General features: G+C 48.1%; 4 protein-coding genes across 9 annotated transcripts; all 4 read right to left on the reverse strand.

The window, feature by feature from the left end:
* Positions 1-872: 872 nt before the first annotated feature.
* tekt2 (tektin 2 (testicular)) lies at positions 873-7,756 on the reverse strand. 3 transcript variants are annotated; one of them, XM_066717143.1, is made up of 10 exons: positions 7,492-7,756; positions 6,045-6,265; positions 5,530-5,655; positions 5,073-5,278; positions 4,699-4,842; positions 4,427-4,541; positions 3,780-3,887; positions 2,525-2,668; positions 2,190-2,269; positions 873-1,782 (listed from the first exon to the last, which is right to left on the reverse strand). In XM_066717143.1, the coding sequence occupies exons 2-10, from the start codon at positions 6,198-6,200 to the stop codon at positions 1,590-1,592; spliced, it is 1,272 nt and encodes a 423-aa protein (XP_066573240.1). In that variant the 5' UTR covers positions 6,201-6,265; positions 7,492-7,756; the 3' UTR covers positions 873-1,589. The 3 variants fall into 3 exon arrangements, with proteins under 3 accessions (XP_066573240.1, XP_066573239.1, XP_066573238.1); XM_066717142.1 differs by having other exon boundaries at positions 6,045-6,318; XM_066717141.1 differs by having other exon boundaries at positions 6,045-6,248; positions 7,492-7,755.
* A 230-nt stretch (positions 7,757-7,986) lies between these two features.
* On the reverse strand, positions 7,987-30,369 carry LOC136763270 (protein argonaute-3). Of its 2 annotated transcripts, none has more exons than XM_066717145.1 (19): positions 29,712-30,369; positions 23,822-23,993; positions 23,582-23,702; positions 23,227-23,435; positions 22,871-23,007; positions 21,814-21,948; positions 21,516-21,603; positions 20,901-21,048; positions 19,153-19,272; positions 18,649-18,771; positions 17,988-18,121; positions 16,815-16,999; positions 16,469-16,628; positions 16,042-16,132; positions 15,769-15,963; positions 15,484-15,618; positions 15,091-15,192; positions 14,230-14,429; positions 7,987-14,053 (listed from the first exon to the last, which is right to left on the reverse strand). In XM_066717145.1, exons 1-19 carry the CDS (start codon positions 29,728-29,730, stop codon positions 13,945-13,947), a joined length of 2,583 nt encoding a protein of 860 aa, XP_066573242.1. In that variant the 5' UTR covers positions 29,731-30,369; the 3' UTR covers positions 7,987-13,944. The 2 variants fall into 2 exon arrangements, with proteins under 2 accessions (XP_066573242.1, XP_066573241.1); XM_066717144.1 differs by having other exon boundaries at positions 18,628-18,771.
* Positions 30,370-31,594: 1,225 nt separating this feature from the next.
* On the reverse strand, positions 31,595-44,530 carry LOC136763271 (protein argonaute-1). 2 transcript variants are annotated; one of them, XM_066717146.1, is made up of 19 exons: positions 44,078-44,530; positions 42,231-42,420; positions 41,971-42,091; positions 41,570-41,751; positions 41,267-41,403; positions 40,758-40,892; positions 40,552-40,639; positions 40,154-40,301; positions 39,935-40,054; positions 39,648-39,770; positions 38,753-38,886; positions 38,421-38,605; positions 38,049-38,208; positions 37,216-37,306; positions 33,896-34,090; positions 33,611-33,745; positions 33,284-33,385; positions 32,814-33,013; positions 31,595-32,607 (listed from the first exon to the last, which is right to left on the reverse strand). In XM_066717146.1, exons 1-19 carry the CDS (start codon positions 44,100-44,102, stop codon positions 32,499-32,501), a joined length of 2,580 nt encoding a protein of 859 aa, XP_066573243.1. In that variant the 5' UTR covers positions 44,103-44,530; the 3' UTR covers positions 31,595-32,498. The 2 variants fall into 2 exon arrangements, with proteins under 2 accessions (XP_066573243.1, XP_066573244.1); XM_066717147.1 differs by lacking the exons at positions 41,971-42,091; positions 44,078-44,530 and having other exon boundaries at positions 42,231-42,317.
* Positions 44,531-44,855: 325 nt separating this feature from the next.
* Positions 44,856-59,078, reverse strand: LOC136763273 (protein argonaute-4). Of its 2 annotated transcripts, none has more exons than XM_066717150.1 (18): positions 58,870-59,078; positions 55,867-56,035; positions 55,598-55,718; positions 55,227-55,408; positions 54,773-54,909; positions 54,386-54,520; positions 54,003-54,090; positions 53,576-53,723; positions 53,266-53,385; positions 53,016-53,144; positions 51,572-51,705; positions 51,034-51,218; positions 50,714-50,873; positions 50,208-50,523; positions 49,951-50,085; positions 49,728-49,829; positions 49,015-49,214; positions 44,856-48,755 (listed from the first exon to the last, which is right to left on the reverse strand). In XM_066717150.1, the coding sequence occupies exons 1-18, from the start codon at positions 58,886-58,888 to the stop codon at positions 48,647-48,649; spliced, it is 2,589 nt and encodes an 862-aa protein (XP_066573247.1). In that variant the 5' UTR covers positions 58,889-59,078; the 3' UTR covers positions 44,856-48,646. The 2 variants fall into 2 exon arrangements, with proteins under 2 accessions (XP_066573247.1, XP_066573246.1); XM_066717149.1 differs by having other exon boundaries at positions 52,983-53,144.
* Positions 59,079-61,013: the final 1,935 nt, after the last annotated feature.

Genomic DNA, 61,013 nt, shown 5'->3' on the forward strand with positions numbered 1-61,013 from the left:
GAATATAAGCTAAGTAAACATCGTGAATTTATACTGTAGATTAGTTACATCATAATGAAAATCCTGAATGTAATTTGACAGCACTATAGTTATGGTACAATGTGAGGTCATTACACTGCACTATAGTTACTCTACAGTGTGAAGTCATTAGAGTGCACTTCAGTTACTGTACAGTGTGAGATAATTAGACTGCACTATAGTTACTGTACAGTGTGAGATCATTAGACTGCACTATAGTTACGGTACGGTGTGAGATCATTAGACTGCATTTTAGTTACTGTACAGTGTGAGATCATTAGACTGCAGAATAGTTACTGTACAGTGTGAGGTCAATAGGCTGCACTATAGTTACAGTAAGTATGAGGTCATTTGACAGCACTATAGATTTGGTACAGTGTGAGGTTATTTTATTCCTGATTATTTTATTTTATTATTATTTTATTATTTTATTTTTTTTATTTTATATTTATTATCAACAAATTTTCTTGTTCTGATGTAGTTTTTATAGTAGTACGGTAATTCATCAGTACTGGAGAACTGAATGCAATATCCTACTGTCCATTGTAATGGACAGCAATATTTGATAAAATCCTGTAAAAAAACTTGCAATCAAACATCTGATATTAATGTTTAATAAGTTCCATCTTTAAATATTGTATTAAAACTATTAACTCTTGCAACCAATATCTATAAATGTGAATACATGTTTTTCAAATTACAACAAGATGAGCTATACTACCATTTCATTGGTTGTCAATAAAATGAACTTGAGGATATAAGGGGTGTTAACTTCTACAAAAGCATTGTAATGATAACAAGGTCTTAAGGGGTTAGACACACTGGTTGCTGTAAAGAAAAAAAAACTCAAAAAGTTGTTCTGAGAGTTTTATTGTTTTCAGATAGTCAGAGATCAGGGCTACAATGTGTGCAGTGTGTACACTGAGTGCAGTGGGAGATGTATGAATTAGTCTAACAAGGGCAGTAGTGTGGAGTAGCAGTATTTAGTAGTCTGGACTCTGGAGCACAGGGTTGTGGGTTCAATCCCAGGTGGGGGCACTGCTGTTATACCCCTGAGCAAGGTAGTTTACCTAGATTGCTCCAGTAAATGCCCAGCTGTATAAATGAGTAAATGTAAAAAATAATGTGATATCTAGTAACAATTGTAAGTCACCCTGGATAAGGGTGTCTGCTAAGAAATTGAGTAATAATAATAATAATACCAACACACTTATCTTATATTTTTGCTAACATAAAATAACATGACATTTAGTGTTCATTTTAACAATATTTTATTCATAATACGGGAAGTAGGGAAGTGTTCTCTTTAAAACAAATGAATGCAGTCAGAGTGCATGCTGGAACTTGAGCCGGTCGAGCGTTTACACTGCCATTTCTGAGCAGGATCAAATGCTACAGAAGCATTTGACCTGGATTTTAAATGGCAGTGTAAACGCGCCTTGCATGAGAGTGTACATATTGTGAACAGACAAGTCTGCATGTTTTTACAGTGTGAGTGTCCACAGTGTGTGCAGTTTGTTTCAGTGTGTGTGTATGTATGTGTTGTTGGGAAGGAGGGGAGTTTGAGGTATTCAGAGTAGCTCCAGACAGCTGGCCCTGGTGGAGCTGATGTGGGGGGCAGCACTCTCTTGCAGCCTCTTGGGAGGGGTGGCTAGCCTACCACGCACCTCTAGGCTGCGTCTCTCCAGGGACAGAGCGTCAGTCTTGCGGGACAGATCCTCAACAATGTGGGACAGTTGCTGCTGCAGGGCCTGGAGCGCACGCCTAAGAGACAGCCCCGCAAGGCACAGGAGACACCAGGGCGAGGGGCAGGGTTTTATTATTGATTTACTTATTTGTGTTGTTTTCTTTCTTTAATTTAAACAGAGTTTTTGAATATTAGTTGGAAGCCTGCAGCTCCACACTTATTAGCAGGGGAGGTAGATATTACAATTATTTTTCACTGTTAAACTACCCAAGAGATCAGTTACTCAGAGTACAAGACAAAAGGCCCAGCTTATACAAAGTGTACCAACCAGTCAGCTGTCTGTGGCAGGACCAGGAGGCTTTCCACTGAAGAGGGAGCTGAGGTGCTGTGCCAGAGACACAGAGAGGGGGGAGAAAGGCTATGGGTCCAGGGAGAGGAGAGGAGAGAGGCTAGGGATCTAGGGAGCGAAGAGAGAGGCACTCACTGAGACTGGGCCAGTTTCTGCTTCAGTACAGCTATTGTGGCTTCTAGCTGCTTGACCTCATCTACCAGTCCATACTGCACCTGTACAACACAAAGAGAGACACACACACACACACACACACACACAGACACACACAGAGTCAGTGGGTAAAGCAGTTCTGGAATAGGCAGCTGGACACAGCAGTCTGACTAGGAAATTGAGCATCAGTCTGTTTCCTCTTCAGCACCTCAAAATGTGACCCCACTGCTAAACCCCCCTCAGGTGGAGCAGGCGGCCTGAGGGCTACTGCAGGCAGTGAGTCTGTGCTAACCGGTGCAGGGACAGTGACAGTGTACCTGGTCTCGGCAGAGCTCCACACTAGGTCGAGTGGTTCTGATCTCCAGCCGGGTATGGGCCAGTTTCAGGGGCCCAGTTTTGGCACGCAGGTCGTCTTCCAGCCTGCGGATATCCTGCTCCAGCTCCTCCACCTCCTCCTGGGTCTTAATAATAATAACAGTAATAACAATAATAATAGTAACAAGAGTAATAGTAATAATACCAATAATAATTATGAATCACATATATGAAATCAGCCAATCACAGAGCAGCATTTCCAACAATCCCTATAACTCTTTTGTATAAATGTCATCCCCTTCATAGAATTATCAGGATTTTAAAATGATTATGTTTCCATCAACTATTCAAACACTTAACACAAGTGGTGCCAGTTTCACAGAATGCACATTTGTTTTTAATAGTTTCATTACGTTTCACCAGCATGAAAACACAACACAGATCAGATACTGAAGATCAGTTACAGTGGAGAGGAATAGAGAAATCTATATAGATATTTGTGTGTCTAATCCTGATGTGATTTATAGTAATACATCAAATGTATGAAGGGTGTCTCTTATTGTATATGAGATTTCATTTCGCTCAGCTTTGCGGTCCTCTTGCCCAAACTGCAAGAGTCTAATAACTAACATACAATAACAATAATAATAACCGTAACAATAATAACAATAACAATCAATGTATGTATATGTTTCTTCATAGTGCCTGAAAAAAAGTCTCAGTGTTACACACAGGGAGAGGAACAAACACTATATAGTACTTGACTAATAAATACACATCACTAATGATAGGGCCATGCGCTTTCTGCAACTTGTTTTTTTCAGTTGAAATTCAACATGTATATTTTAAATGTCTCTACAGCCTCCCTTATTATAGTCATCCAATTCACAATGAAGATATCAACAAACTGCGCTTTGACTAATTAGAAAAAAAAAATGATGAAAAGTATGAATGGTAATTGAATAAATTGATGTGTTAAAAATAAACCTTTCTGAAAAAACATGAATGAACAATAAATGTGAGAGCAATTTCTACAGCAGGAAAATGGTATCTAAGATATCTAAGAGTGAACCTTTTGTTACTGTCAAGTTGCACATTTTTGTTGTTGTCCAAGGACTATCGAATACATCGGAACTGAAAGTAATCTCTGTCAATTCACACTGAAAAGTCCTGAGAAGTGTTACAAGACAGACAGACCGAGGGAGAACAGGTGATGGTGATGGGCTGAGAGGCCATGTCTGGGAACAGTACACTCACCGTCTTATGCTGCCACAGGAGCTCGCCTCGGGCTCTCTCCAGCTCGTGACTTTGTTTCCGGAGGGCAAAGTCTGTAGTTACACGCTGGGCCTCTAACTCGTTCAGAACCTGTGGAGAGGAGGCACAGGAAAGGAGAGTGATCAAAACTCTCTTAGAATGGCTCAGGCTAAGTCACTAGGCCTCACTCAAACTGTCTCTGACTGTCTCATACTGGTTGAGTGACTGAGTCTGAGTCAGTCTGAGTCTGAGCCACTTTGAATGAGCAGGGGCAAGTAGTACTGAATGGATCCGATCAGGGCTCCAAGCTGGATGTTGAGCCAAGTTGCACAGTACTAAAAACAAATCGGCACTCGGCTGATCTCAAATTCTGTCTCCAATTCAGTCTTACTGATTTTGCCCCATCCCAGAGCCAGATCAGTAATCAATCGTGATTTCAAAAAGACAGAGGAAGTGAACCTGCTTCACATGATATCAACTAGAAAAATGTAAAACAGATAGACATTTCTTCAGACTGTTCCCCTCTGGGCAGTAGTGTTCATCAGGCATTATTGGTGGGTAGGTTGAGATTCAGACGCAGATTGATTCTCAGGCTGCAGATCACTATTGTGCCCCCTCTAACTCCCAAACCTCAACCCCAGACCTCTGACCTGGGCGATGCTAATGCGCATTGTCTCACGGAGCCGTGCAGCCGCTCGCACCTCCTCCTGCGCACGACTGCGACTGTACTGGCTGAACTGCTCCCACTGCTGGGGGGATGTGGAACTGCAAAAAGTAAACACAAACATCAGGAGTGGAGAGGGGGGAATGGTGTACAGAGGTGTGTGTTGTGTAGTGCACTGTGGTGTGGTGAGAGGTGGAGAGTGCAGTTGGGATTGGAGAGTGGTCTGGACTGTGCAGTGTGGGTAATGTTGTGACTTACCCACTGGGGACACGGAGGGGGTTTGGCTTCAGGGAGATGTGGGGGGATGTCTCAGTGAGTGACAGGCAGCTCTGCTCCACCTCAAGGGCCTCTGCCTTGTTCTGCAGGTCAAAGGTCAGCTGCTGCCACGCTTCCTGCAGTAAACTGCACAGAGGAACCTTTACAATGCTGCATATACAGCACCCATCACACAATACATACAGGGGAACCACACATGATACACAAACTGCATCCAACACACAATACACCCACTACACAATATACACACTGTACCCACCACACAATACACATTGTATACAATACAAACACTGCACCCAATACACAGTGAACACAATTAACACAATACACACAATATCTCTCTTTCTCTCTCTCACCACAGCTGCGCAAAGGCCTGGCTGACTTTTTGCTGCAGTGCTTGCTGTGTCCCCTCAGTCACCTCCACCTCCTTCTTCAGCTCCGCCTCCACAGGGTCCCTCAGCAGCTCATTCCCACGCCGACCGTCTCTCAGGGTCAGACACTCGACTGCGACTTCCAGAGGGACTGTCATGGCAGCCAGCGCCCTCTCTGCATCCTCCTTCACCTGCAGAGCACAACGCAGACCGCCTCCTCAGCACACTGAGACTGCACACTAGACTAACACTGTACTACACCACACACAGCAGTGATAAAGTGACACTGCACTTCACTACACACTACATTCACACTGTGATACATTACTACACCATACACTACACTACCAGAGATCACTTAACTGAATATGTTCTTTATTTACTGTTGCAATGAAAATACTGCTGCCTGCATGAGCGTCCTGTGAGTGCCTGTGGGACTCACCTCAGAGAGGGCCTCTATCTCTGTGTCCACTTCCTTTCGACTGGCCTCCAGAGCATCCTTCCAGCGCGCCACATCCTGCGCCCGTTCATACAGCCGAGAGCAAGTATCCTGCTGATCCCAGAGCGTCTGACAGAGAGGGATAGTGGCACACAGAGAACAGAGAGAAAAAAGTAACACCCACCAACACCAAGAGCTAGGCCAACACCCTCCTATAACACTCACACAACACCATAAACATAGTGGGTTCGTCTGCAGCAGAATGATCTGATCTCACATCACAATGCCGCCTGGCAGAACCTGGTGCTCAGCCCAGACCAAGCCCCACTCAGCCAGCTGGTCCTGAAGCCACTGTCCTCAGCCCCCTGTCAATGCCCAGTTCATACAGCCCTGTCACATCCAGCATAGCCTCACACAAATTCAGCACTGCTGTCTGGAGCACAGGGAAAATCGCACTGCAACACGCTGTTGGACACCACACAACATTGCTGGTGCAATACCCGCTCACTGCAGTGTACCTGATTGGTGGTCTCAGTGCGTAGTGCCCGTCCCTCTTGCCGTATTTGATGCGATATACTTCGCTGGTTCTCAGCGGTGCTGGAGAGTAGTTGGCTGTTGGTCTGCCAGTCAGGCACGCTGAAGCGCTGTCCGGGCTTTACACTCAGAGTGGCCATGTGGGTTGCAGCAGGACAGTGTTATGGACCCAGAGTGCCGTATTTCTGCTACAAACAGCACACACCTGTAACTCAGCAACCGCTCTCTCATCAGTCTGTGAACAATCACTCCCCCAATCTGTTAAGTCAGTCAATAGCCAATTGGTCAATAACAAGCACTCAAACGGCCGTCTCCCTCTTCAGTTCACAGAGCTGCTATTCAATTTGTGCCTCCTTACAAGGAGAGTGTGGGGAAGCGTTGCAGTTTGTGTGACCAGGTCATTAGGTTCGGACATATTCTATTGCAATGAAGAAACAGAACAATTTTTCAGGACTCTTTTAAAACCCTGAAAGGTCTCACCCTCAGCACAGAGACAGTTACATATACACAAAGAGCTGTCAGCCCAGGTCAGAAACTGGACAAATACATTGCACACACTGAGCCTCTGTGTTTACAGAGCAGTTCACACCACACATGTATACACACACACTCAGATATAATAATACATTTACATTTTTAAGGCGAGACAAGTGGGGAGAATTAATATTTAACTATTATTATTATTCCGTTCGTTCAATCACGTACTCCTCCCACAGCTTTTGCTTTAGATACGAAACTCCGTACAGATACCAATTTTATAAAAAAAAAATGTTCGTGGTTTTAACCTGATATCGTCCAAATGATTGATTTATAAATTATTACAAATTTCAAATAATGCCAGTCTCAAAGTTGAGGCGAGCAGTTTTATCTCCTACGACAGAAAAATGTAGTGTAATCGCTTTGGTGGCATATGGGATTTCCTCCGAATTGGAGAGCAGACACCGGGAGAGTCTCAAGCGTTCACACACATCCCGGAGAAATTAAGGCCATATGGGTTTGTGTATAGTAATATGGTTGGGGTTGTATTTGTGACATTATGCTGTTGTACAGTACATCACAACACAGTACAGTATCTTATAATGGACAAACTAACCTAAAAGCACCGATAACCCTCATATTACAATACACAACTATAAACAAGGTACATTTTCAGATACTTTAAAATCTATTTACTACTACCAATTCGTTTTTGTTTTGTTTTTATTAAGAAATGGTAAATCAAGTAATGACGCAGTTCATCGGAGGTTTGTCAGGTGAATTAAGTCTGATGATATAAATTATGCGGCGCATTTTTAAGGGACTTCAAAAATGCTAAACCGCTGATGGTCTATCGGCTCAGGAGTGCGTGCATTCAGCTTGGTCGTCAGTATTTCATTTCTAAATTCTTGCAATTAAATAAATACGATTGCATGAAGCCCGCATGGTTCTTACCGAAGGCTCGGGAATTCGAGGTCGCCGCTGGAGTTCGATGCGCTCGCAGTGTCTGCAAGTCTCCAGCCAAACTGTCCGTCTCCAAGCGACGACTTCAACAGCAGCCAATCAGCAGAAAAGATACATTGATCTGCCATGGCAACCGTACACACAACAATGAAACGTGATTCCCTTATTGGAGTCCTGAAATATACGTCCATAAATCAGACATTTAACCTTCTCTAAAATAGTTCAGTTAAATACAGCCAATACTGAATACATTGTACTATACCGTCATTATTTTTATAGTTATAAAAGTAATTTTAGCAGACAAAATAGAACACATTTTGGGTGTTCCCAGTTAGGGACAAGCAGTCTGAATCAAACCTGTCCCTAATTCATAGTGATGAATAACCCCTTTCTGCACAAGACCCAATCAACACGTCCACTGTGTTTGAGTGTCAGTGTGTGTGATTGTGTTTGTGTGAGTGCAGATAAACAACAAAAAAACAGATATTAAAGCAAAGCTTTTTATTGCAATTATTAGTGAAAGTTACACTTCAAACTGAAGCAAAGCAACACTAAAGGCAATGAAACTAAAAGAATATAATAAAATAAAGACGTTAAAAAAGACCTGTTGGTACAACAGAGAGTCCTTGCGATGTACAGAGAGAGAAGGAACAGTCTCCCAGCAGGGCCGCCGCACAGTGCCCCCTGCTCTGCCTCCCCCCTCGGAGACAGCACCTATAAACCACCAAGCCCAGAGGAGACAATACCATGCTTTGGTTTATTATTATTATTATTATTATTATTATTAATAATTGGTTCTCCTTTATATTTTTAAATATTTTCACCAGTTGAGTGAAAGTCAGAGGCTTGATGACACAGGAGCCCATGTAGGCCACTCTGGCATGCTGAGCTCAAATGGTGCCCTGGGGCTGGGGCCGCAATGAGGGCAGGAGAGGTGGCTCTGGGACTCCAGGCTCCCTTCAGCAAGTCAGTCGCACTTCCTCGGTCAGTTATAAACCAAGGGCTGTGGGTAATAAACCAACATCAAAATATGGAACCAGATAAACAATGTCTGAGACAGAGACTCACAGGCCGTGAGAATGAGGCTTCACTACAGGTTGGCTCAGGGATACACAGGGACCAGGTCATCAAGTCGAACTGGAGTACCAGAGCAGACAGCCGTGTACCCTGGGCTGCTCTCACCCTGTTACTGCCTGGGTTGGGCTGGCTGGGTGCCAATGGGCAGTCAGAGACTCCAGCTGGGGGTGGGGTGGGTGAGCTGGAGGAACAGTAATCCAATTGCTCAGTCTGTGTGAGACTCTGAGCTGTGTGAGAAGCAGAGCCTCCTCTCTATAGATCAGCATTTCCAAGCCCAGTCTGCTCCAGCTGATCCCAGGGAGGGAACTGTTGGACAGTGAGGGGACAGCTCTATGCCTTTTATGTCAGTCAGTATGAAGGGAGCCTAGGACTAATAGATTAGGAATATCAAACTAAATAATTATAATATTAATAATAAAATATGTAGTCACATTTGGTGGGCCTGTTGATTTGGTTCAAACTGAGCTTGCAGCCCAAAGTCAGGCTCCCCCTCTGCGGTCAATGACAGGAGGACAGGTACCCATGAAATCCAGGAAGAGGAATATTAGGACAGTGCTCAAGACAACACTATCCTCATAATACAGGCACAGGTCTCAAAAGTATATAAATCCTAGCCACGAATTCTTAAGGAGTAAGAAAGCCAACCTCGGAGCCCTGGGACTGTGCTGGGCTTGGCAGTTAAAGGGTTAATTGTATACACAGACGGAGTCTAACGAGCTGGGTTAGTGGTTAGAGGAAGGGACAACCCCGCCGCGGGTCAGTGAACTCTCGGCCACCATTGCTCTGGTTATAACTCACAGACACTACAGGCTGAGGCTCACAATGGAGTGAGAGTGTGGGGGCACTGGGCTGCAGGAGTGTGAGGTGAGGGGAGGGGAGGGGGTGAGAACCTGGCTGCAGGAGTGTGAGGGGAGGGGAGGGGAGGGGAGGGGGTGAGAACCTGGCAGCAGGAGAGAGGGAGCTGGTGGGGTTGTGATAACCCCGCCAGCTCTGCTCTGTGAATTCCACACACAGACAGTCGGGGAGGGCACCGAGACCACAAACTATCCCTCTCCCCCACACACAGCCCCGCCGCTCCCTTCAGTGCCCCCACACACCTGTCTGCAGAGACTGGCGACCAACACAAACACAGCCCGAGCGTTCCACTGAGCCCTCCCCACTCCGCCAAACCCTGGTGGCGAATCTGCAGCACACAGACAGACATTTGCAATAAATACACAGAGCAGATCAAAACACGTGAAACAAAACAAAAATAAAATATGACGACAAAATAAAGGCTCATCTTAGGACAAAATCCAAAGTCAGAAAAGTGTTAAGACAAGAGATCTTCTCATTATAATTCTAAAGTAGTTAAGTATATTTAATCAGGCATTATCAAGCGCATTATACTGTATCCAAAGCAATATTTACTGTTCATTATTCAGTACAATATGCAGCATACCAAGGTAACTGAGGTGCAGTGTTTCCAAATCTAGAGTATCCTTCAGGGACCTGGGGGCACTCCCCTGACACAGCATGTCTGGCACTGCTGCACAGGACCTTGTGTAGGCCAATGGAGTCTTTACCACCTACCACTTCCCTGCCTAAGCCTAAGTCTGCTCCACCCCGCTCACAGCCACACTGCTCTGCGCTGCATGACCTCTCTCCCTCTCTCCCTCTCAGTGCAGCAGTGCTGTGGTTCAGTGCTCAGGGCAGCTGTGTCAGGCGAGTTTCCGTCCAATCCCCCACCACTGTCCTCCAGAGTCTCTTGGTCCTAACTGCCGTGACAGAACTAACCCATACTGTCATTTCTTGGCATTTATTATTAGCACTATGTTAATATACATATATATAGATATAGATGTATATACATATAAATATATCTATATCTATATGTATAGGACATGTTTCTATGTGTGTGTGTTTGTATTCGCATGTATGCGTCTAAGTACAGGTAGGTATTTCGCCTTTCAACATTTGGAAAAATTTGATTTATATTCAAGGTCTACAGCACCATCTTCAGGAAAGGCACTTTCTGTGGACGACTCTGCCCAGGCAAGCCCTCAGACACATTGTGCACATTGAGCGCTGAGTCCTGAGCCCCCCTGGACAGAGCCCTGGTCCTCCAGTCACTTCCTGGGCAGTTTCTGGGGCCCAGCTGATGGTGAAACTGTAGCACTGTGTCCTCCAAGTGGGCTCAGGGCTGGAGTTTCATCACCCACCCTCCCCCACTCCTGCAAAAGCAGCCACACGCAACCCCCATGTTACATTGTCCGCTGCACATGTACATGGCTCGTGCAAACACTTTGCCAATGCCCACCACCACCACCTCTCCCCGAAACCCATGATCGACCGACCGGATATAGAAAGTAGAGAGCACAGCCCCACACAGCCCGGCCGGCTGAGCACCTCCCTCACCACACACAGGTCTGAGTAGCGCTGTCGAGGAGGGGCGGGGGTGGTGCAGACCCCCACCACCAGTCTCATTGAGGCTGTCAGAAACCCAGCCAGAGAGCTTCCCCTCCCACAGCCCACTTCTCTAAGGAGCAGCAGGGTGACCAGCCCAACCTTGTTGTGCACAGCCTAGAGACGAGCTCAGCACCGGCCGCACACACAGGCCCAGAATCGGGCCCCGAGATGGGCTCAGTGCCAGCCTCACACAAAGGCCCAGAACCAGGCCCAGACAAGCTCTGCAGGACAGAGCCAGAGAGTGACATGGGGCTCAGTATGCCCACACCCAGCACCACAGGAACACACCGGGCCACACAGCTCCCTCTGCCACCAGCAACACACATATCTCTACTCCCACCAAAACATTAAAACAGTCTATTGCATTATTTAAATTTTATATTATTTTAGATCTGTTAGCAAAAATAAGTGGTGTGCATTACATTATGTAAAATATACAAATATACTCCACTCTGGTTAAAAAGGCTTTCTACAGTCCACTACAATGAGAGGTCTGCTCAGCTGTTCCAGTTCAACGGCCCCGCCCCTGGGGCAGTCTGGGAAAGCAGTCCCGCCCCTTGTTGCCAAAACAACCTATCCTGTCACGAACTTCGCAGCCAGTTCTGGTCAGCGCTGTGCAGTAGGGAGTGGAGTGATTCCCTGTACCTTAAGAAAGATTCTCACTGGCATCTTATCTCTAATATAACGTTAAACCCCCCCACCCCCCAACCCCATGAGGTCTGCCTTCTGTTTAACAGAAGAGGTGCACCACCCTTGTGCAGAGGCTCCTCCCATCTCTCTCTCTCTCTCTACCTCCTTCTCTGCCTCCCTCTGCCAGGGACAGGGCGCCCACACCTCGTAGCACCAGGCCTGTGTTTAGTCTGACACTCACTTCTTTTAGTGCAGCACATTGTTTCACTCTTGTGTTCTGTATACATGAACACGTGTATATATGTATGTATATGTCGATATATGTATATGTGTATACGTAATAGCAGCTAAATCAGTTTCTCGTGGCTGTGCAGAATGCCTCTGTTATCCAACAGGAGAAGCGCTGTCTCACAGACACAGACACAGCACCATACACAGCACCATACACACAACCATGCACTCACACATTCACACACACACACTGCTGGTGTCAGAGAAGCAGAGAGTCAGAGTGTCAGAGAATGTGAAGAGTGAGAGGCAGGGTGGCAGGGCTGGACAGGCACAATGCCCTTCTGCAAACATAAAAAAATAACTCTGCAGTATGATGTTCAGTCAGTGCAAATTGAACACAATTAAAAAATAAATCAAATAAAATCAAAAAGAGCTCTGCCTTCCTGTCGCTGGCTCGGCCCAGCTAATAATCTGCACGATCTGTTCTGAAGGTCTTTTTCACATTCATGACAAAAAAAAGATAGAAAGAGAATACATACAGAGAGGTCCCCCAGCCCTACTGTTGCCTCTGCTCGGGTTCAAATACCTCAGATTCTCATAAGGGGAGGAAGAGACGTCCCTTCACCCTTGACACCCCTGCTCTCTGCCCCACCAGGCACTCATCAATCTCTCAGCATAGGCACAACAGCAAGGCCCCCACAGCGCTGCTGATACACCCGGTCCTGCACTGTGCTTCCCTTCCTAACCCTGTCTGCACATACACTCCCCCCAAGGAGAAACATCCACAGCCAATCAGGGCTCACATGCTGACAGAGACACCCAATGAGAGCACAGCCTGCAGGGCGTGGCTCCTGCTTAATGTCTTATTGCACTAAAGGATAGCAACACCATGACCTGTCAGTTTTCAGCAGGCAGCGCCGCCACCGCAACCACACTCTCACACAGCAACAGGAACTACAACTAACAGAGACGCAGCACTTCTGTCTCCACTAATATTAAATTAATTAGGCTTAATTACTCTAATAAATAGGAAAAAAAACTAGGGAAACAAAACTATTAAAATAAAATAAAAACAAGAAAGGCTAAAATGTCAAACATTTAAAAACAAAACAATCACATTGCAGAGTTCTGAAGGAAAGCTTGCAGGCCACAGGCAGCCCAAGCCCAGCGGCACCAGCCCCTCCTGCCTGGGAGGCACCTGGGAGGCCTGCTTAAGATTCTCCAGTCTTGCATTCCCAATGCAGAAAGGCTTCGGTGGCTATTGAAGAGCACTTTCACCTTGTTGCCTGTGGGTGGCACTGTGCTCACAATAATGATAATTCTTGTGGAATTGAAGAGTGCAGAATGCAGCTTCACTGACACTCTCAGGGTAATAAGTCACCATTGGCTACAAAACCGGACGGAAAAGAACAATGAAACTGGTGTTTGGGGCTGGGGGGGCAGACTGAGCAGAGTCCACACACACATTGATATACACTCACACACGATCACACACACATACACACATATGTATGTGCGCACACACATACACAATCACACACCCTTTAAAACACACACTGTCAAGCACTCTCACAGTGAGGCTGTGGGGATCCAGTTGCTGGTGGCCAAACAATGCCAGCCAGAGCTCCCTGTCTGATGAGGAATTTACAGAGCTGCAGCCACACTGACACGGCACAGAGAACTCCACTCAGCCCTCCCCCGGCCCTGCCAACGCATCCACAACACAAGCGTGTTTCATTCTTCTTTCATTTTCCGCTTTGTTTTTTTTCATCTTTGAAAAGATAAATTAAAAGTGCTGCCGTAACACGGGAGGTAAAGGCCTCGTAGGGACAGAGACAGACAGAGAGACAGACAGGGGGCAGGGGAGGGCTGTATGCGGCTGGCTGGTTTCGTATTGCATAAGAGTGCCATGTTCCTTGTCAAAAGCAGCAGCGCATCCTGTGGCCAGCCCAGGGGCCCTTCCATCTGCACAGTGTCGGTACGGATTCGTGGGAAGGTGCACCCCTTAAACTGATCCCCTGGGAAACGCAGGCTGTGTGTGGCTGAGGAAGGGGTCTTTCAGGCGAAGTACATGGTGCGCAGGGTGTCATGGTGAATCTGCACGGCCTTGGCCAGGGCCTGGGGGTCCCGACCATTACTCTGCCCAGAGACGTGGCTGCCCTCAGCACTGCAGAGAGAGAGGGAGAGGGAGAGAGGGGTGAGCACAGATCAGACTCCTCTTCTCTGAGTGCTACAACCTGTGTATCACCTGACTGAGGTGTTATTACATCACTCTATATAATCACACTGACACTGAAGCCCTGTACACCGACTCCTAAATATCCAAGGAGTTACCCCCCTCACCTGTCGTGCTCCTTGTCCACCAGGTGGTACCGGGCGCGGAACGCTACGAGGTGGGCGTAGTAGGCGGGAGCGGGGATGGAGACGGAGCGTGTGCAGCGCACATACGTGTGGCACAGCTGGTAGGTCAGCAGCTGGAATTCGTCGGCAGTGAAGCAGTTGTCGTCCCACAGCACATGGTAGTGAGAGGGACGGCTGGTGCCCTGCGAGAGGAGGGAGAGAGAGCAGTCACCATGCTTGTACATTTGAATTTCAGTGGTGCCCAGTGCTGTGCTGTACTGCACTGTGCTCTAGGTGAGGGGCTCACTCTCTGAAGGGGAAATTAAGCCTGCTGTGCATTGAGCAGAGCTGGCTCCCACAATAAATATATTTGAATACAAGGAATTAAAAATACTACATGATCATTTTGCTTTGGTTTGCCTCTGCTACATGACAGCAGCAGGGCTCGCACAGCAGGAACTGGCCTGTAAACACCTCAGGGACTCAATGGAGCAAAATGCCACAGGCAACATCTGTGTGTAACATTCACCCCATGCCACTGAAAACAGTTTTTGAACAAATGTTCCTAATGTTCTAGAGACACTGTGTAATTTACTAGGGCTGACGCAGAAGAAACCACAAACTGTGGAACCAAAAACTGTATTGTATAGCTAAATTACACAAACCAATACAAATCCACACAAACAAACACACACATGCACAACAGCACAGTGACAGTGCTCAAGAGCACCTCCAGTGGCACACAGTGCCTGTGGACTAGAACACTGAGTCAGTGGAGAAACAAGTCAGAACAAAAGCATGATGGGAGCACAGCAGGCATGCAGATTGTCTACAGCCTGTATATGAGGCAGAATAAGGGGGTACCTGTATCCCAGCGTGGCTGCAGAGGTAAAAGTCAAACTCGTAGGGGTGAGTGATGTCTGTGTCCACAGTCGTTCCTGCAGGAATGTTTCCACTGCGCCCCACCTGCCCAAAACAAGGACAGAAACCAGGACAGTCAGGACTGTGCACCCACATGGAGGCACAACACAGCCTAGCACCGCTGCCCCGCCAACAGGCAGGGCTCCTATCACAGCTCAGTCACTGCAGCAGGCCTCACAGTGACAACACTACCACTAATATGAACAATAATAATTATTATTAAAGATTATAATACATTATAATAAATATAATGAGCAATACATGATCAGATAAAGCTCAATCGTCACTGGACACAGGCTACTGTCCAGGGCGCAGTACGGAAGGGAGGGCACTCACCCTCTCATTGCGGTCGGCACAGAACAGCCGGGTGTGGTGGCGCTTCTGCACCACAATGTAGGTGATGCCAGGCTGGTACTCCTTCTCCAGACTGATACAGGCTTCTCTGATAGCTAGAAGTTCATAGTACAGCACCTAACAAGACAGGGAGAGATGAGTGAGTGAGAGAGAGAGAGAGAGAGAGGCAGACAGAGGGAGAGGAGAGTGGTGGGGTAGAGAGTGGTAAGAGAGACGAAGGGCAAGACAGACAGAGCAGCTAGTGGACAGCAGGAGAGACAGACTGACCTGTCTGAACTGGCCCTCTGACACCCCGTCCCTGTAGAAGATGATGCGGGTGGGTTTGTAGCGGGTCGACTTGTAGAACTGGATCAGCAGCTCGCGCACCATGGAGGCCAGGTCCTGTATGACCTCCTGCCGGGGACGCTGTACGCGCACTGTGGCACAGTACCGGCTTGGGTGGGCGTCCATACTGCCTACCACCTGCACACAGAGCACAGCAGCCATGAGCACCAGACAGTACCACACTGAACACACTGCACAGTAGCACAATGGACTCACCGCAGCAATGGACGGCTTCTTCCCGTCGCCCGCGGGGGGGTGAGTCACATCCGCACCCAGGAAGATAACTGGCTGCTGGAATACCGAGGGACTGGGGGGGACAGGGACAGGACACTAAGTTAAAGCAACACCCCACAGTCTCCTCAAAACACACTGGGACTTGCTGGGACACTGACACACAAATAACCTACACAGCTTGACACACTGCCACAACTACACCCTTGAATACACTGCTCCACCACACCCTCTCACACACTGCCCCAACCACACCCTCTGATACAATAGCCCAACCACACCCTCTGACACACTGCCCCAACCACATCATCTCTCATTGTCAGACTCCCTCACCACCCAACTGCCTGAGAGGCTGAGTCTTGGAGTCCGGAGGTGCTGGAAGCCCCAGCCCAAAGCCTGGCCCGGCCCTCACCGTTGGTGTGGTACCAGGATGTTGTTGATGCCGCCCAGCTTGACGTTGATTTTGAGGCAGAGGTTGGACAACGTCTGGGGGGACGTCTTCACCACATTCTTCACCTGGACACACTGAGTGGCCATTCCCAGCAGAGTGTCTCCCACACGCTTCACCTCCGCTGGAGACAGAGAGGGGGGAGAGATGAGTAGATGAGTATGAGACAGTGACGAGTGACGGGCACAATTAGACTGAGTGAGACATCTCTGAGACAATGAAACAGCCGGGCAAAGACTGAGGGACAAAGGGACAGAGGGAAACAGAAAGGCAGGGGGAGAGAGACACAGAGGGAGGCAGGCTGCTGTACCGTAGACGGGGGTCTTGCCCGGCAGGATGACGATGATGAGCTGCAGCCCTGAATAGGTGTTCTTCAAGTGGCGGAACATGGGCTCCACACTGTCGGCGCCCTGCGCGTATTTACAGAAGCATGGCTGCCCCTGGATGGGCATCCCCGCGTCCTTCGAGATCTTGCGCAGCTGGTCCGTGAAACTCCTGCAGAGAGAGAGAGATTGTCACATTGTACTCTCCTGCAGAGGCTCTACATCCCAAGATGTTGAGCTGATTATATCCAGCAAAATAAATAAAAGCTTGAGTATTACAAGAGGTTTATACATCAAATCTTCACACAAGACAATACATGCAGTGAATTGCAAGGACTTTCGGACATTTTTTTTGTGTTATAATATGTAATTAAAAAATATTTTATTGGGATTTTCTGTCACTTATCTACACAATGTATTAAACAGTGTTGATGTTGGATTTCCAAACAATCACACCATTTAGACCAAGGAACTTTCAAAACAAGTCAGAGACAGTTATGGAAAAGCACCAGTCAGTCATTATATTTTGCACTTTCAAGGCGTTGTGTATGTGGTGTTAATCAAAGGGAAAGAAATACAATTAAATCAAATTTCTTTCTAGATTATAACATAACATGTTAAAAAGTCCTTGGGGGCTGCAATGCATACAATGCACTGTGTGTGTGAGTTTGTGCTGTGAGTGTGTGTGTGTGTGTCTGTAGGAGTATATTTCTTGAAAGCTATTGAACTGCCTGTGTCCAGGTAGGAAACTTCTAGCCTGCAAGTCCTCATCCAGGGAAGCAGAAGCATACAACGACTCCAACTGGCAGAAACACGTCAGCACACACACCCTTGTGACTGTAAACTGCCAACAATGAGAGCTTGTTTTGTTTTAAATTACATCTTACTGTGGCTTCTGCTTCTGCTTTGCTGGAGAACACAAAGACTTGTGTATGTACAGTATATATAATGACAGACAAGACAGACAGATAAAAGCACGTGTAGGACAATTCAAGCTCTCTCACTGCCTTGATTTAACAGAGAGAAATAAAGAGACACTAATCACAGCAGGTGTAACTGCGCAAATTGTATTTTAAAATATCTAATAAAAAGTATGCTGGCAGCTGTTGCAACCTACAGTAGGGGGTTGTGGGGGACTGAGGGCCCCAGACAGCTCTTACTTGAGGATCTCCTCTCTGCACTGTCTCTGCGTGGCGAAGCAGGCGATGGCCCACATCTTGATCTCCACTCCGGTGTGGAACTGTTTCCCGCGCATGTCCCACACGCCATGACTCGGGGTCGCCACCGTGCGGTTCTGCAACACAGCGCAGCCATGATGTGCTGCAGCACTGCCAGGCACACACATACACACACTGGTACACACACACACACACACAGCTATACAGACATACACACGCAAATCATGCACTCACAAACTCACAAAACACACGCAAATCATGCACTCGCACACAACTCACACAACACACGCAAATCATGCACTCGCACACAAACTCACACAACAGACGCAAATCATGCAGTCATACATAATACACAAAATCACAGATATTTTCAGCCACATGTATGCTCTTAAGCCCTGCCCTGTACTTCACAATCCTGTATAGGCAAAAAATACACATTACACCCTGGAGACAGTGTTAAACCACCACTGACAACGGACAACAAGCAATGATAATGATATGAAATGCATTACATTATACCACATTGAAGTTAAAGGATAAAATAATCAAACAGCCGAATTAAAACAAAACAAACAAACAAAGAACAAAACAAACTAAATCATCAAGATGTAAAGGAAGGTACCATAAAGTGTTCTGTGCTCACCCTGCCCCCGTACTGCAGCATGGGCGCAGGCAACACGCGCCCTGTCACATGGGCCATCTCGTCCCGAACCTTGAACTGGAATTCCTGCACAAAGGGGTCCGCATCGTAGTTCGCACTGCGCACCTACAGGGACAGCAGCTGTCAGCATGAGAGTTCAGCCACCCCACCCCCTTCCCCAGGTTTGAGGCTCTGTATCAGACACCCCTGTCTGATCTGCATTGCTCCCCTCCCCCCTTCAACACTGACACAAACACTGCCCTCCTCAGCACAGTGAGTCTGGTTACACACACATGAGCACATACACACATCCACATTACCACATATTAACTCAGATACACATGTACACACACAGTGATGCAGACACACAGTACTGCAGATACACAAACACACACTGTAAGCTGCATTGCACAGCGCTGATAGACTTCAGGCTAAGTGAAACGGTCTCCTTATTCAGCCCCTGATTGAGGCGTTATGACGCAAAGGCCCCCAGGGGGTGGCACTCACCAGCCGGCTGATCTCCTCTTGCCTGTCAGGGGCAGAGCGTGCTGTGGCTTTGATCATGGTGGAGGTCTGATTATCTGTCAGCTTCTTGATGCAGCGCTGCCCCGCCACAATGTTGCACACCTGAGAGAGGGGGAGAGGGAGAAGAGGGAGAGTGGGAGAGGAAGAAAGAGTCACTCTCTGTTCCCAAAGCAGGGAGAGCTGGGTCAGCCTACTCTGGGAGCCCAGAGACACACTGGACACACATACTGTGCATACACTTACTATACATACTGTGTACACACACAGAAACACTGTCTACAGTGCATCCTTAACACTACAAGCGCCAAAGCCGGTCATTGTAACCGATAGCTTTTTAACAGCTGAAATATGACAATCAAAGGCAAAGCATTGTATAAAACTCAGATGTAGTATTTAAATTGAAATATGATCATAAAACATTAAAATTATTGCTATATATAACAACGCACATTTTTCTAAACGCACACACAAAACATGAATGACTATATAGCCTACAATAAGCAAAAAGCTCAAAAACGGTACACAATAAGAGAATGAAACAAGTGTAAACGTAAATAGTGGAATAATGCTCAAAAGCAATATTTTATAGTTCAAAAATAACTATGGCATTTATCAAAACATAACTGTACACTAGAGTAAACATTTTCAACATCGTGTAAACTTTGTTTTCAACATACACTGCTTGTATGCACTGTAGCTTTGTATTTCAATAAACGATTTACTATATATTTAGCCTGCATACCTGACAGCTTGGGACAGTCCACACAGGACACGTTTCTCCACTTTCCCTGCATGAGCTCGTACCTCACACTGCATTTTGACAGCCTCTCCAGGTGAACACTTTTACTCCACGAAAATATAGCATTGCAATAAATGCTCCTCCGCTGATAATGTCCATGAATCATGATTTTGTGTGCGATGTGCCTGTGCACTCTGTACTACGTGCAGTAGCAATCGCGTATTGATCAGTAGAGTAAAAGTGCCATTTGGACCTGGCGTTTCACTCGCAGTGTTTTCACACCAATGGCACAAAGCCACGAATGATCTGTCATTCCCAGTATCCCTGATGCCCCTGAATCAGTCATGTTCATATATACACCGCATTTCCAAAACGAGCTCTCTTCATCTCCGTTTCAAATCCATGTTTATTTGCGGGTAATCACTGTATCCACTCAACATACAGTTGTAAGAAAACACCTGCAATTCTGTATAATGCGCGTGTTTCTCAAACACATGAAAGACTGTACACAGGTAGAAATCGCCACTTGAGCACCAGACTGACTGTATTGTAAAGGGAAGGCAGGATTATGCATTATATCTGAGTTATTATGTATTTAAATGACCGGTCAAAATAACCCGATTTTGGCTATTCTAGGTAAATGTGTTTATAACTTATTTTCGCATTTATCCAGCTAAAATGCTGCAGGCATGTTTAATACATATATTTAGGAAAAGTCACAAACGGGTATGTGCAGTGTATTTAGGAACACAGAGTAATTGAAATTTGAATAACCAAATCGGTCAAATTGACTGGCTCAGCGCTTCTAGTGTTAATAAAAACTGTAATTCACCCTAAGCATGGGTGTCAGCTAATAAATTAATAATAATATTAATAATAATACTAATCATAATAATAAAAGATACTTCACTCGGAGGTTAATACAGAATATAAACTAATAGAAATGACAGCAATGATATATAATGATACTTAACCCTCAGGATCAGCTTACCTCCAGGGGCAGGTAGGTGTGCTTCTGCTCCTGCCCCACCTGGAGGCAGGGCAGGTGAGGGTACTTGAGCTGCAGGTTGTACTTCTCTCTGAAGTACTGTGCCACTGTGCGCTCCACTGTCTGCCCACTCTCCAACTGCAGGGGGAACCTGCAGTGACACACAGGCAGTGAGCCACGCCTCAGGACCTACACACAGCCTGAAATGAGTGTGTGATGTCGTGCAGTGTAGTGCAAGTGTAGGCCAGGAGCACTCTGTTGTGCCAGATTTATTTGTACAAGGTTATTTATCCGCACTAAGAAGTGTTAGGGAGACGGTGAAATTTAACCCCTTGCCCAGTTTGATGTCCTGATGTCCTGATGTCACAGGAAGTGCCCTGATACAGGGCTGCAGGCAAGCAGCATGTCACTCCCATTAAAGACATTCATCCAGGTACCATTACCTTCCAACTGGGAGTGAATATTTGTAGCACATTTAATTCAGATTTCAAATCTCTTATCATTGAGCAATTGTTACCATAATTCTGATTTAACTGCAAGCTATATGTTTTAAGGACAGTGTGTGTGATGCATTTTCCAGCTAACAGGGCAGTGCTGGGCGGGGGGCACCTCACTCACGTCTGGTGGCTGGCGGGGCGGCGCGTCACATTGCACACGCGGTACTTCCTACGCATGGTCCCGCAGTGCGTCACCTCCACCTTCAGACCTAAGAGACATGTAGGGCATGAGGACAGATGGAGACAGAGGACAGAAGACAAGTTGAGACTGGGAAAAGACAGAGAGGACAGACAGACACAGAGGATATATAGAGATAGAGTACAGAAGGGACAGATGGCGACAGAGAGACATAGGACAGACGGAGACAGAGGACAGACAGAGAGAGGACGAAGGAGAAGCGGAGGTGGCACAGACTGACCTTTAATCTCTTTGGTGAATTTGACCCGGTGAGAGTCGGTCAGAGGGCGGGGCTGCTCATCGATGTTGTGAATGTCCAGCACCTCACACATGAACTGGATCACAGGCTGGGCCTTGTAGAATGCAGTGGCCGACACTGAGGTGGAGGGAACACAGGAACCCTGTTACTGAGGGACCTACAGTTCTATACTTTTCATACCTTCATATGATACATATGACAATGTGAGTGTATGTGAATGTGAGTATGAGTGTGTATGTGTGAGTGGGTATGAGCGAGTGCAAAGGAGACGGAGAAGATAGAAGCTGGTTTAGAACAATTCCAAACACTTTTGTTCAAACAGGGAGGAACACGTGCCTCACGGCCAGCATGCCTCACAGCACTGATTGTTTTAAAATAAACAAATCGGAATGGAAGCGGAAGTCAACCTGGAAGGGCTGTGGGCTGGAGGCTGCTGTCCCCCCCTAAACTAGGAGATGCCTGCGTTCACACGGCCAGAATGGGGGTGCAGTGCAGACGGTGCTGAGACATCAATCACTGGCCTGCCACATTCGCCACAGTTCAGCACAGCTCATGTGGAAAGCAGCTCTGTGCCCCATTGTGTGGGAGTGTGGGGAGCGGCGCAGAGGGGCCGTCCTGTCACACAGCTGCCTTTCACTGAGGGGAACAAAGCCAGCCCAGCTCCCACAACAGGTCCCCCTGGCACTCTCACCCAGCCCCTCAGACACAGAACGAAACACACACTGACACACACAGGCACACACACACCAACACCCTGAGAAACACAGGCATGCATAACCCCAGACACACAACAAAGCTCACACAGGCACACACATCAACATACTGAAGCACTAAGTCAAAGAGATATTCACAAACACACACACACATTGAGGTACACATACACAGTCAGCCCCTCTCTCTCTATCGCTTTTAGGGCTGCTCTCTGTCCCCTTGGCTCAGGTAGTTCCTACTGTGTAGCTAGCCCACTCCCAGTGACGAGGGGAAGGGGGGATAGTCATTGCACAGCACCTCTAGTGTAGGCAGACCCACAGCGCCTCACCGTCAATATTCAGCATCATTTTCCACATGGCTGGTCGCACGGACTGGTGGAACCCAAACCACACCTCCCGCCCGCCCCCCAGAGGGTGGTCGTAGCCCTCCGGAGCAGAGAAGAAAGAGCGACCAACCGGAGTGTACCTGAGGCAGAGAGAGAAAGAGAGAGAGAGAGGAAAGCAGTAAGCAGTCAGCTGCAGTACTCAGCACTGTGGGGCAATCAATGTATTACAGACAGATGAGATAATCCAGCACTGCTTTCAGGAACACACACAGATGCAAATAGAGAGACCCATAGACAAAAGTCAGAGGTCAGAGGTCAGGCTGCAGCCTTACACACCCACTAATGGGGACACCACTCACTTCATGGAGGGCAGGTGTCTGAGTACCACATCCACCGCATGCACCGGGTTGGTGCTGATGGGCTTGTCCAGCTCCAGCGGGTCGGGCATGCTGCGGCCTGTCAGAACCTCATGCAGCAGATGCCAGCTGACAAGGGACACGAACTTGATGGTCACTTTGAATGGCCGGTCCTTCCCCCCCTCCCCTGGCAGCGTGACGTCCAGGTCCACCTGAGGAGATGGATGAACAGAGAGAGAGTGAGACAGGAAGAGAGTGAGAGACAGTGAGAAGGGGAGTGAGAGAGAGTAAGAGAGAATTGCATTGAGACAGAGAAGGAACAGTGTGATACAGTGTGTTGTGTGTGTGTCAGCCTCACCCCAGCTGGTGCCACAGGCAGCGGATGGGCTGTGTAGAGGCTCCTCTTGCCATCATACACGGGCCTCCGGTCCCCAAAAATCGTCACCTTGAAGTGCTGCACCATGGAGTCTACCACCTCCCTGCAAACAGAGACACAGGGTTACTCTCATACAGATACCCACACAGATACAGAGAGACAGGAAGGTAGAAAGAGAGAGGAAAGGATTAAGAGGTTGAGATTGGGGGTGGGGGTCGGTACCTGTTGACACGCCGTGGACATTTTTCAGGCTTGATGTCCACCTCGTACAGATAGACATCCATCTTGGGGATCTCCACCTGGAAGCAGTTGGCCAGCAGCTTGATGGGCTTCCCCATGGTGCCATAGCCCGGGCGCCGGGGCACTGCGAACAGGGACTGTGCCCCAACGGCTCCTGCAGCACAGAGAGGGGAGAGAGGAGGAAGCACAGGGTGAGGGGGGCTCTGGAAGCATACACAGACAGGGTATTCATGGAGAAGAGAACGCTACAGCCCTGGGCCCACTCATACTCTCCCTCTCTCTGTGTGGAATTCATTCTGAGACCAGGGCCTTTGTGCAGCAGCAGGCAGGTGTACTGTCCCTCCTGACCACACCTGGGCTGGAATTCCTCTGGGAGGCAAATGAACCAACAAGCAGAGAAGGAAATTGTGGGCAGTTTTCTCTTGCATTATGATATAAGTGCTATCCAGTTACACAGCATATGGGAGAAAACGTTTCACCCTGTCCTGTTTACTGTGCTCTCAGGACACAGAAGAAAAGAACAAAAAAAAACTGTTTTGGTTCGAGCACCAGGTAACTTGCACATACCACATAAGATATTTCAATTCACAAAAACCAGGACATAACAATAAATCATTGCACCCCGTACCAAGATAGTACTGGGTCATATATATATGCGAATTCAACCACAGGTAGACACAATTGTGCAGTGTATGTCGTTTGTAACGAAAGTCACAATCACTCAGAAGAACAAAGCAGAATAGGATGTGCTCTCCATTGCCACCAGATTCTTACATAGACTCTAAAACGTCACACAAATAAATATAAAAAGAGCTCCAGACCTCCAAACCAAAGAAATTAAATTTAACAACCATACTTAAACCATGTTTTTACCATGGTAAACCACACTGATCATTACTGTTGTAGGGGACAAAAGTGGCACAATTAGTATATACACTTATTATGTAACCACTACACCGCTGGTCTGTGTGCCTGTTGGTTAGTGTGTATGTTTGTCAGTGTCTCTGTAACAGTGTCAGTGCCTCTGTGTCAGTCTGTAAGTGTGTCCGTCAGTGTTTCTGTGTCTGTCGGTCAGTGTGTCTGTCTGTGTGTCAGTGTCTCTGTCAGCGTGTCTGTCTGTGAGTGTGCATCTCTCAGCATGTGTGTCTGTCAGCATCTGTCTGTGTCTCTGAGAATGTGTGTGCATTTCAGTGTCTTTGTGTCTGTCTGTGTGTCTCTGTGTGTGCCTGTCAGAGTGTGTGTGTCAGGGTCTCCGTGTGCCTGTCAGAGCGTGTGTCTGTCAGTGTCTCTGTGTGTGCCTGTCAGTGTCTCTGTGTCAGTCAGTGTGTTATTATTATTTCTTGGCAGACGCACTTATACAGGGCAACTTACAACATAAGTGCAAAAATACAGTTAAGTACAAGTGTGTGTTAGTGTGGATTTGTCAGTGTCTGTCAGTGTGTGTGCCTGTCAGTATTTGTGTGTCTGTCTGTGTGTCCGTCAGTGTCACTCAGTCATTGTCTTTGTCAGCGTGTCTGTCTGTGAGGTTGCATCTCTCAGCGTGTCTGTCAGCATCTGTCTGTCTCCGAGAATGTGTATGCCTGTCAGTGTCTGTCTGTCCGTGTCTCTGTGTGTGCCTGTCTCAGTGTTTGTGTGTGTGCCTGTCAGAGTGTGTCTGCGTGCCTGTCTGTCAGTGTCTCTGTCAGTGCCTCTGTAAGTCGGTCAGTGTGTGCGTGTGTTTGTCAGTGTGTGCAACTGTCAGTCAGTGTGTGTTTATCAGTGTCTCTGTGTCTGTCTGTCAGTCAGTGTTTGTGACACAATCAGCTCTCCACCTTGCCAGAATACAGTGAGCATAGCAGTGAGATCAGGGCTAAGTCCATTAAAGTCACGTTCCTGTCATATTTTGCTGTGTAATTGTTGCACCTCTAACTCAGAAAATGTGGTTTGCATTGCATAAAAAGGAAGCTGAGGGCATCAACTTTTCAAAACAGGTATTTTTTTTTTTTATTTATTCTGAAATGAACAAATAAGCAACAATTAATACAGATGCTATTTTCAGTGTTGTCAGGCTCATTCAGCAGCCACAGACTCAACATGAACCAGATCTTCACACTCACAGGTGCCTCCTAGCTACTGGAGGCTGCACTGCATTTTCACACTACATAGCCCATTGCAAAAGGCCTGCACTGTAGCAAGAGGTAGAGTGGAGCATAAGCTTTCCTTTGTATGGAAGAATTACTTCATATACAGATGTAATGCATGGCTTTTACGTAATTATAGTTTTATATAAAGGCATTTGCAATAATTTCCAATGTATTGTTGCAGTTTATTATCAGTAGATACTGCTTGTTACAGAAACGAGGACAGGAATAGACTCCTCTCCAGAATTCCTGTAGAGGCAGACTATACCAACCCAGCACAGCACAGTACCAATGTACCTGATTGCTTTCATTTTGGATGAGCAGAGTGAAAATAATATGCCCTGTTCACTCTCACAGGAGGGGTAGAGCTGCTGTTTTTAACAAAAGAACATTAATAAAACTAAACAAAAAAGGAACAATAATAATAAACGTATTACTACTAATGGATAAATTCCCACTGTTCTTACTATGTACTGGTACCTCAGCCAAGGGATTATATTATATTATTATTAGTAATTGTTTTATTATGCAAGATGTTCCATTGAGTGAGGTTTCACTAGATAGTTGAAATTCATCCATTAATTAAAAAAATTCTACATGACAACGGTACACTGCATGTTCCCAAACACAGACTAATAACATCATCATACAATTGCACTTTGACATATTGACATCTGACCACTGTGCAAATGCACAGTGCAGGTGCACCGGCACACACAGACACAGTGTGGCTGGGCCCTGACACACACACAGCTCCTCACCCCACTTTCAGCAAAGGAGGATTTTCCTCTCTCCTCATCCCAGTCAGGGAATTTCTCATAACCTCCAACTCAACAGCAGCACTGCCGCTCCACACACACTGACGACAGCATTGTACCACACGACAGAGAGGGAGGAGAGACAAATGGAGCCAGAAAGATGGAGAAAGAGGAAGACACAGAATGGGAGAGCCAGAAAAACATACTGGGGTCTGACACAGAGACAGACAGCTCCCTCCTCCTTGCCGCTGCTCTCCTCGCTGCTATCAGTGACAGTTAGCGGCCCACTCTGTCTCCGTGCCAACAGCACCCACAGGCCGAGACTTTGCCTTGGCAACAGAAGACACAAAGGGGGGGGCGGGGGGCAGGTGCGCAGCTGATGAGTAGCCTCACAAAACAACACCCTCACAGTGCAACACCTGAAGCAAATAGGACCACAACAGACATCGACTAACACACTGAAACAGCACCATACATCCCCTCACAACAGCTCCCCAACCCTACAGCTCAACAACAACACAACAGGGGTGTGGAACTAAGAACTAAGAGCCCGACCTGGTGTAGGGCATGCATGTGGGTTGGGTTGTTTTGTGGTGAAAGTGTGGTATATACGTTTATTGTGATACATAGGTTTCAAATTATGCTTGTATGTATTTATGTAAAATTAAGTAATTTGCTGCGCTATATTAAGCGCTGTGATGTTTTTTAGATCGCTCTAGGCCTGAAACGTAGAGCACGCCCTGTGAGCCTAGTACTGTGAGGGTTAAGTACAGAAGGAGAGGTCACACATAGTGGGGTGACATAGGCCTACTATTATAGATGGGGGATAGCACACAGGTACTATACAAGGAAACTCCTGTGACTTTGCTCCCTTCCAGAGTCATGTGAGCCCATGACCTCTGACACTTGACCTTTGCTAGGACCACCTGTCTTTGGCCATGTGTGCAGAGGAGCTCAGAAAGGAAGCAGGGAGGTTGAAAGTCAGAGCATGCCCTCCAGGACACCAAAGTCTGTCCCAGTACAACACAGTCACCACGGACCAGAGCAGCAGTGTAATTCCCCTCACACATGAGCAGATACTGAGACCCACAGAGACGGCCTGCCCACCCCCAAAACAAGGAGCTCGGCTGTACTGGGGGAAGCAGGGGGAAGCAGGGGGAAGCAGGGGGAGGATGGGGAGCGACTGGGGGAACTGATCCCCTCATGAATAAAGAGTGGGCTGGTGGAGCAGACCAACAATAGGCCTGACCCCAGAGCAGTAACACTGCGCTCTCCATAGAAACAGCACACAATCCGCAGCCTGCGCACAGGGGCCCGCCAGGCAGCTATTGTATCAACCTCTGAATAAGCTGGGAAGAGACGACCCATTCACACACACCCCCCACACAGGCTGCTCCCCGCTCTCACAGCACTCTCCCACAGCGGCCCAGAGCAGCAGGCAGAGAGGGAGAGAGAATAAGAGGGGGGACAGAGAGGGAATTCTGGAAATAGAATAACTTTCAAACTGAAAAGATAAAGGGAGACAGACAAGGGGAGATAGAGAGAGAGAGAGTAGAGAGATATACTGGGAGTAAAAGACACATTGGGATAACAGTACAGATGGCCACAATCCTCCCTGACAGCTCAGATTTAACACGCAGACAGACACTGTGCGGTGATATAGCATGCTGTGCTGTGCTACAGTGTTGCAAGTAAAAAAGTCAACCACTGATCTCACTGACCAATCATATTGCTGATTTTTTTTTAATAATCCCACACAGACAAAAAGACATTCCACTGAATCAACCTGCCCCACACAACACCCCCCTCTGCCTGTGAGTCACTTCTCCTGAAACAGCCTGAGGAATCCCCCCCTCTCAAGGATCTCTACCAGTGCCCACAGATGTGTGGCAGTGTGGCGGGGTGGCGGGGTGGCGGGGTGGCGGGGGGGGGAGCACATGGAGTGGGTAAACTGCCCCTGCCCTGACTCAGCCCACTGTGACTCAGCGTGGCCCTCTGACCCCCCCGCTCTGGCCAGGGCATTAATTACCCCCACACCCCACACTACCCCGTTCCTCCCGTCCACGAGTTACTGTGAAGAGGAGCACAGCACTGCAAAAGCACACAGCATCAATGTTACTGTGCAGTGGGGGGGTTAGCGCAACCCTCCCTAAACACTACTGCGCATACACACACTCACCCTATTACACACTTCACTCAGACACTGTCAGGTACATTCCACACTGACACACACAAAGTCACAGACACTGCACTCTCACTTTGACAGGAGCCAAACAGCTCAAACTCGTCAATTATAGCAGCACTTATGAGGGTCTGATAATTCCAACAGATTAAAGTAAACCTATACAAACAGACAAGCTCAGTCCACAGCCCTGTCAGACTCTGTGTCTCCAGTCTGCGACACGGCAGGGGTCCAGCACTGTCCATCCCCAGAGCGCACTCAGCAGAGGCGTCTCCCTGCATCTGAGCCAGGCGTTACCGAGCACACCCACCGACTCTCGTAACAGCGCTAACGACACAGGTTGGGCACATAACCCCGAGGACAGGAAACGGCTTTCCGGGCGGTCAACTGGATTATTCCGTGGCAACTGAGGAGGTGGTGTGGGACTCCGACGCACCTGGAAACTCGCCACCTGTACGTGACAGCCCAGGGCCGTGACGTCGCCCATGGAGGCAGGTGTGTGGGGGGTAGAATAATAACTTCCCAGTGTGCACATGGCGTTTAAGCAGCCGGCACCAACCGTCACCTCGACTGAACACCCAGATCCGCTGGCGTCATTTCCCTGCCTGTCTGTCTCATCTTTCGATCTATCGCCGATCCACCTCTCTCCTACAAACCACAGGCGTGGGAAAGACGTCCCTTTTCAGAGCAACAACTGTGACCCACTGATACAGTAGATCGTACATTTCTAACAGTAATACGCACGGCTCAAACTGTTATTATTTTCATCTGTGAACCAAAACACAAGTCGTGGCAGTCTTTATTCCCCTTACCTGTAGTTCCGATTTCCATTCATGAGGTCTCTATCCGGTTCCTCGCCGGCACCTAAATGTCAAATCCCGGGAATGACTTCCCAAAGCTCGGTTCCGCCCGAGATGCTCAGTCCCGCAGACTGGGTGTCTGCGCCGCGATTCCAGCAGGGGACGTGCTCCACTCGGACACACTCCACCCGCTCCCTGCCTCCCTCACTGGTACACGGGCCCCTGCTCCCTGCTCGGGGGGGTCGTCGCCGTGGCCCCTCTCCGGCAGCTCTCCGGACCGGCTCTGCTCTCCCTCCGCCTCCGCCTCCAGGCGCCGGGCCCTCCCAGACGCTGCCCCGCTGTCTCCCCGAGTCTCTGCCGGGACTGTGAGTGTCTCCGGCAGATATCCCTCCCTCTCACGTCCCGATACGCGGCTCGATTGTCTCCCTGTAGTCGTTCAGCCCGTCTCCCGAAAGCAGAGGTGCTGTCCCCTCGTTGAGGCCAGCGTCTCCGACTCGATAAAGGGCCTCGCTACTCCTGCTACGGTCTCCTTGGCACTGCGGCCGGCCTCTCAGTGTTCCTGCGCCGGCTGATGGATGTTTCTCCCCCCGAAGTATTCTTGATTCTCTGCCCGGTCTTAGAGATCCTCGCTCGGGGGAAATCCTGACAGGAAATACCCCCTCTCGACCCAACTGCAGGAAACACCGTCACTTCCGAGCAGTTCGCATTATTCATGAAACGGCCTCCGCTGGTGATAATTCATTAGCTGTTACTGAATTATTCATGAGCCGTTGTCAATAATTCATGAGGAAAACATTAATAATAAATACCAGTGTTCCCCTCTCTCCGCCCAACTGTTCAGGATGCAGCCGCTAGGGTGAGCTTGTCTGAGGGTTTCAAGTTTATTTCTGAGAAGATGGCAGCCAATGTAATAACTCACCTGTGCTTCCAAAACTGATACTTGTATCTATTTGATAAATAAATAAATATACATTTTTAAAAATACAAGTTTGTATGCAAAAATGAACTCATACAAGTACAATGACTGTTTAAAGGGCATTCATAATACAGTAAATTATAATATATATTATAGAAAATTATTAATTATTAAAAAAAATGTTATTCAGGTGAGAGTATAGGAAAGATCAACCTGGGCTATACTTACACTCTCATATACTTTCTCACACACATTGTAATATGGCTGAACATGCACACACACACTGTCATACACTAACACACTGTGACTGAGAAGACGTTCTAGAATCAGACTGTGTGTGTGGAGGGGGGAGATTAATATATGTAAAGAATATACAAATTATATATATATATATATATATATATATACTGAACAAAAATATAAATATATCAGATGATCCTGCAGGTGAAGAAGCTGGATGTGGAGGTCTTGGGCTGGTGTGGTTACATGTGGTCTGTGGTTGTGAGGTCATTTGGATTCTATTCTCTAAAACGACCTTGGAGGGGGCTTATGGTAGAGAAATGAACATTCAATTCTCTGGCAAGAGCTCTGGTGAACATTTCTGTAGTCAGAATGTCAATCACACACTCTCTCAAAATTTCAGACATCTGTGGCATTTTGTGTGTGACAAAACTGCACATTTCAGAGTGGCCCCTTTTATTGTCCCCAGCACAATGGGCACCTGTGTAATGATCATGCTGTTTAATAAGCTTCCTGATATGCTGCACTTGTCAGGTGGATGGATTATCTTGGCAAAGGAGAAATGCACAACAAAGGTTTTTGAGTACAAAAGTTAAAGAGAAATAAGCTTTTAGTGCATATGGAACATTTCTGGGATCTTTCATTTCAGCTAATGAAACGTGGGACCAACACTTTACATGTTGCATTTCAAATTATTCTCCAGTATATGCACATAAATAAAATCAGGAAACAATTGTAAGAAAAACACAAATTTTATTTAAAAAATAACCAGAGATTTCACACTATTGGATACAGCTTTGAGACCCAGAGTCGGTTCTGTGTGGATTTGCTGTGATTGAGTGATGCCTCCACACTGCCAGTCAGTCAGTCCGTGGGCACCAACAGGACCGCACTGTAGCGGGCTGGACTGGATTGGGGCACAGGGAAGAACTGTAGCAGCGGTCTTTTCAGGGTCAATGTAGAGGGTGGCTCCCCTCTCTCTCTCTCACAGCCCAATCTGCTCTCTTTCTCTCTCTCTCAAGGTCAGTGTAGAGGGTGGCTCCTCACTCTTACCCTCGACCAGTGTCTCTGGCTTCAGCTGTCCTGTGTCACTACAGTAAGGCACTCTCCATACCTACTGCACTCTAGTCTACTGCTCACAGCTAACACAGGTAGTGCCTAACTCTATAAGTGCTATTGTACCTTGCCTCAAGGGTAAAAAAACAAACATATAAAAATATAAAACAACAAATATGAAGAACAAGAATAAAATCATAAGTGTTTCAATTGTTGTCTGTTATTCTTTTCGCAGTAGAAATAGACACAACAGATAAAATGTCCAAGGTGCTGCATCTGTGATGTGATTGGCAGGCTGCGGGGGCATGTCTGCAAACAGAGGCAGCAATTGGCTGGTCAGAGACCTCAGTTCCTTCCCTTCGGTATTGCATACATACTTGTGAGTGTAAATATATAGACGCATAGATATATGTCATTATATATATAAAAAATATATAATCCTGGAGTCATAAAAACAGTGCCCTGCTGTGTGGAGCGGAGTGTGTCTGTCTGTCTATCTATACATCCATAGGTCCGTCTGCTCCAGGAGACGGAAGTGGGGGGCTGGCTCAGTGAGTTTGTTGAGGTAGGAGGGCGGCGGAGGTCTCTCAGGCGAAGTACATGGTGCGCAGAGTGTCCTGGTGCACCTGCACGGCCTTTGCCAGGGCCTGGGGGTCCCGGCCGTTACTCTGCCCAGAGATGTGGCTGCCCTCCCCACTGCGGAGAGAGAGAGAGAGAGAGAGAGTGATTGTCAGACTCTTACACCTCTCTTTTCACACATAAACTGCACTGTACTGTATATAATTACACTGTGCTGTACTGTATATAATCACACTTTGCTGTACTGTATAAAATCAGTCTGCGCTGTGCTGTATAAAATTACTATGTGCTGTACTATATTCCAAGTTTATAATCACCCCCACCTGTCATGCTCCTTGTCCACCAGGTGGTACCGGGCACGGAACGCCACCAGTCGGGCATAGTAGGCGGGCGCGGGGATGGAGACAGAGCGTGTGCAGCGCACATACGTGTGACACAGCTGATAGGTGAGGATCTGCAGCTCGTCGGCAGTGAAACGATTATCATCCCACAGTACATAGTAGTGAGAGGGACGACTGGTGCCCTGGGGTAGGAGAGAGAGAGGGGAAGAGATGGGTAGAGGGAGTGAGAGTTAGAGAGGGAGAGAGCCAGAGAGAGTTGGAGAGGGAGAGGGGAAGAGGAAAAGAGAGAGGGGAAGAAAAAGAGAGAGATATAAAAGATATAAGAGATATAAGCGGAGAGTGGGTGGGGAGAAACCTGACACTGGTGAGACAGACACACCAGCTGTGGGGGAACAGATATACCGGCACAGGGGGCAGAGACAGTGGGGGAAAGGCCACAGGGCTACACTTACCTGTATGCCGGCGTGGCTGCACAGGTAGAAGTCAAACTCGAAGGGGTGAGTGATGCTGGTGTCGACTGTGGTGCCAGCAGGGATGTTCCCACTCTTCCCAATCTGTGAGGGAACAGGTGGACAGAGACAGCACTCTTATACCCTTACCCAGCTATGCTCTGACTGCTGCACAGGAAACAACGAGAGAACTGAGCTGCACTGATGAAACAGAGAGAGAGAGACATAGAAAGAGAAAGAGACAGAGACACACATACAGAGACACAGTGACAGAGACAGGCTGGCAGCATCACAGACAGAACACAGGGCGGAGCAGGACCCCACACTCACTCGCTCTGCTTTGTCGGCGCAGAACAGCCGAGTGTGGTGGCGCTTCTGCACCACGATGTAGGTGATGCCTGGTTGGTAGTCCTTCTCCAGCTTGATGCAGGCATCCCGGATTGCCAGCAGCTCATAGTGCAGAATCTGAGGACAGAGGCACAGTTAGACAGGGGGAGAGGGGGAGAGAGAAAGAGGGATAGGCCAGGGGAGCGTGGGGGACAGAGGGAGAGAGTGAATAACATAACACAACACACAGCCCAGGCCAGCCCAGATAACGCATAGGTCAACCCCCACCTGTGGCAGCTGGCCCTCAGGCACCCCGTCCCTGTAGAAGATGATACGGGTGGGCTTGAAGCGGGTCGACTTGTAGAACTGGATCAGTAGCTCACGAACCATGTAAGAGAGATCCTCAATGACCTCCTGCCTTGGGCGCTGCACACGCACTGTGGCACAGTACCGGCTGGGGTGGGCGTCCATACTGCCCACCACCTGCACACAGAGAGAGAGAAAGAGAGAATGTAAATGCTTTGGCAACACTTCTGTATACTTGTGTAGCAACCAGCAAATTTTGTCAGTTTAATGCATATGATTGATATAAAATGGTGATCTTCTGCCCCTCCAGAATCTGGTCAGTTCCAGAAGGTCATAACATGCATGAAAGATGTGCTGTGATGTCTCTAAAGCCCACAGTTTAGGGGGGATATGGACATCTTGATAGAAAGCTATCAGCCCCACTGCATCTCACCATCAAAGAGGACATGAGATGATACAGTGAATACACAGAAACCTGAGACTTAACCAGTTGCTCAGCTCCCTTCAAGACACAAGTCTGTGTTTCGTGCTGCTTGAATGTCAGAATGTACTCTGAACCCAGCCAGCAACCCAGACCGTATCAAGAATTCTTCACAGTCATCGACTATATACATTGCATAGATATAGCATATATATATATATATATATATATATATATATATATATATGTGTGTGTTTGTGTATCAAGAGAGATCTTCACCATTCTGCCATTAGCTATTGGAGACCAAAATCAATATAAGCTAATAATATAGCAGATACCTAGTCTTTTACCACAGTTGTGTCCAATCATAAATTGAAAGGTTCCCTGTTGACAGAATCATGAGCATTTCTCCCGAACTGGTGTTTGAGACTGATAAAATTAACTTTGAAGTAACAAACCAATACTAACTACTTAATATCCTCTTAAGAAGGATAGTGTCAGTGTTATAATCATTACCAAAAGTAACTTTTGTCCCTTACAATTGATCTAATTTCCTACTTTATCTATTATTTTAGTAATTTAGCATATTCAGTGTACCTTTGTTTTAAAAGAAAGAGTTGTTTGTATCTTTTGAACTTGTTTCAATTCAAACTAATCAAGTTCTACTTGTCAAATTTATTACAAGAGTTATTTCATTGGGGAAAACCAATCACTATATAATAGCACTACACTTTTTTAAAATTTGAATTGACAGAGAGGCAGACTGAGCACTATGTATACTGTATACACAACGACAATTATAAATAATGTAAACATGTCTATGGGTGTTAAGCTCTTAACTGTAGAATTTGTGACGGTCTGTAATGCTCACAGTTAATGAAGCTTCATGCATCGGTGTATTAAATGCTCTGGCCCTTTAAAGAGTCGCTGTTGTGTACCCAATGGAGTACTATAAGTGAGGTAAGCATAGAGGGAGGGGTGATCTCTTCTGAATTAGCTGGCGGGAGAACGTTTGTTGAGTGTTGCATATGGTTTAGGTTTAATTTTCTTTGTTTTGGCATACATTGATACAAATGTGAGACCACTCTACAGACGCGGTACAGCAGAGAAGCGTGACTTTGAAACATCCAACTCTGTGTGGATGTTTGTATACGGACATTTGTTTGAACTGTACATCCACTCTACAAAGGATGGGGAGATCTACACAGTCTGGGATTTATGGAATGAAGATGGCAATCTGGCTTGAACTTTCAGAACTCTTTCTTCTTCTGTTTTGCCCCTTTGTGGCTGTTGCCTTGCTTTAACGGTGATGTTATCTGGGATTGCTCTTAACTATATGCATGATACAGCCACGGGTTATAACATGCTATTTGTGTCCTGTTCTTGCCATGTCCAATTGTGTACAATCCAATGGGTCTTTGTATGCCTTTTCTGTATGTTTCATTACCATGGTGTTTTGTTATTATGGTTACATTAAGTACTAATATGAAACCATACATGAGTGCTAATTGGTGGTTTAGCTCACACTGAATATTAGCCCCCGCCTGAGATATTTATGGTTATGAATCTGCTGGTGTATTAAACTGAATGTCACAAACTATAGACAGATATAAGGGAATGTACTGTGTGTTGTCTGCGTGTTATGTGGTTCTTTTCCTATGCTGTTTTATTATTGCTGAATTGATACACTAAATAACTACTGCTATCCAATTACTGTTTGAATGCATTGCTGTGTTGCTGGCCACGATATAAATGATTTACAATTAGTGCACATATCGCTGCTTTAAGTGTGGGGCAAATCGGGCTTAGTTGCATTTATAATATTGCTTATATGGGCAATTGCAGACTTGTTTTGGAATCTTAGTAACAATATATTTATATTCAAGTAGGCAGGTTATTGGTCAACGTTCAATGTTTTTAATGGTAGGATTGTCTAAACCTACCTGGCACCCCAGAGCACACCGTTACAGAATGACTGTATGCACTGTACCTCATTGCAACACAAATGTAACTCACTCAATCATTTTCTTTTATTGGAGCTGAATTGATACGAGACAGAGAGAGAGAGAGAGAGAGGGATCGTGCGGGGGTGAGGGGGCAGCTCTCCTGTCTGAGTCACCTGTTCCTGTAAAGCCTGACCTCTACACACACCCTCAAGCGCTCGTCATTGTTGCTATGCGACGGCTTTGTTGGCAGAGTGGGGGGGGTGATGCTCGGGGAGCACAGTGCAGTGTGGAATAGCAGAACACACAACAGATAGACATCATAAGGGGGCGGGGGGGGCGGGGTCTGATGTCATGGAGTCCAGCCTAGTCAGGGGGGTGGAGCAAGGAAGGATGGGTGAGTCACCACTGAGACGTTCTCCTCTTTCTTTCTTTCTTCCTCTCTCTCCATTTACTTATTTATTAATTCATTCATTTGGATTCAAAAAAGCTTTATTGGCATGACTAAGTTACATCAGTGTTGTCAAAGCTATCAAGAGCAGTGTGCATGGTGGGGCAAGCACTGAATCTGTTTTAATTTAACTTTTTTCCCTCTAGTTGTACTTTTATTTGATATTTTATTGTATTTATTTTCCCTATATACTGATTTTGTAAATGCTCTGGTGACCCCTATGTCAACTGTGTCATGACAATAAAGCATGTTTTGAATTTATATTTTAATTTGAGTTAGAGGGTGAGTGTGAGAGTAAGAAGTTGTAGAAAAGTAACAGGGAGAGGAGGCAAACAGGAACAGAGACAGAGAGGGAGAAGGAGAGGCCGAGACACAAGGAGGGAGAGGCAGAGAGAGAGACAGAGGGGGAACAGCAGGGGGGGAGAGAGAGAGAGAGGTAGAGGGAGAGAGAGGGTGAGAGACAGAGAGAGGGGCAGGCTGGACTCACCGCCGTGATGGACGGCTTCTTCCCATCGCCTGCAGGGGGGTGTGTCACATCTGCGCCCAGGAAGATCACCGGCTGCTGGAACACCGCGGAGCTGTGGGGGGGGTGAGGAAGACCTCAGCACAAGGAAGATGCACTGAGCAGCTGACAATAATAAACTTGATAAAATGTTTTGGGGACGACAATGGCATAGTGGAAATCCCAATCGGCACCTACGAGCTTTCTCTATGCATTCAGACTAAGGCTTGAAACTGTACGTTCTAGCTGTTTTTTCTCATTCGTTTTCTGTGTGTTACCACAGCATCAGAGAGAACTCCTTGGTGCCATTCGAGGCCTCTGTTAATGTATTTACAGTATACTACATAATGGATATTGCATTTTTTGAGAAACATTGCTTTCCTGTTCGGTTTGTTTTCAGGTTCATATTTTACGTCTGTGTTTTCACATACGCCATGTTCTCTGAGATTTTTGGGAGCTTATGATTATAATAATGAGGAAATTGGAACAAATAAATTCTGTTATCATATCATAAAATTAATTTGTATTGGAGTGGTGGGCAGTGCTGCTCTGGCACAGCTGGGGTCACCCTGTCACTCCAATCTGGCTCTTTCAATTCCTGTTTCAGTTTGATTTTGAAAAAATAAAAACTATGCCGTATGTATGCGTGCACAACTTCAAAGCTGCGCTCCAGAGCCGGGCCTGTGGGAGGTGTGCAGACAGCGCCACAGTCGGATCACATTGCTAACACTGTGCACTCGGGGCTCATACGTATACTAGATATTTTTATTGCGTTGTATTTGTCAGAACCAAATGCAGGCCGTAGCCCCAGCCCTCACCGTTGGTGTGGTACCAAGATGTTGTTGATGCCGCCCAGCTTGACATTGATTTTGAGGCAGAGGTTGGACAGCGTCTGGGGGGACGTCTTCACCACATTCTTCACCTGGACACACTGAGTGGCCATTCCCAGGAGAGTGTCTCCCACACGCTTCACCTCCGCTGGAGACAGAGAGGGGGGAGAGATGAGTAGATGAGTATGAGACAGTGACAAGTGACGGGCACAATTAGACTGAGTGAGACATCTCTGAGACAATGAAACAGCCTTGCAGAGACTGAGGGACAAATAGTGAGACAGAGACTAAGACACAAAGGGACAGAGGGAAACAGAGAAGCAGGGGGAGAGAGACACAGAAGGAGGCAGGCTGCTGTACCGTAGACGGGGGTCTTGCCCGGCAGGATGACAATGATGAGCTGCAGCCCTGAATAAGTGTTCTTCAAGTGGCGGAACATGGGCTCCACACTGTCAGCGCCCTGTGCGTATTTACAGAAGCACGGCTGGCCCTGGATGGGCATCCCCGCGTCCTTCGAGATCTTGCGCAGCTGGTCTGTGAAGTTCCTGCAGAGACAGAACCAGAGCAGCCGGGTCAACCCAGCCCAGGACCCCCCCGTGCCACTCGGGACCCCAGAAGCCCCAGAGCCCAGTCTCTCTCTCAGTCTCCTTTAACCTCTCCAACTCTCCCTCCCTCCCCCTTTCCCTCCTTACTTCAGCACCTCCTCTCTGCACTGTTTCTGTGGGGCGAAGCAGGCGATGGCCCACACCTTGATCTCGATGCCGTTGTAGAACTGCTTCCCCCGCATATCCCACACACCCTGGTTCGGCGTGGCGATGGCCCGGCTCTGTCCAGAGAGGTGGAGAGCAGCGCTGCCATCAGCACTGGGCCACACAGAGCCCCGCGTAACAGAATCCCATAGACAATAATGACAACAATATTCACACCCCATATAAATCTACTCAACGACACTTTCCAGCACAGGAATAGCATTGATAAAAACATAAACATATATATATTATAAAATAGTATTACTTCATTTAGAATGTCCCTCATGTTCTACAAGAGATGTTCTAAATGTTCTTGTCTGTACACATATGAGCAAGTCAGCACCTTGTGTGTCCTTTTTGCAGAAAAATAAAAAATGAAATTGGACAGCAGTTTTGACTTACGATTATTTTGTTAGGGAAACAGCACTTTATTTTATATAAGTATTATAGCTACTAGCAAACCTTACAAACTAATTATCCAGGGAACAAGGAAAACTGGACCAGAAACTGAAAAGATCAGACGTTAGAAAGTGTGCATTTCAATTGATCTTTTAATTAATGCACATGCAACTAAATACAGCATTCAACTGGTAGACAGTTGCAGAGTGGTGGGGATTGGTGTAAAGTTATATATACTGGTGTAGACCGCTGCGGACTGCATGTATGGTTGGGTTTAGTTTTAATTTATTAATACATATTTTTTTAGGGCAACTTACACAGTCTAAAAAAAGTCTATGTGCTTCTAAACACAATGACTACTGCATAGTTGTCCATAATAATAACAATCATGCAAAAGAACAGTACTCTGCCCGCCGTCCCCTCACTCCCCCCCTCTCACCCGGCCGCCATACTGCAGGATGGGCGCTGGCAGCACCCTGCCTGTCACCTCCGCCATGTCGTCCTTCACCTTGATGCCAAACTCCTGGATGTAGGGGTCCAGGTTATAACTGGCATTCTTCATCTGAAGAGGGGTGGGAAAGGTGGGGAGGGGGAGAGAAAAGGGGAGAGGGAGGGAAAGAGAGCGTGAGAGAGGAGAGGACAGGAGGGGGGGAGAAAAAGTGAGTGAGTGACCCTGACCACCTTCTACCCAGCTGCCGACCCCACCCTCCAGGGGGCGGCACTCACCAGCCGGCTGATCTCCTCTTGCCTGTCAGGGGCAGAGCGTGCTGTGGCTTTGATCATGGTGGAGGTCTGATTATCTGTCAGCTTCTTGATGCAGCGCTGCCCCGCCACGATGTTACACACCTGAGAGAGTGGGAGAGGGAGAAAAAGAAAGGTTTATTTCCGGTTCAAAAATGAAAATAAATAAATAACTAAAATAAAGACAATTGACAGCAGACTCACCTCCAGGGGCAGGTAAGTGTGCTTCTGCTCCTGCCCCACCTGGAGGCAGGGCAGGTGAGGGTACTTGAGCTGCAGGTTGTACTTCTGTTTGAAGTACTGTGCCACTGTGCACTCCACCGTCTGCCCACTCTCCAACTGCAGGGGAAACCTGTGGGGGTGAGCGGGCAGTCGAGTCACACAGCACACCCACTCCCACAGAGCCACTACCACTCCCCCCAAACTGAGCTGCATACTCCAATCCACTCGTCCCCCCACCCCCCTCTCCATTCCCCCTTCACTTCCCCAATACCACCCCCTCCCCTGCACGCCTCCCTCCGCACACTGGCATATTACATATCCACTCCCATTCCCACAGTTCCCACACTGACCCCTGACCCCGGACACAGGCAGACACTCACGTCTGGTGGCTGGCGGGGCGGCGGGTAACGTTGCAGACGCGGTATTTCCTCTTCATCTGGCCACAGTGCGTCACCTCCACCTTCAGACCTGGACACACAAATGGACAACACAGATTACCAGGTCATTCAGCTGAGAACAAACTACAGTAATACAGCAACGTGTGTCCCGAGCCCAGCCACATCACAGCACAGCACAGCCCCCTTGCCTTTGATCTCCTTGGTGAAGCGGACTCTCTGTGAGTCCGTCAGTGTCTTGGGCTGCTCGGCGATGTTGCGGATGTCCAGCACCTCACACATGAACTCGATGACCGGCTGGGCCTTGTAGAATGCAGTGGCCGACACTGAGGGAGAGAGAGAGAGAGAGAGACACACTAACACACAGAGACAGAGAGAGACAGAGAGGGAGACACACTGATAGACACAATGACACACTGAGAGACAGACACTGACACACACCAAGAAACACACTCGCTCACAGATAAACTGAGGGACAGACAGACACAGACACGCAGAGAGAAAGACACAGACATATTGAATGAGACAAAGAGACAGACACTGTGAGAGACTCACACAGACACACAGCGAGAGAGACGCACGCACAGACACTGACATTGCACAAAGACAGACGCAAACAAAGGCAGACATAGACACACAGGCAGCCACAAACACACACAGACAGACACACACACACAGGCAGACAGACATATAGACACACCGTCAATGTTCAGCATCATCTTCCACATGGCCGGCCTCACGGACTGGTGGAAACCGAACCACACCTCCCGCCCGCCCCCCAGAGGGTGATAGTACCCCTCAGGGGGAGAGAAGAAGGAACGACCAACTGGAGTGTACCTGAGATAGAAACAGTGGAGAGAGTGTCGAAGCCACAGCTCTGTATTGTACTGTGTTGCATTGTCCTGTACTATGTAACTGTGCTTGGCTGGGCAGTACTGTGCTGTGTTGTACTGTACTGTGTGGCTGTACTGTGTTGTTTGGGCCAGGCAGGGCTGTAGAGTACCTCATAGAGGCCAGATGCCTCATGGCGACATCCAACGCCTGCACCGAGTCCAGAGGGACCTGTACCCGGCCGCTCACCAGCGCCTCCTGCAGAAGCCGCCAGCTCACCACAGCCAGCCAGCGGATAGAGACCTTGAAGATCCTGTCCTTCCCCTCACCTGGAATAGTTACCTCAAAATCCACCTGGAGAGAGAGGAAATGGGTGAGGGGCAGTCAGTCAGTCATGGTGTGTGGCAGTGTTGTGTGCTCATTGCCAGTGGGTGCTGTGTTGTGTTGTGTTGCATTGCGTTGCGGTACGGTGCTATGGTGTGTGGTGGTGTGGTATGGTGTGCTGTGCAGTGGTGTGCTGTATTATGCTGCACTGTGCTGTTGTGCGGGGGTGCTGTGCTCTGCATTGTGTACCCGCTCGTTGCCGATGGGCAGGGCCAGGACAGTGTAGATGTTCTTCTTGCCGTCGTACACCGGCTTCCTATCGCCAAAGATCTGTGGCTTGAAGTGCTGCACCATGTACTCCACCACCTCCCTGCAGAGGGTGCCAGAGAGAGGGCTCAACACTGTACTGTTCTGTTCTGTACTACACACACACTGCACTGTACTACATACACACTGCTGTGCACTACACTATCGGAACCACTGAATTAGCATTCAGGAGGTCAGGATACCTGTTGACACGGCGTGGGCACTTGTCAGGTTTGATGTCCACCTCGTAGTGATAGACATCCATCTTGGGGATCTCCACCTCAAAGTAGTTTGCCAGCAGCTTGATTGGCTTCCCCACACTGCCCACCCCGGGCCTGGGAGGGGCCTGGAACACCTGCTGCAGGGGCGGGGGGGGGAAGGACCCCACAGGCACTGGGGGGGGGGACACAGAGAGGGGAGATGGAGATAGGAGCAGGGGAGAGGGAAGGAGGAGAGGCAGAGACAGTGTGTTTACAGTTTTCAGAGACAGTGTGTGACACATCACTGTACCTCCCATTCCACTGTCAAAATCCTGACTATTTCTGACTGCCCCCACTCTCCCCCATCCACTGTCAGTCACTGGGTCTCCTTCGTGCCCTTTGATCCCATGATGAGGATACACTCAGCACAAATACAGTCAGGCTTCGGGGAGGGGTGGGTAACCAGGTCAAAGGGCAAACCACAGAAACACTCCCACACGACACAGTACACAAACACATAACACACACCCAAAACCAATTACACCACACCTCGCACACACACTACACACATGCAGGCAGGGTACTGGGGCTACCAGAGCACAGTGTGAGTGTCTCTGTGTTGCCCTGTTCCTGCTGTACCACACAATGAACATGTGAACAAAAGACGGCACAGACAGAGCACTGTGACCCCAGGCTGACCCATGGGGGGGGCAGCCCCCATCTCAGGACATACACAACCACCTCTCCCTCCCCCCTGAGACAGAGACGCCAGGCATGGTCCCCCCCATTCTCCGCAGCTCCATGGAGACACAGGGCAATGCGCTTTGTTATTGAGATGAGGGGCCCAGTGGACGGCACACAGCCACAGCACTCTCGCACACCCATATAAACACTCCACACTCACAACTCACAGCCTGAACCCTGTACACACACACACTCACTCTCACACCAGGTCTGGGAGGGGATGCTGGCTCTCTGTGCTGCAGTCTCACTATGAGCCATCTGTGACACCCCTGTATCGACAGTGACACACAGAGGCCAAGCTAAGGGCAGTGCACACACCTGCTGCAGGGACACAGGTGTATATAGTCAGGCTGTGTGTGTAATGGTGAATGCTACACTGTATACACTATAGTGTACACACTACACACACTGAGTACACAACATTGTATATTTATAATTTATTTTTAGGCAGATGCCCTTATCCAGTGTGACTTTAGTATACTTTAAACTGCACAAACTTTACACACTAAATACAATGCATACATTACACTGTACACTACACTGTATACACTATACAGACTGTACACCGTGTAAAAACATTGCATACACTATGAAGACCAGATACACTAGATGATGTAAAGTGTATACTCTAGACACAATATACACTATAGACACCGTGTACACTGCTCACCCTTCGCACATCAGCCTCGGTAAATGCAGACAGGTTTCACACACAGACACGTTTGATTAGACGAGTATCAGTTGATGGTGTCAGGTACGGGTGCAGCTAGACAATGATGCGATTAACCCGACACGCCCCCCGTGTCTGTACCGGGCTGAGCCCCACCGTGGACGGTGTGGAGTCGCTGTGCTCCTCTACAGATTCCCACGACCCCCAGGCGGTGACCCCCGGCCTGCCTGACTCCAAAATACAATTTCCACGGAATACCCTTCCCTTGACATGAATCCCACCACCCCCTTCCTCACGGTGCCCACTCCACGAATCTGTACGGCAGCTGACACGGGGGGCTTGGGGGCCGTACTGTCCCCCCGCATGCATACCCCTGCCCCTCTCAACCACACAGCCTCTGCTGTCACGGAGCCCCACAGTCATCTCCCATCCTTACCTGCTCCAGAGGGTCCTGGGTCCATCCCATTCACTCTGCCGCACTGGTCCGGAGAAAATCCTAGTGCTTTTTCACAACAGCACCGGCTGTGCGGTTCCCTTCCGCCCGCCTGTCAACCTCCTCTGCCCGTCGTGATGGCTACTGTCGCACCGCTGCTCCAGCTGCGCCCCCCGCCCCCTGGGTCACCACTCGGACCCCCCAGACCCCGAGCCCGTGGGGTGTGCAAGCGCCGATGCCCGGTCGGCTGGTCTTTCAGAGGCCACAGGTCACTGAGCTGCTCCGGGGCCGCCGTGGCTATGCACTTTGCTCTGCCTGCTTATTTCTGGTCCCCGGCCTGGCTAGGTGCGCTGTACCCAGCTGCAGCGTCGCTGCTTGGGTCAGTTGGCTCACCGCTCTCCGCTGAACTCGGGATCCTCCACGGAACAAAGAGACAGACACCCGGAATCCTATCTCTCCGACAACGCAGCGCCAAGGAAGGTGTGCTCGCTTGTGGAGGCGCCCTCTGGCGGAGGGGATGACTTTACAAATGGACAGTGCGTTTGTTACAGTGGTCCATTAGGAGGTCCTGGCTGTGTTGTTTTCTCAAGAACCGTTGGATTTACGTTTTGTAGCAGAATTTATTAAAGATCTAGTAAAATATTCACTCAGACTGACCAGCCATTTTCTTAAAATAAGAAACAAAAAATACACTTTAGTTTGTACCTTCTGCACGGTCGGGGGTTATTATAAAAATAAAAACTTAATTTAATAAATTGTAATAATAGCACATGACACAAAGTCGGCATCAAATACCAGTTTATTACTTTCCACATTAACACAAATATTCCCTGCAGGCTAAAAAAATAACAATAATAAAACAAGAAAAAAAAAAAGAAATATATAATAAAAAAAGTCACATAGCAATGCAGCAATTGTGTGGGAACCCCATGTGGGGGGGGGGAGGAGGCAGGGTGTCCCTGCACAGCCCTCCCCACCCACACACCCCCGCCCCTCCCCCAGCAGGTCAGACAGAGTACCTCGTATTGCTATGGGGGACAGCCACAGTCACACAGCTCAGAACACTAGAGAACAGCACAGTGCTATACAGCGTCAGTACAGGAACAAATTAAATTACAATAAAACATTTAAAAGTGTTGCAAACAAACCCTTTTATCAAAGAGGATTAAAAACAAAAAAACATACTCTCTTGAAATCAGTTGGAGGAGGGGATAATAATCAGAGAGAGAGGGAGACAGAAAGAAAGGGAGAGAGGGTTGAAGGGGGGGGGTTGCACAGGGCAGGACAGGGCACCCCTGGGTCTCGCGGGGAGGAAGTGCAGTTGTGCGAGGGGGCCCCGGGCCCCATGCCCAGCTGCCCAGGGACAGAGAGAGAGAGCAGCTGCAGAGGCTGAGGCAGTGGCAGTGGACCGTCCTGTCTGTGCTGTGCTGGTACCTCGTTTGGATGGGTCTGAGTGAAGGCCGGCTGTTTAGTGCCACTGCCTCAGCCTCCATCTCTGACAATAACCAGGAAACACACGCACACACACATACACACTCACAACTCTCACATGCACTCGCATAAACTACAGAAAAATAATACGTCTTGTAGAATCCAATCATATTGCTATCCTAAACAGTCTGAACTATAATAAACATTTACAAAAGGATTTTTTTTTCTTTTTTCCTTATTAGAAATTCTCAAACATTTTTACAAGTCTGGCATGCATGCTAGCGACTCGAGACTGTTCTCGAAAAAGCCAAACAGCTACTCCTACAAATGCACATTTCCCACTGATTGATACAAGCAAAACAAGAACTGAAAACACAAACTGTAAGAGGGATCACATCTAATGCCACAGAGAAATTATAGCTTCTTAAAAAAAAAAAAAAAAAAAATCTCAGACATTTGCTTTGTAATATTGCTTTGCAATGATATATCTGTAAAATTGGAATATTGTTGCATTGCCAAGAGAGCCACCCCACACACCCCCTGATGCCCAGCGCCAGTGCGGTCCACACCGCCAGCCCCACCCACACTGCTGAGCTCACACCTGGAGGAGGGGACAGAGAGGGGAAAGTGAATCAGAGGGGAGGGAGAGGTATGAGGGAAGACAGAGGAGGAGAAGGTGTAGGATGACCACGTCACAGCCCAGCTCAGGCCCCTACCATCACTAGGCACCACCACCTGAGAGAGCTTAGCCCCCACCTACCCCCCAAGGGGCTCCAATCCTTATTGCATGTGTACCCCCTGCCCACACCAAAATGCCCCGCACACACCCCGACAGGGCCTGTGCCATGTGTAGCTTCCTGTCACTGGTTGCCATGATTTCATAAACATGTCTAGTTTATACTGTAACACACAAACACTTATATAAATACTTCACACCACAAATTCATGACCCCCACACCCCCTCCCCTTTCTACAGCTTCGATTGTCTGTCCTTGGCCTGAACTTCTGGTTAACACGGAGACAACCCCACCCCAGCTCCTCGTCACTGGAGGACACAAGACAATGCCCAGCATCACGTGAGAGTAACATAGTAATCTGACCCCCCCCCTGCCTGAACAAGGCTTCATCTCTCAAACTGCACCCCCCCACACACACAGTGAGCTGCTCCCTTAGAGTTGGCTGGTGATTGTTGTACAGATGCAGAGGTGTTTGTGTGTTAAAATCTAAAGTGTATAGTTCCTGTATTTTTTGTTCCCATTGCCCCACTCTTGAGCACTGGGCCCATATGTCAATGCTTAGGCAACACTGATATAAATTAGTCATGCCAATGATGCCTTTTTGAATTGAACTGTTTGTGTGGGTGGGTGTCGGTCTGTTTCTGTGTGTGGGGCAGGGTTGAAGTGCACAATTTAATTGCCCTACAAAATGTAATGGGGAGGATAGTGCTAGCCTCAGAGGCAGAGAGCTGGAGGGCAGCAGGCCCCCAGGTTTGAGTGCAAAGAGATCCCCCACTGCTCATATTATTCTGCTGCTCTACTAAAAATTATCCCTGCACCCTAACTCCCACTTTCCTTGCACTGGCCTGCAAAACACAGAGCACAAACACCCCCTCAGGACAAGACACGTCTGAACTAATTACAGCAACAGAGGAGACACAGAAGCCTGGGACAATTGCATCTGCACACAGGTGTCTGCTTGTCCAAGCCCATCTGTTCCTTGTCATCAATTCATTATGAACGCATTTATAAATGCATAAAAGGTATGAAATGCGAGGGCCTGGCCCCTCCACATCCCCCGTCCCCTGCCAGCGCAGGTAAACTGTAAACAGAGAGTGATCGACCGAGAGAGAGAGAGAAAGAGACAGGACCCAAGACTGCCCCCACAAACCGAGAGAGAGAGAGAGAAAAAGCACAAACAAGCTTCTGGCTTTATGAACAAACCAGCTGCCTGGCAGGACGGCGCTGGGCTGGTGAAGGAACCCACTCTGGGTCTGGCTGGCCTGAGAATGAAGACTGTGAACCCCACCCCACTCCCACACTACACTACACACGAGCTAGGACACACGCACGCACGCACGCACACACACACACACACACACACACTACTACACACAACAAACCGGCTGCGACGAGCCTGTAAAATCTCCTATTTATATAGATTTATATATATTTATGTTTATATGTATATAAAAACACATGGTAAAATCTGAGGCATTTACAGCAGTTATAACTCCTTTAAAATTTTCCCTTTCAGAATTCTGTGGCCCGCCATGGAACTTAGAACCAAAGGCTCCTGTTCTAAAATATACTCACATGCGCACACAGATGCGCGTGCACATACATACACACACACGCACGCACACACACAGACTTGTACACACTCACGCAGACACACAGACAAGGTGGGAGAAGAGTATCAAGATATAGAGCATTGACACTGATGTCACCTCGCTTATAAAACAAACGCGGACAGGAAAGAGTTAAAAGACAGCAATACAAATTAAAAATCGTAGTCATGGTAATTCATCCACTTTGAAAAATCATCAACGTCACAAAAACGTCGCATGCAGAAGCCCCTGTGCTTTCACTTCAGGGGAAATTCGGCCTTTTTGCGCCTTTTGAGGTAAAAAATACGAGTCCTTGTTAACAGTGGAGAGAGAGAGAGAGAGAGAAAAATGGAAAGATTAAGAGAAAGGAAAAGTGAGAAAAAAAAAACAGAAAGGGAGAAAGACTATAAGAAACCGAGAGAGAGAGAGAGAGAGAGACGGATCAGCTGTCTAGTGCTTCTGACGTGACCGGGAGCTGTACATCATATTATTAAAAAAATACAAAATAAACAATATAATCAGAGGCAGAGAGGGAGCTGCCGGCTGTGACAGTGATGGGGTTCGGTGTCTGTGTGCACCGGGCCCCTGGCTCTCAGTGCCACCGACAAGCCCGGCTCGCTGGTACAAGCAGCCCTGAACAGACCTGGCCCGCTAAACTGGACCGGCCGTCCCCTGGGCTGCAGAACCGCCTCACTGCTGAGAGAGAGACGGACACTGAGCGAAAGAGAGATGGAAAGAAGAACAGACACAGAAAAGGACAAACAGATGGAAATATATAAAGACAGAAAAGATAGAGACAGAGGTGCTGCCGACTCTCAGGCAAAGTACATGGTGTGCTGTGTGTCATAGTGAATCTGCACGGCCTTGGCCAGGGCCTGGGGGTCCCGGCCGTTACTCTGCCCAGAGACGTGGCTGCCCTCAGCACTGCAGAGAGAGAGAGAGAGAGAGAGTTAGAGAGATATACCTACACACACGGTGGCATCATTATAATTCCACTGTGCGGTAACATTCTGGGACCCCTTTGTAAAGACAGCCTCTGCTGTTAAAAACCCCACCTGAATGAATGCATACTTACATACATACCCACATACATGTTTCTAATAAATGTACTGAAGCCTGCAGGAGTAATATTTCAAAGGGGAGAAGGAGCCCTGGAAATGTCACCCTTCTACCCTGTGCTCACCTATCATGGTCCTTGTCCACCAGGTGGTAACGGGCGCGGAACGCCACCAAGCGGGCGTAGTAGGCGGGTGCGGGGATGGAGACGGAGCGTGTGCAGCGCACATACGTGTGGCACAGCTGGTAGGTCAGCAGCTGCAGTTCGTCGGCAGTGAAGCAGTTGTCGTCCCACAGCACATGGTAGTGAGAGGGGCGGCTGGTGCCCTGCGAGAGGAGGGAGAAGTCAGGGTCATAGTGCACAGACTAGGGATGTGACAGAGCCAACAGAAATACGCATCTGTTGAATACGGATTTGAATGCATTAAATCCGTGCAGATGCAGATGTAATGTATTTAGTTGTAGGTTGAGAGGCATTATTTTAATTTGCCAGTATTACTGTAAAATATTTGTATAATATAAAAATGATAATTAAACAAATGTGTTATTTAAATGACAGCTGTAAATGTTTTACAGAGGATATACATATTCACTCAAAGTCCTAAAATTGAATGTAATGGAGTACTTACTACTTTAATTTCACTAATAAAACTATAACAATTGTGTTAGCTGCTCTGCATTGTTAGGAAGTAGCTGCTGCCATGATTCTAATTCAGTTCAGATAAGCTAAAATTGTGCAAAGTTTGACGTCAACGAATTCAGCACAACCCTAGTACAGACGCACACACTAACGCAAACCACACACTCCAACCTCATGCGCTCACACACAGCTGCACTCACCTGTATGCCGGCATGGCTGCACAGGTAGAAGTCAAACTCTGAGGGGTGAGTGATGGTGCTGTCCACAGTAGTGCCGGCAGGGACGTTCCCACTTTTGCCCACCTGCACGGGGAGATAGAGGACACACACACAGGTATACAATTAATTTATCTAATTAACACAACACCCAGGTGTTATAGAATTGTGTCTCTGGGGGGGCACAGAAGCAGGGCTTCGGACTCACCCGCTCTGCTTTGTCGGCGCAGAACAGCCGGGTGTGGTGGCGCTTCTGCACAACAATGTAGGTGATGCCCGGCCTGTAGTCCTCCTCCAGACTGATACAGGCCTTCCTGATTGCTATGAGCTCTGGCCATGCCACCTGAGGGGGGAAGAATGGATTATGATTTTTTCATATTCCTTTTATGAAACCTATTGTGCAGAAGCTTTTAGAACATCAAAGAACTCTCATTACAGTCCGACCTCCTCTGCCACCTTCCCTACCTGCTTCATCTGGCCCTCGGAGACGCCCCCCCGGTAGTAGATGATCCGGGTGGGTTTGAAGCGGGTCGACTTGTAGAACTGGATGAGCAGCTCGCGCACCATGTTGGTGAGGTCCTGGATAACCTCCTGGCTGAACAGCTGCTCCTGGGCCAGGTCCTGGCGGGACGTCTGCACACGCACTGTGGCACAGTAGCGGCTGGGGTGCCCGTCCATGCTGCCCACCACTGCTGCGATGGACGGCTTCTTTCCGTCACCCGCGGGGGGATGCGTCACATCTGCACCCAGGAAGATCACCGGCTGCTGGAATACCGAGGGCCTGGAGGGGGGTTAGGTGCAGTAACAGAGAGAGTGGAGGAAGGGGTAGAGAGAGCGAGAGAGCGTGTGGAGGGAGAGAGGGAAAGAGATACAGAGGAAAATGTGTTCAATCACCACACCAACACTGAGAATAAACTCACAGCACAGTGGCCTGAATGCACACTCTCAAAGTCTCTCACTCCAGCCCTCACCGTTGGTGTGGTACCAGAACGTTGTTGATGCCGCCCAGCTTGGCATTGATTTTGAGGCAGAGGTTGGACAGCGTCTGAGGAGATGTCTTCACCACATTCTTCACCTGGACACACTGAGTGGCCATTCCCAGCAGAGTGTCTCCTACACGCTTCACCTCCGCTGTAGACAGAGAGAGATAGACAGGATATGAGACACTAACACAAGTAGACAGCAGAACAGTGTCAGCACTGAGTCAGTCAGACAGAGAAAGAGGGTCTGTGAACCTACAAGACAATCAGGGATGAAAAAATACCCCCCACTACAGATGCCTGCCACTCACCATAGACAGGGGTCTTTCCCGGCAGGATGACAACAATGAGTTGCAGCCCCACATAGGACATCTTGAGGTGTTTGAACATGGGCTCCACGCTGTCGGCACCCTGCGCATATTTACAGAAGCACGGCTGGCCCTGGATGGGCATCCCCGCGTCCTTCGAGATCTTGCGCAGCTGGTCCGTGAAACTCCTGGGGATGGGACACACACAGGCGCATGGGCACAAACACACAAACAGAGACAGACAGACACAGGTGAGCTCTTTAAATAATGCATGCAGTTTATAGGTTTGAAAACTGACTGTACTGTTTCAGCAGCTGGCTGGAGAATTCAGGAAGCCCCAGATCTATTGTATTACCTAGCACTGCTGGCTCAGCGTGTTTGTAGGAGTTTGCCTGTGTTCCTGTGTGTGTTCTTACACGTTCACGTGTTCGCAACACATGTGTTTTTGTGTACATTCCCGTTTGTGTGTGTGTGCGCATACCTGTGTGGGGATGTGTATTTGTGTATGTGACCATGCATGTATGTGGCGGGGGGCACTCACTTGAGCAGGTCCTCTCGACACTGTTTCTGTGGGGCAAAACAGGCTACTGCCCACACCTTGATCTCAATACCGGCATAGAACTGTTTCCCCCGCATGTCCCATACACCCTGATTCGGCGTGGCCACTGTCTTGTTCTGAGCAGGGAGAAAAAGAGGGAGGGAGGGAGGAGAGAGAGAGAGAGAGAGAGAGAGAGAGAGTCCTTCAGTGCTCCAAATGGTGACAGCACAGAAATAAGTCTCTGCCTGTCGCTGCCATGTGCTCTGACTCACTGCAGCTCCACTACCAGGGAGGCCAACAGACCCCAGCGTGCAGCCCTATGGTCCAGCCCATAAACACATGTATACCTATCATTTAATTATCATTCACTGGGGAGTCTTTTAACCAGGCCAAACCTGAACAGAGGATGTGGAACAGGATGTCACGTTGCGTGTTCTATTGTCTGCATGTGTGCGTTTCTGAGTGAGTGTGAGCATTTGTGTGCACAACTGTGTGTGCATGCATGCGTGAGTGCGAATGAAGGTCAGTGTGAGCGATTATAAAGGAGTTGGACAGATAGCAGCTTGTTTACAACAATTCCAAACACTTTCGCCTCCCTCGTTCATCAGGGAGGAACACTGTGCGACTCACGGCCAGCATTCCTGATCGTTTAAAAATAAAATAAAAATCGGAATGGGAGAGGAACTCAACCTGGACAGGGCTGCGGGATGGAGACTGCTGTACCCCCCCACACTGAGAAATGCTGTGCCCTCCTACACTACCCCCTGGCTTCAGAGAGGGTCAGCTGCACAGGTGCGAATCAGACAGAGAGACTACCCATATGACCCACACACACTCAACACACAGACGCCCACCCCCTAACCTCCCCACAGCACAGCATGCCCCGACACACACTTGTACATGGAAAAAACGCACAGGCACGCACACTCACACACACACACACACACACACACACACACACACACACACACACACACACACACACACACTGACAGCAGGACAAGTCCAGGATTTGGACTCTTACAAGGGAGGGGGAAGTGTCCTTGGGAGTGCGTTTCAGTGCAGCGGTTACTTTACTGCTGGAATTACACAATAAACTGCGTTTGTGCGTCTACGTATCCTGATACATCTACATACCCTGCTGTGTCTAAATATCCTGCTGAGTCTGTGTATGGGTATTTCAGGGTGTGTGTGTTTATTTTTTTATCTAAATAATTATAAAACTGGGGTCAAGGGTCAATCAAAGAGTGCCAGAGCACTGGCCCCTCCCCACTTCCCTCACTCCCACACACTCTTCACACAGTCAGTCACTCAGGCCTGCTTATTCACCCCCACAGTCTCACACCAAACATCCCCTCTCACAGCACCCCCCCACCCCCCCGTACTCACCCCAGCCCTGCGCCTCTATACTCACCCGGCCACAGTCCCTCCCAGTGTCTGTACTCACCCGGCCCCCATACTGCAGCATGGGCGCTGGGAGGACCCGCCCCGTCACCTCGGTCATATCGTTGTGCACCACAATGCCAAACTCCTTCAGGTACGGGTCCGGGCCCCCCACCATGCTGTTACTTTTGACCTGGAGGGGGGAAGGGACAGAAGGAGAGAGAGATTACATCAGGGATGAAACCTCAGCTATCTCAGCAATAACTGACACTATGCTGCAGTTCCCATTCTGCCCCCCAGGGGGTGGCACTCACCAGCCGGCTGATCTCCTCTTGCCTGTCAGGGGCAGAGCGTGCTGTGGCTTTGATCATGGTGGAGGTCTGATTATCTGTCAGCTTCTTGATGCAGCGCTGCCCCGCCACAATGTTACACACCTGAGAGAGGGGGAGAGGGAGAATGAAAATGTGTTAGGGAGTTATGTTGGCACACAGGCATCAATATGTGACCCTGATTAACACCCCAGCTTAATAAATGAATATGAAATATTTCTACCCGAAAGATCTTTAGAACACATGAAATACATATTTTTGTGTAGTAAGAGAACAGGGCCTCAATGCCCCTCACCTCCAGGGGCAGGTAGGTGTGCTTCTGCTCCTGCCCCACCTGCAAGCAGGGCAGGTGAGGGTACTTGAGCTGCAGGCTATATTTCTGTTTGAAGTACTGCGCCACCGTGCACTCCATAGCCTGGCCATTCTCCAGCTGCAGGGGGAACCTTGTGAGAGAGGAGGAGGAAGAGGAGTCGGGTAAGTGATGACGGCTCCTCGGGATACTCAAAACTAAATAAAGAAAGAAAAAGCTTGATGACATTTTGGGACTGTTCACCCCAGAGCAGCCCAGAAAACGGGACTCTCCAAACAGATCCCTCTTGTTCATAACCTTTTCTTATGCTTCTAACAGCTGCCCCCCACCCCTGAGCCTCTGCTGCTCTGACCCTTGCAATGACAACCCATAGCCCTTGACCCATGATCCAGGGGCACAGGCGGACACTCACGTCTGGTGGCTGGCGGGGCGACGGGTGACGTTACACACGCGGTATTTCCTCTTCATCTGGCCACAGTGCGTCACCTCTACCTTCAGACCTGGACACACACAAACACAGAGGACATCAGGGCTGGGGGACAAGGGACATAGCCTACACCACAGTGATCTGGAGGAAGGGGGCTGCTGAATCAGATGACCAGTGATCCTTCAAAATCCCCCCTCCCCATGCTCACTAGATATTCCTCAAATTATTTGTTCAATTCAGATTCACCAAGTAGAGAGATACAATACAGATTTTTAATTGAAGTGAACTGAGAGAAAGAGAGAGAGACTGAATGTTGTCTGAGAGGTGCAGAGCCCCACCGCCACACAGGACCACCCCCCCATGCTGACCTCTGATCTCCTTGGTGAACTTGACCCTCTGGGAGTCGGTCAGTGGCTTTGTCTGCTCATTGATGTTCTGGATGTCCAGCACCTCACACATGAACTCGATGACCGGCTGGGCACGGTAAAATGCCGTAGCTGACACTGAGAGGGAGAGGGAGAGGGAGAAAGAAAAAACGCTTAGCGATAGGGAAAGATGGATGAGAGACAGACAGAGAGAGAAAGAACACCAACAGACAAACAAGAGGAGATGGCTTAGATAGAGTTAGACATAGAGAGGAGACACACAGAGATATTTCCTGACAATTTAACTGATGCTGGCCTCTCTGCTGCCCTCCTTGTTTAGCCAGTCTGTGTTCCACCCCCAAGCTGCGACGGTCCAGTACAGTGCCTTACCATCAATGTTCAGCATCATATTCCACATGGCCGGCCGCACAGACTGGTGGAACCCAAACCACACCTCCCGTCCCCCCCCAAGAGGGTGATAGTACCCCTCAGGGGGAGAGAAGAAGGAACGACCAACTGGAGTGTACCTGAGAGATAAAGAGTGAAGACAACGGGAGAGAGAAAAGATAAATGTCGGCCTGGCTTTTGGTTAGTTTGTTTACATATTTACTTCATTTTATCGGTTTGTATATTTTATTTAATTATTAGTTACTTAAACAACCATGTTGTTTGTTTAAGTGCAGTATTGTATGGTGGGTATAGTGGCTCTTCTGGACGCTGGGGCAGATCTGTAGCAATGTGTGTTTGGTTGAAATCGGTGTCTTGAAGAGCACGATACACCGTAAAAAAAACTACCAAAACTGGGGATTGCTGCAGAGTTGGGCCTTGGTTGGGCCTCGGTTACCTCATGGAGGGCAGGTGGCGTGTGATGACATCCAGAGCCTGGACAGAATCCTCGGGGACCTCGTTCAGGTGGCCGGACAGTGCTTCCAAAAGCAACTGCAGACTGACCACTGACACCCACTGCAGGGACACCTTGAATGTCTGGTCCTTTCCTTCGCCAGGCAGAGTCACCTCCAGATCCACCTGAAAGAGGGAGAGTGAAGAGAGGAGTGTCAGAGTCCAAGAGAGGTTGGGTAGGGAGTACAGATGGACCGAGTGTGAGTGGGAGAGGGGAAACATTAGAGAAAGAGAGAGAGGGGTGGGAGAGACCAAAGGAGGGCTACACACTCATGCACAAGACGCACGCACACACACATGTACTGGTGCACTGACCCGGTCGCGCCCAATGGGCAGGGGGTGGGCTGTGTACATGTTCCTCTTGCCATCGTAGCCAGGCTGTCGGTCCCCGAAGATCTGCATCTTGAAATGTCTCACCATGGTGTCGACAACCTCCCTGCAGGACACACAGCATTACAGAGATGAAGACAGAGACACACCAGTGTCCACCACCTCTCTGCACACAGAGACATGACATTACATCCACAGCTATTATATACCCAGCACTGCTGAGTTCCCCATTCCCTCCCTCCCTGGCTCCCTACCTGTTGACCCTGCGCGGGCGTTTCTCGGGTTTGATCTCCACCTCGTAGTGGTACACATCGATCTTGGGGATTTGCACCTGGAAGTGATTGGCCAGCAGGCGGATGGGCTTGCCCACTGTGCCCAGGCCAGGGCGCCGGGGGGGCTGGAACAGGGAGGTGGGCGGGGGGCCTGGGAGAGAGAGAGAGAGAGAGAGACAGACACACACACACACACACACACACACACACAAGTTAAGACACCCACATCTGTCTAAGCAAGAGTTCCCTCAAAGACAAACACTCCAACACAAGGTCAGTAGGACAGTCCAGTTTGAGACACCTCTCACCTGCAGGGGAGGCTGAGGCCCTCAGCAAGAGGTGGCACAGAGGTCCGCACTGAGCCCTAAATCAAATGTTACCAGTGCAGAAAACACCCCCTCAAAAAAAAATTAAAATCAGAAAACCACACATGACACACTCACTCACTCAATTACACACATAGAACAATACACAGAAACCCTAACACTCACCCTATGGCCCAGCGCTGCACACAAAGCCTGGGAGACTGTGTGGCCTAATTAAATGAACAATGCCCCACAATTACTGAACAAAAGACAACCCCCAATGCATAGCCAATCCGGACCGCACCCCCCGCATGCCTAACACACAGTACAATACAGTCAACACAGACCACTCCACCCCACACACACACCGCCAGTTAGTCCAGACAAAGGCCTGCTGTGTTTGAGGGCAGGCAGAACAGATGGGCAGGTCTCATAGGACACACAGACTCATATTGATCAGGGAGACCAATACAGAGAGACAGGCTGACTGACCTATTGAGAGAGCGCACTAGCAACAGCATTTAACCCACTCCACTGTTTGGGCCATGTGTCCATTATAGAACACAAGCACATGTTTGTGTCTGTAATGTGTGTGCAGAGATGATTTAAGCGGTTATAATGTTGTGTACATGGTATAGAGCACACAATCATATTTGAATAAAGTATGCAAAGTATGCAAAGTTTGTCGATGAAGGAATGTGGCAATTAACAACAATAATAAATAATGAGTCTGCCTTCTCCTACAGCATTCCATATGGCCAGTGGAATTCTATAGGGCCCGTGGAATTCCATAAGTCTGGCAGTCCTGTACGCTGGACTGCTCCAGCTGCTCTATATATATCCACACTGGCCCAGCTGCTCTGGCCACACAGGGCTCTGGTTTCCCAGGACAGCAGGGAAAGGGAGAGGGAGAGTGGGGACGGAAAGGTGAGCCCAGGTGAGAGGGAGTGGAGACAGCAGTTTCTCTGCTTTTTCACTCCAGATCAGAGGGAAGCACTTAATTTAGTCATTCAGACTCGAAAGTGGTTATGGTAGGGGGGGCTATTCAAATTTCAGCCTCAGAGAAGTCAGCACAGCAGTCTGTGACCATGGCTTAATAAAAGAAAGAAAAATAAGGAAATAACTCAGCTGAAGGCCCATCTGAAGCCAAACAGCAACAGCTCAAGTCAGACTGTGTCTGAGTGTGGTTCCTGAGGGCAGAGAGGGCACTGGCAATTGGGGCCAGCTGGGAGAAGCTTGCAACACAGGGAGGCACAGAGGTAAACAGCAGTCAGCAGACCCAGACCAGCAAAACTAACATCTGCCTGCTTCATTGTCAGTGCTTGTACTACCTCAGCTGCACAGCCAGGCACAGCAGGAGTACACACAACCCCAGCAGCCCCCCAGCGACAGCATGTATTTTTATACAGTAATGACTAGAGAACACTCCCGCCTCTCAGACAGCGCGCTGTGAGTGACTCTGAGGGCTGCGGACGGAGGAATTGGGTTTCTTACAGCGATCACTCAATAATCAGATTTAGTCTTAAAACCAACCTGGGACTCAGGGGAGGATTAATGGATAATTATGGTCGGGCGGGGGGGGGGTCTAACGACAACACATACAATTTGCCAACTCCACATCGTGGACAGCAATGCACAAAAACAAACACTGTGCGTACAGCAGGCCAGCGTGTCTGAGAGCCGCTCCACCTGACAAGTCTGCAGGCTAATCGTTTATGTCTTTAAAAAGCAGCGAAATGGACATCGCAGATTTGTTTTAATGAATGTATCATGTTTACAGATAAAATACCTATTGCAGAGTACAAGCGCTTAAACACAAATGAACACGCCAAATGTGATGTATAAAACCTGAACTGTCAAGAGTCTGACTTACAGTGACAGCCTGTCTCTAAACACCTACACTTCACACAGACCTACGTGCATACAGTTAAACTGTCCCAGACACACACACACACACACACACACAGGACACGGAGAATAAGGAGACGCTATTATGGCTTCATTTCTTGTTTACACGGCGTGCAGAAGACCTACGCAACTGTACTGCGAGTGAATGGGAAAATATAAACACTTAACATCTATAGATGCGTGCGATCTGTTTATTGATATCGTCGTCAGTACGGGTTTCCCATACATCCATCAAGCACACGAGGCTGTGCGTTATTGTGCGTGCCGGAGTAACGGTGACTGTCAACCAGGCAGTAACGGCGATAAAGTCCTGAAGCGCCTCGGCAATAAAGGAAGCGTCACTCGGAGCGAACAGGCACTAAATCGGGCTCCAAAAACGGCAACACATACAGTGCTGACCCCCGCACAACAAAAAACGACGAGAGTGGAGCAGAGAGAGGCAATACAGACACAAGGAAGAGCCGTGTTAAATCCCAACAGAGCGACTATACCTGAAACACATCCGATCACTCGACCGTGGGAAACCATTAAAACACACAAACACGACCCCGCACAAAGCTCCCGCAGCCCCGGTCAGATCTTCCATTTCTCGCGTCGTGTTTTCGGTATCATTAAACACACATTAAACTACATTACGCTACGGCCCAGCCTCTGCCCCCTCCTGTCTTCCTGCTTCCCTGATGCGGCCTTCCAATCCCCGGCCCACAGTGAGGGAGTTAGCCGATCTCCCTCGCCCCTACCCCACTGGAGACTTCCGTGTCATTCTCCTTACCGGGTCCGAGCGCTTCCATGGCCGAGGGCTCTCTCTCCGTCTCTGTCCCGGCCTGGCCGCTCCGTACCGACACTGCTATTGGGGGCGGTATCGCGAAGCCGAGAAGTACTAATTTGAGAAAGTGTAAGATAGCACTGTCGCTGTTTGTGATTTAAAACTAGATCCGTAGAGAGACCTGCACTGAGCATGCGTACTGAGAGCGTCCCACTACATGTGCGCATGCTCAGTTGCAGAGGCGGGGGGTGAGGGAGGGCTTCTAGAGGGGATTTAAACGGAGCAGAGAGACGGGCAAGTAGGCAGAGTCGAAGAGTTCACAGTTAGGCTCGTTACAACCCCTTTCATCGATGTTACCTGTCGGAATAATTTATATATCGAGTTAAACAACCAGAGACCGAGGTTTTATTCTCTGTCTAGCGTAAGAACTTGGTTAAAAAAACATTATCTTTGTTGGAGGAAGTGGCCGTTCGCAATCATGGCCACCAGAGGGCGCTGTTACGTCTTTGTCTGCAACTCTAGTTATTATTAGTATTAGTATTATACATCCATTTTAATAATGATAATCAAGCAAAAACTGTTTCTCTCTAATGTTGTATCTTAATTCAAGACTCAAAACAACCGACTTTGTGAATGTTCAGCTCACACAACGTATATCAGCAACTCTGTGTGTGTGTGAATATGCACGGTGCCCCTCGGCGCTTCCAGCTGCATGAGCTGCCTCTGACCTAAAACAGTCTCAGATTCCCAACTGAAAACAAGGGATCCTGCTTTCCCAGCGAGGGGCGCCAACCAACTGTAGATCCACCGCAGCCTGCATGTGTTGTTCAGCCGTGCCTCCACATGGAAGCGCTCGTCCTTCATAGAGCTAAAGGATATATCGAAAAGCCATTTTGAGTGATAAGATCACTGTACACAACAAATAGATTGCTAACAATTAATTATACGAAATGTACATTCTAAAACTCAATATGTTATCTAGAAAAAGATAAAGAGACAACGTCATGTTAAATGAACACACACATTTTTCTTACATAGTACTGGGAAAATATTTAAACTAAATACTTATATTTCTAGTCTACACAGTAATCTTAAAGTGTAACTTTAATATATAATTATAGAATTTTTATATATTCTGTATTATATGTGTCACTTTTTGATATGTACTAGCATATGCGTAGGTTTAGGGGGGGACGGGGACACCCCCCAGTGTTGAGAGAATGTTACATTGCCCCCCCAATAATGTATGCATGGCTCCATAGGTGTAGGGGACACGTACCCCCCAATTCTGAAACCAGACCTATGCCACTGTGTACTAGTAGTTATAGGGTATGGTTTTGTAATAACAAATTATCAGTTAGAAGCGTCTATTAAACCTTGCCCGTGAAAGTTAGTTGGTAGTTAAATGGTTCTTCCTGACAGTTGCTAGTGTTCACTTGTATGTGCACATGTTGTAGTCGGCCTGTAAAAAGGGGAAACGTGGCCACTGCTACTGAGTGTGAGGGACATGAGATGGTGTCAGAGCTCTGTGTTTATAACAGCTCTGTTTCTGTTCATTTTAGTCAGTGATGTGACTCGTGCAATGAGACGCACAAGTTCACCTTGTATTCAGATTGGTCTTAATGCGGGAGGGCATTTCCGTATGTAATGCTCTTTTCTTTTCACTCGTGCAGCTATTCAGTAAGAATAAAGTTGTGTAAAGTAAACCGTGTGTGTTAATGCTTCTGCCTCCGAGTTGAGGTTCAATAAATAAGTTGTGTTTTATTACTGCCGGGCCATTTGTGTACTTGCTTGTGTCTGAAGTGAAAGTTTAGGGGTTACGGCAGGGGTGCTCTGTCAGCCAATGGAGGCCTAAACTTCTCTCTGACCCTTGCCAATATTAGGGGCTTCGGGGAAATTGGCAACGTCCGTACTTTTAGGTATCCAATTCTATTATAGTACAAATAGACACAGCCCTATGCATTACATAATCATGCACATATGTTTTAGAATGTAATTTTATACTGGTAGGTAGCTGAATAGACAGTAGGTTAGCAACCAAAGTTTATTAATCGAAATGTATTAAAATAATATAAAAACATTGGATGTATGATAATATTTTTTCAACACGGAACCAAACCAAAAGTGAAATTTGTTTCTTGTGAGAAATG

The sequence above is a fragment of the Amia ocellicauda genome, chromosome 11 (assembly GCF_036373705.1).
Source record: "Amia ocellicauda isolate fAmiCal2 chromosome 11, fAmiCal2.hap1, whole genome shotgun sequence".
NCBI lineage: Eukaryota > Metazoa > Chordata > Actinopteri > Amiiformes > Amiidae > Amia > Amia ocellicauda.

Excerpts from the sequence above, each read along its gene's own strand:
- tekt2 (XM_066717143.1), bottom strand. The coding sequence starts at position 6,200 with ATGGCCACTCTGAGTGTAAAGCCCGGACAGCGCTTCAGCGTGCCTGAC. Across the intron at positions 5,656-6,044 it reads GCACTGAGACCACCAATCAG|ACGCTCTGGGATCAGCAGGA; the intron begins GTACACTGCAGT and ends CCTCTCTGTCAG. Across the intron at positions 4,843-5,072 it reads CAGGCCTTTGCGCAGCTGTG|TTTACTGCAGGAAGCGTGGC; the intron begins GTGAGAGAGAGA and ends TCCTCTGTGCAG.
- LOC136763270 (XM_066717144.1), bottom strand. Across the intron at positions 21,949-22,870 it reads AATGATGCTGAATATTGACG|TGTCGGCCACTGCATTCTAC; the intron begins GTGAGGCGCTGT and ends CCTCCACCTCAG. Across the intron at positions 14,430-15,090 it reads GCAGCCACGCTGGGATACAG|GGCACCAGCCGTCCCTCTCA; the intron begins GTACCCCCTTAT and ends CTCCTCTCGCAG.
- LOC136763271 (XM_066717146.1), bottom strand. The coding sequence starts at position 44,102 with ATGGACCCAGGACCCTCTGGAGCAG. Across the intron at positions 42,092-42,230 it reads TGCCCACGCCGTGTCAACAG|GGAGGTGGTGGAGTACATGG; the intron begins GTATCCTGACCT and ends CACCCTCTGCAG. Across the intron at positions 34,091-37,215 it reads AGAAGCCGTCCATCACGGCG|GTGGTGGGCAGTATGGACGC; the intron begins GTGAGTCCAGCC and ends CTCTGTGTGCAG.
- LOC136763273 (XM_066717149.1), bottom strand. Across the intron at positions 55,409-55,597 it reads TGCCCATTGGGCGCGACCGG|GTGGATCTGGAGGTGACTCT; the intron begins GTCAGTGCACCA and ends TCCCTCTTTCAG. Across the intron at positions 49,830-49,950 it reads GCGCCGACAAAGCAGAGCGG|GTGGGCAAAAGTGGGAACGT; the intron begins GTGAGTCCGAAG and ends CTCCCCGTGCAG.